Raw genomic sequence first — 72,089 nt, 5'->3', positions numbered from 1 at the left:
GAAGGCATGGCTGATTTGGTGGATTCGATGGTTCTTTTGTGTGTTTCTTTGGTTGATTCCGAATTTTGTCAGCAGCTTAGGCAATTTCATAGGGTTTGTAGTAGTGGTAGTGAGGAAAAGAATTATGAGCTTGTACCCCCCACTTCTGAAGAGAGAGTTTGTTTCTCTACTCGAGTTGCTGGAGACCGTCCTTTTTTCTATGCATACGATTTCTTTTTTGGCCAGATGAATATCACCATTCCTTTTACTCCTTTTGAGACCAATCTGTTGTGGTCTTGCAATGTTGCTCCATCCCAACTTCACCTTAATTCTTGGGGCTTTATAAAGATCTTTCAATTACTGTGTCGTGAACTTGACGTCCCTGCTTCGCAATCCCTTTTCTTTTATTTGTTTGTCTTGACAAAACCTGAGGTAGTGAAGAAAAAGGCTGCCTGTGTTTCTTTCCGAGCTTCGCAAAGGAAGAAAGTTTTTTCTATGTATGACGATTCGTTTCGTGATTTTAAGAACTATTTCTTCAAGTTCCAAGCTGTTGAAGGAGCTCGGCCCTTTTTCTGGATGAGAATGATGAGCCCACTTTTCCTTTAGAGTGGCAAAAGAACGTTGTTGTGCCGAGGTATTCATGGGAGATGTTGGACGAGATCGAGCAGGCCTTTGTGACTGTGTTGGAGGAGAATTGGGGGGAGCCTCCCTATCTTGATACCAAGAAATTCTTAGGGGACCCCTCACTTCTCCGAGCCGAGCTGGGTAGTGATCGATTTCCTTTCTTTGCCTTCTTTGCTTTATTTATTTTGCTCTCTTGTATATAACTTGGCTCTGTTGGTTTTTGTTAATTTTCAGAAATGGCAAGGACTTCGGATTCAATGAAGGCATTCAAGAAGGCCAAGAAGGCCACCGTAGCTCAACTTGCATCGTCCAAGGCTGCTGGGGAGGGGTCTTCTCAGGTGCCTCCTAATATACCAGTCTCAGCTGCTTCCAGTCCGAGGAGGATAATCCCTACCCCCTCCGACTCATTTGGTTGATCCACCCCAATCTTCTGTTGTTGCCTCCTCTCAAACTACGGGTCCTCCTCTGAAGAAACAGAAGTCTGTTGAGCCTTTCGACCTCGATGCCCCCAATTTTGATGCTGTGGGGTTTGTTGACAATCAGATCACCCCCTATGGTCGACTTCCGATGAATGATGTGTCCATTCTTCACCATCTGGATTTCATCACTAGGAGTAGTGTGAAGATGGCACATATGGGTGCGGCTCTTTTTCGAACTGCTCAGGATATCCCGGATCATGCTACAAAATCTTTTATGGAGGAGGCTAAGTCAGAGTTTGATCGGATTAAGGGCTTGAAGGAGGAGCTGGAGGCGAAGTTGGCAAAGGTAGAGAAAGAGTTGGAGGGTGAAAAGGCTAGCTCTATTGTCTTGGCAGCTTCTGTGAGGTTGGCTGAAGACACAGCATTGAGGCACAAGGAGAGCTATGTCACGTTCTACAGGGAAGTGATGCGTCTCAGGGAGGAATTGAAGCATGCCCGGGCTGATTATGCTGAGCTCCAGGGTCACCTTGTGGGTAGCGTGAACGCTGCTTATGAGAACCTGAAGGAGTAGGTTCGAGTTCTTGTCCTCGAGCTTGACCTTACTCTCTTTAGCCTGGACAACGTTGTAAAGGATGGCAAGATTGTCCCTGATGACCCTGATGACGATGATGTTGAACCTCCTTCTGTGCCGGTTATCAAAGCCACTGTTGTGCCGACTTCTTCAGCTCCTCCCGCTGGGGTTAGTAATCCCGAACCAGAGCCTGACTGTCAGATATTAAATCGGGATGACGGGACGGTGGATGTAGTGCCCTTTCAGACTCGCCCTCCTTTACCTTGTGCTGCCGTGAAGCCTTCGGATCTTCCCTGATTATGTAAAATATTTTGTGTAGATAGCCCGGCCTGTGGGCTTTTAAAACTTTCTTTTTGTAATGTTGCTGACCGTTGACACTTTTTTCAATTGCGTGTTTGGCAACTTTATTTTGGAAAACAAAAAATAGCTTTCAAGTTCTTGGGGCTGATTTGGGTAGCCTCTTTGAACTTGTTTTTATTATAACTTCATGCTTTTAATATCATGTCGGTCTTTATCTATCTTGGTACCTTTTTTAGGTTTTGGTAGTGCTGGAGCCTTGTTGCTCGACCTCTTTGGATTGCTTTTGTACTTGTGGCTTTGATTCCTTTGAGGCTTCTGAAGTTATTTCTAGTAATCCTGTTTTGTTTGGACCTTTTATGAGGTCTATGCCAGGTATTACTTTTAGCATTTTTTGTGGGCCAACTTCGTCATGTCGGGTCCTTCTTTATGTGGGCCGACTTCGTCATGTCGGGCCCTTCTAAGTTATTTTTGTAATCCTCTTTCTTGGACCTTGTTCAGGTCTCTTTCAGGGAATACTTATAACTTTATGTTTTGGGCCGACTTCGTCATGTCGGGCCCTTCTAAGTTATTTTTGTAATCCTCTTTCTTGGACCTTGTTCAGGTCTCTTTCAGGGATTACTTTTTATAACTTTTATGTTTTAGGCCGACTTCGTCATGTCGGGCCCTTCTAAGTTATTTTCGTAATCCTCTTTCTTGGACCTTACTCAGGTCTCTTTCAGGGATTACTTTTTATAACTTTTATGTTTTGGGCCGACTTCGTCGTGTCGTGCCCTTCTAAGTTATAGTAATCCTCTTTTATAGGGTTGGCCAGACTTCTTTCCAGGGTTTACTTATAACTTTGGTCGACTGGTCCGACTTCTTAACGTCGGCTAGTCTTTAAGTTATTATTTAGCAATCCATCTTATCAAGACCTCGTCAAGTCCTTTCTCCAGATCACTTTTGATAACTTCTTGCATTATTTCGTTTTCATCTTTGCCGATTTGTAGAAGTTGGGTTAAATCCTCGTTTGGTCGACCTTTAAATGAATTTGGTTTTTATCTCTGTTGGTCTTTATCGTGATCGTGCAGTGAATTTGTTTTTCACTTTCTGCCGATCTGTTGCTTTATAATCAGACGATGAATGTTTCAGATTAATGCATCTTGAAAACTTGTAGAACATCTAATATATTTTATTTAAAAGAAAATGCAAATATGTACATGCGGAGTTTTTATCCTTTTAATTCGGAAAATTTGTTGATCTTGGCTTGGTGCCTCATTAAAAAACCTTTTCAAGAAAAATAGTGCATCTTATGCTAAGATCCTTTACCATCCCTAGCTATAGTACCTTCTTAGGTTGCAGGCTTGCCATGACCTATGAAGCTCTCGTCCATCGAGTTCGGATAGTCTGTAGTAGCCCTTCCCAAGTACTTCTATGACTCAGTAGGGTCCTTTCCAGTTTGCTGCCAGCTTTCCTTCTCCATATCGAGTTGTTCCGATATCGTTTCGGATTAGAATGAGGTCATTTTTGGCGAAACCTCGTGGCACCACCTTTTGATTATATCTGGAAGCCATTCGACACTTTAGTGCTTCTTCCCTGATCCGAGCTCTTTCTTGAATTTCTGGGAGTAGATCGAGTTCTTCCCTTTGAAGCTAGGAGTTGGCTTCTTCATTATAGTGGATCATTCTAGGCGATCCTTCTTCGATCTCTACTGGGATCATTGCCTCCCTTTCGTATGCTAATCGGAAGGGTGATTCCTTTGTGGTGGAATGCGGTGTTGTTCGATACGCCCATAGGACTTGTGGGAGCTCTTCAGCCCAGGCTCCCTTTGCGTCCTGTAATCTCCGTTTTAGTCCAGCCAATATGACCCTGTTGGCGGCCTCGGCTTGTCCATTGGCTTGGGAATGTTCTACGGAAGTGAACTGGTGTTTTATGTTCAAGTCAGTCACTAGCTTTCTGAAGCCTGTATCTGTGAATTGGGTGCCATTGTCTGTGGTGATGGAGTATGGAACCCCGAACCTTGTGACAATGTTCTCATATAGAAATTTTTGACTTCTTTGAGCAGTGGCGTTAGCTAGGGGTTCTACCTCGATCTATTTTGTGAAATAGTCTACCCCTACTATGAGGAATTTAACTTGCCCCGATCCCTGAGGGAAAGGTCCGAGAAGGTCGAGTCCCCATTTTGCGAATGGCCAAGGTGAGGTCACACTGATGAGCTCCTCTGTGGGGGCGATGTAAAAGTTGGCATGTTTTTAACAGGGTGGACATGTCTTTACGAACTCTATGGCCTCTTTTTGTAGGGTTGGCCAGTAAAATCCTGCCCGGAGTACTTTTTTAGTAAGTGCTTGTGCTCCGAGATAATTGCCACAAATGCCACTGTGTATTTCTTCTAGAACTTCCTTTATGTTGGAAGTTGGCACACATTTTAACAATGGTATTAAAATCCCTCTTTTGTATAGAGTATTATTTATGATAGTGTAGTGTTGTGCCTCCCGTTTTAACCTCTTTGCCTCCTTTTCACCTGTGGGGAGTGTTTCTGTTTTGAGGTATTTAATTATGGGGGTCATCCATCCTTGATCCTGACCTGTTATGGTTAGAATTTTTTCTTCTTCCAAGATTGACGAAGAATGCAGCATTTCTTGGATGAGGCTTCTATTGTTGTCCCCTGGTTTGGTGCTAGATAGTTTTGAGAGTACGTCAGCTCGGGCATTCTGTTCTCGAGGTATGTCACGGACTTCATATTCTCCTATCTATCCGAGCTGTTTCCTGGTTCTGTCCAAATATTTCTTCATGGTGGGATCTCTGGCTTGGTAGCTCCCTGCTATTTGTGAAGTGACTACTTGTGAATCACTGAAGATGATAAGCTTTTGAGCTCTAACCTCTCTAGCTAACTTCAAACCAGCTAGTAGTGCCTCATATTCTGCTTGGTTGTTTGAGGCAGAGAACCCGAATTTGAGGGAGAGTTCGATTTGGGTTCCTTGATCGCTTTCACTATCACGCCTGCGTCGCTTCTAGTTTTATTTGAGGAACCATCCACGTAGAGACTCCATTCTGTGGGGGGGGGTTTCGGGGTGTCCGTAAATTCCGCAATGAAGTCAGCCAGGTATTGTGACTTAATGGCTGTCCGAGCTTCGTATTGAAGATCAAATTCGGACAACTCGACTGCCCATTGCAAAATCCTACCCGCTAGATCTGTTTTCTGCAAAATCCCTTTTATAGGCTGGTTAGTCCGAACCCTAATGATGTGGGTTTGGAAGTATTGACGAAGTCGTCGAGATGTTAGTATGAGGGCGTATGCAAATTTTTCTATTTTTTGGTAGTTTAGCTCGGATCCTTGTAATGCTTTACTGATGAAGTATACGGGTTGTTGCCCACTGTTGTCTTCTCGAACTAGTGATGACGCTACTGTCCGACTTCCTACTGCGAGGTATAATGTGAGTGGTTCTCCTTCCCATGGCCGAGTTAGGATAGGTGGTTGTCCCAGGAATCCTTTGAAATATTGGAAGGCTTGCTCGCACTCTTTTTTCCATTCGAACTTTTTTCCTTTTCTTAGAGTAGCGTAGAAGGGGAGAGATCTTATTGCCGATCCGGCTAGAAATCTGGACAAGGCTGCCAGCCTCCCGTTGAGTTACTGTACTTCTTTGACAAAAGTTGGGCTCTTCATGTCGAGTATGGCCTGGCATTTATCCGGATTTGCCTCTATTCCTCTTTGTGTGAGCATAAAACCCAAGTATTTGCCAGCTTCTACTGCGAAGGTGCATTTTGTAGGATTGAGCCGCATGCCATGCTTTCTTATAGTGTCGAACACCTGAGACAGGTCGGACAATAGCATCTCCTCACTTTGGGTCTTTATTAACATGTCGTCCACATAGACTTCCATAGTTTTTTCGATTTGATCGGTAAAGATTTTGTTCATTAATCTCTGATAAGTAGCACCCGCATTTTTGAGACCAAAAGGCATGACAATGTAGCAGTAGTTTGCTTTTGGGGTTAAGAATGAAGTTTTTTCTGGGTCGGGTGGATACATTGGGATTTGGTTGTATCCCGAGTATGCATCCATAAACGAGAGGTATTTATATCTGGAGGAGGCATCTATCAGAGCGTCGATACTTGGGAGTGGATAAGGATCTTTTGGGCAGACTTTGTTGAGATCGGTGTAATCGGTGCACATTCACCATTTCCCATTTGATTTTTCACCAAGATGACGCTAGCTAGCCATAATGGATACTTAACTTCTCTTATGAATCCTGCCTCTAGTAGAGCTTGTACCTGCTCTTCCATAGCTCGGGATCGTTCTGGCCCAAGCTTTCTTTGCCTTTGTTGTACTGGCCGAGATCCCGGGTAGACCGCCAACTTGTGGCACATTAATTTGGGGTCTATACCCAGCATGTCTGCTGCTTTCCATGCAAAGCGGTTGATATTATCTCATAAGAACTGTACGATTGATTCTTTTATGTCTCTCTTTAAGTTCGTACCAATATTGGTTGTTTGGTCCGGGATATCTCCGATCTGGATTTTTTCTATTTCACCTTCGGGTTGTGGGCGGAGCTCTTCCCGCCTCTGAACTTCACCGAGTTCAATTGTGTGGAATTCTTCTGCTCTACCTCTGAGATTTAGACTTCCGTTGTAATAGCGGCGCGCCATCTTCTGGTCTACTTTTATTGTAGCTATCCCTTCTATAGTTGGGAATTTCATGCACAGATGTGGAGTCCAGACTATTGCGCCGAGCTGATTCAATGTTGTCCGACCTATTAGGGCATTGTAGGCAGAGCTTACGTCGACCACGATGTAGTCTATTTTGAGCGTTCTTGATTGGTTTCCCTTCCCGAAGGTTGTATGTAATGAGATGTATCCGAGTGGTTGCACTGGGGTGTCTCCCAGTCTGAACAGACTGTTCGGATATGCTCTAAGTTCTTTTTCTTCTAGGCCGAGCTTGTCGAAGGCAGTTCTGAACAAGATGTCGGTGGAGTTCCCTTGGTCTATCAGTGTGCGATGGAGATTTGTATTTGTCAGTATAATGGTGATGACCATGGGATCGTCGTGTCCTGAGATGACACCGGATGCGTCTTCTTTAGTGAAGGTAATGGCAGGGATGTCGAGTGCTTCCTCCTTCCCCTCGACATGATATACTTCTTTGAGATATCTTTTGCGAGATGATTTGGAGATTCCTCCTCCTGCAAACCCTCTGTGTATCATATGGACATGCCTTTCTGGCGTATGAGGTGATCACTCAGTTCGTCCGACATCCTCGTCCCTTCTTCTTTTTCTTTGCTCGTTGTCCCGGGTGGCCAGATACCGATCTAATTTACCTTCTCTTAATAGTTTTTCTATCATATTCTTTAAGTCAAAACATTCGTTGGTGGAATGTCTGCGGATTCGATCGTATTCACAATATTCAGTCCGATTTTCTCCTCCTTTTTTGCCTTTGAGTGGTCGAGCTGGGGTATTTTTTCAGTGTGGCAGACTTCTCTGTAGACATCCACAAGGGACACCCAAAGAGGGGTTTAATTGTGATATTTTTTTAATTTTTTCTCATGTCGATCTTCCTTCCTTTTGGATTCTTTATCCTTGTCCCGGGGGGGGATGGGGGGAATCCGGATTTTGAGGTCTCTCCTAGTCGAGAATTTTCCTCCATGTTGATGTATTTCTCCGCTCGTTCTTGCACTTTGTTCAGAGTTGTGGGGCATTGTTTTGATATAGATTGGCTAAAAGGTCCCTCTCGTAGGCCATTGATGAGGCCCATGATGGCGGCCTCTGTTGGTAGGCTTTGTATGTCTAGGCAAGTTTTGTTGAATCTTTTCATGTAGTTGCGAAGACTTTCCCGATCTCCTTGCTTGATTCCTAATAGACTGGGGGCGTATTTAGCCTTATCTTTTTGGATGGAGAATCTGGCTCGGAACTTCTTGGCTAAGTCGTCGAAGCTCGAGATGGACCTAGGAGGTAGATTGTCGAACCATCTAATCGTTGTCTTTGTTAGATTTCTTGGAAAGGCTTTGCAGCAAACTGCATCTGAGGTGTCGGTGAGGTACATTCTACTTCTAAAATTGCTGAGGTCATGGTTGGGATCTGTAGTGCCATCGTACAAAGTCATATCCGGGAGCTTAAAGTCCTTCGGGATTTTGGTCTTCATGATTTCCTTGGTGAATGGATTTTGATCCTTGCGGGAGCTATCCTTATGAGAGGATTGATTATCTTTAGCCTTGAGATCGGCTTCGATTTTTAGGAGTTTGTCCACCAATTCCTGGCGTCATCTTATTTCCCTTTGTAGGTTTTTCTCAGCTTCCCGTTGATGCTCCGCCCCATTTTCGAGTTGCTTCAAGCGATCCTGGAGTGCCTCCATGGCTTCCATAGTTGGTGAATTGCCATTTTTGTTAGGTTGAGGAGTATCTTTTGCTGTGGTGTCCGTGTTCTTGTGCGGCGTTCTATCATCCAGATCTGAGTTGTGATCGTTGTCATGATCGTCCGCCATGGTGACGGGATGACTTCCGAATCCCCGGCAATGGCGCTAATGTTCCGAGGGTTACCTGAAACTGTAGGTTGATCTCGGACGAGATCTTCTGTGCTGGTCAGAGATGACGTGTCCGGCTGGTGGGTGGCGGCCGGAGCTATCGTGTCCACTTGTGGGACTAGCTGCACTGCTGATCCTTCGTCACCGGAGGGTGGGGGTACCTGCAAGGGACTCCGATGCTTAAGTTAGCAAGGGTATTAGCAGGTTTTTATGTAGAATCAGAGTATGAGTTATACCTGGGTGCTCCAGTATATTTATAATGGTGTAGAGTGACCTTTTTAGATAAGATAAGTTAGTTATCTTATCTTTATCTTATCCTTCGGGTGAGGTTAGCTTATCTTCAAGGGAACCGCCTTTATCCCTATAGTCTTGGGCCTCTTTATGGTCTGGGTCGTGTTCCTTGAGTTGGGCCCCTTTTGGGCTTTCCTGTCGGTTTGGCCGAGCTCTTTGAGAAGAGGTCGGATGACCTGACCTGAAGAGGTCGGTCGTTTTGTTGCTAATCGTCCCGGGTCGGATAGCTCGACCCAGGGTATGAACAAAAGGTTAAAGAACCAAAGGCCAAAAGTGTTTCGTTGAAAGGTACAAGTCTTGCGAAAAAGAGATTACTTAAAAAGTGAAAGCACAAGTCGAAACGACGCTAAAAAGTCATCCTAACAAACTATAAAGAAAAGGTTCCTCAGCAGGAACACTACCTAAAAAGTTGTTGGAATATGACTAAAAATTCCGAGGAAGGAGGTCGTACGGGTCGACGTCAGAAGGGGCACATGTACGATCTCAAAAAGTCGTCCGAGACTAAAAAAGGTTCTATATAAAGAACACTAAAGGTTATCGGACAAGTCGCTAAAAGTGCGGACACCAAGCCACAAGGATGAGTTTGAACAACTTAATAAAGGGTGGACAAGCACCAATTCAAAGTCCTAAAGGCAAAGAAAGCCCATTCAAAGGAGGTCAAACTGGGAAAGACCTAATCTCTATCAAATTCGAGAAGGGTTGCAAAAAGTAATCTTCTAGGCATTTAGCAAAATGCATTCTTCAAACATTAAAGACTCAAAGGCCGCCTAAAGGGCAGCCCAGGAGTTTAAAGTGTTTCGTTTTCTAAATAAAAAATTGCTAGCAAGCAACCAAATGTCAGAGAAAGTCAAATTACAAGAAATATAAGCAAAGTTCAAAGTCCACAAGTCGGACTATAATAATACACAACCATCAAGAGTAATAAGGGATCCAAATTTGCCCCAGTAGCAGCATCCTTGGCAGGGGGAGGAGGAGGAATGGTCGAAATCGGAGTAGCATTAACAACCCCATCCGGCCTGTTCAGAATCTGCACCTCGGGCTCGGGCTCTGGAGGGTCGACCTCTGTAGGGACGGAAGAAGCTGAAGCTACCAAGGCTTTCCCCGGTGGCACAAGAGGAGGACCTTCATCATCATCGTCAGGGGCAGGCACAATCTTGCCATCCTCCACCACATTATCCATACTGAACAGAGAGAGATCGGCCTCGGGAGCAATAACTCGGACCTGAGCCTTCAGAATCTCAAACATATCAGTCATACTATTCACCATATGCCCCTAAAGCTCAACATAATCATCTTGGGCAGATTGAAGCCTCTCCTTGGTTTCTAGTAACTCACCATAGGTCCGGGTATAGCTCTCTTTATACTTTTTTGCAGCCTCATCAGCCAGGTTAGCAGCTGCCCCCACCCTAGTAGCACGCTCCTTCTCTTTCTCCAGATCAATTTCCAACTTGGCAACCCTGGCGTCCAACTCATCCTTCAGACCCTTCATCCTATTAAATTCAGCTTGGGCGTCCTCTAGAAAAGCCTTGGTAGCCCGGACAGGGGACTCCCTAAAAACCTTAGATAAGGCCGCACCAACATTGGCCATTCGAATGCTGTTGGTCGTTATAAAGTCAAGGTGACGAAGGATGGAGACGTCGTCCAGAGGAACCTTACCATGAGGAGCAATTAATTCAGTGGCAAAGGCCACACCATCAAACTCTTTGTCATTAAGGTTATACGTCCCAATAGTTTTTTGACACTTCGGAGGCGGGCTAGCAGCATTAGGAGAGGAAGCAGGGCCAGAAGTCGCCTGAGGTGGATCAGAGGGAACTACCCGGACTCTAGGGGTCGGGATGATCTTTCTTGGGCCATGAGAGTCAGAAGTCGGCTTCTTTGGGGACACCTGAGAAGACCCTTCCCTTGAGGTCTCTGCTGACAAGTTTTGGGCAGCTGTCGCCTTTTTGGCCCTCCGAAAGGCCTTCATGGAGTCCGAAAATTTTACCATTTCTGAAAAGGAAACCAGGAAAACAAGTTATAATAATAAAGAGGAATAAAAGTACAAACAATAGAAGAAAATCACTTCTAAAAGAAGTCGGACGCTACCTAGCTCGGCACGAAGGAGGGAGGGATCTCCGAGAAATCTCTTGGTGTCCAGATGAGGAGGTTCCCCCTAGTGCTCCTCTAGAACACCCACAAAGGCCTTCTCAACCTTATCTAAACTCTCCCAAGAATACTTAGGAGCTACTATATCCTTTTGCCAACACAAAGAAAAGGTCGGCTCATCATTCTCATCTAAAAAGAAAGGTCGGGCGTTCTCGACAGCTCGGACCTTAAAGTAATAGTTCCTAAAATCTTGAAAGGACTCGTCAAACATTGAAAAAACTTTGTTCCCTTGGGTAGCTCAGAAAGAAATCCAAGAATCTTTCTTCTTGGCTACTCCAGGTTTTGTCAACACAAAAAGATAAAGAAAAAGGGGTGTAGTAGGTCGGATACCTAATTCCTGGCACAACAGCTGGAAAATCTTAATGAAGGCCCAAGAGTTCCGATGAAGCTGGGAAGGGGCCACGTTACAAGTCCATAAGAGGTCGATCTCAAAAGCAGAAAAAGAGATGGTGATATTCAGCTGACTAAAAAAGTAGCCATAAGCATAGAAGAAGGGCCGTTCTCCCTGAGTTAAGGGAGGGAAACTAACCCTCTCCTCAAGATCAGGTGACACCAGTTCATAATTTTTTTCATCATCCCTATTGCTACAGATCCTATGGAACCTCCTAAGCCTCACATAGTACTCGGATCAGCCACAGTCACACACATCAAGACTATTGAATCCAACCAATCGGCCATACCAGCAGGAACTTTGGTAGACATCTCGACAATGTTTTTTGTGAAGACATAGGCCAACTATCCCTACAGTAAGAAAAAAGAAGAGGTCACTACTAAACAACTCGGACAGTAAGAGAATGGCAAAAGAAACAATCAACAAGTGTCAGATATGGCAGCAAAAGAGAAATTCCAGGACTCGCAAAGAGCGGAGGACCAACACCAAAGTCCAGGGGCACCCCTTGGAGGCAACAACAGAGCAAGAACCCAGAAAAAGGAAGATGACGCAAAAATCTGTGCCCTAACCAGCCCTAACCCTCTCAAACAAAAATACAAGGAGTTCAGCCATTTCGCCAGCATTTCTCCATACAAACAGCAATAACAAAAAGACCATAATTATCATGGGAACCAGACCTCGCAAAGAATCACCAAGAAAGTTTCAACCTTTTCTACTAAAAGTTCAACAAAGACCAAAACTTTGTGCCAAGGGAAAAGCATGCAAGAGTGAAAGCAATAAGAACAATGACAAACAAAGCAGGTAGAACAAGAAAGGGTATAAGCACCAACCTGTAAAAGGAGAAGTGACGACGGAGGTGTGACGAAAAGGGAACGGTCCAACGAAAGCTTTGAAGCTTCAAAGAAGAAAAGCTTGGGGCAAAACTTTAGCAAAATGGTGATCTTTCCAAAGAAAAGTGAAAATCGAAAGAAAAGAACGAAGAAAAGAGGCTTTTTTCAGAAAGCAAAGGGCGAACAAAAAAGTTTTTTCTTCACTGAGCAAATGAAACGGATAAAGCAAGAAAACTGAAAAGCAAGGTTCAAAGCCTTTTCAAAATTCAAAATAAAGCGAGGATGGGAACGGCAGAACAAAAAAAAGCCTAATCAATGGGCATTAAAAACGCATGCGTATTCCCAAAGAAGTGAAAAATGCTTCGCAAGCAGGCGCCAAGAATCACGTAAGGAAGAACAACACGAAGTCAAAAACAAATGCTCGAGCACGACTCCCCTAAGGGATCAAGGCTGAAAAGCACGACCTCAAGGGAAGATCGAAACTCGAGCAGGGGCACTGTTCATACCATGGATCGAGCTAGGCGAGTTGGGTTGGATGAAGACAAAAATGACCGACCTCTTAAAGGGTTGGTCGACACCGACCTTTTCCCAAAGAGCTCGGCCGAATTGCTATAAGGGCCCAAAAAAGGCCTAAAGCAGAGGATCACAGCCCACCTAAAGGCAGCTGGCCAAAGATAAGGGGACTCACCCACAAAAGATAAGATAAGATAACTAACTTATCTTAAGGGAGGTCACCCCACACTACTATAAATACACTGGAACACCCAGGTATAACTCATATTCTGATTCTACATAAAACAATCTGCTTAAAACCCGTGCTAACTTAAGCATCAGAGTCTCTTGTAAGTACCACCACCCTCCGGTGATCAAGGATCAGCAACATCTCAAGGTTCAACAAGTCGGACGCAACAGCTCCGGCCACAACAGCAAATCTACTCCGAGATCGACCTTCAGTTTCAGGTAACCCTCGGAACAGTTTCCTTCATAAAAAAACCCTTTGCTTTTTTTCCTTTTTTCTTGCTTTGTTACTGCATTCCAGTTCAAGATTTCTTTATCTTGAATTTGTCAAAGGTTTCATTTTACATTTTCGAAGAGGAACGTTCGTGTTTCTTGCTGCTTGACGTGCCCTTCTACTTCCTCGCTTTGCCAAGGTTGGTGCTTTTGCCCAATTTTTCTTGTTTTGACTGCTTAGGGTAGTACTTGTAACTCCTAGTTTTGAGTGGTATCTTGAGTAATGATATTGAAATATTGAAGGGGACCTTTGCTTTTCCTTTTTCATTGTCGATACTTGCTGTGTCTTTGAAGTTTATTGAAAACTGTTGCTGTTTTGTTGCTATGGACTATATATTGCATTGTCTCTAAATGGTGTTGCTATAGTTCAGAAATGACGCCATTTCTGATTCTTGAATTTTCTTGTGAAAAAACCTTTTGAAATTGAATTTTTCACACTTTGTTGAAAATCCGATTTCTTTGTTTGGTGTCCGACTTCTTTGTGACAATTTGTTTGTTGTATTGGTAGGTATAGTTTTTACGTTTTGCTCTGTAATTCACAACATGTCGACCAAAGTTCCCTCTCACTTAACCTGAGTAGATATTTCTGTTATTACTCCTGTCCCGTTATTGATAGAGAGTATGTCGAAACCTTCCGTACGCACCATAGGTTGTGTGAAAACCAGGAAGATGAGTGAAACTATGAGATAGTGGTAGCTAACCTCAAGAAAAGGGTATATTTTTTCCATTGGATAGGTCGGAACACCCTTTCTTTTACGACTATGACTGCTTTTTCCCTAAGCTAGACGTTAGGCTTTCTTTTTCCAACTTTGAAATCAATGTCCTCTGGACTTACGTTGCTCCTTCCCACTTCACCCTAACTCGTGGACTTTTTTGAAAATATACCAACTTTGTCATGAACTTGATGTCCGACCATCCCTACAAGTTTTCTTTTACCTCTTTGTTTTAACCAAACATTTTAGTTCCAAAAAGATAGGTGGGCTATCCTTTCGTACTGTTCAGGGTAGGAAGGTTTTCTCCATTTTTGACGAGTCCTTCCATAATTTTAAAATTTACTTTTTTAAAATTCGAGCTGTTGAGGATGCCCAACCTTTCTTCGTCAACGAGAACGATGAACCCTGTTTTTTGTTGTATTGGGCAGAGAAACCAGTATTAGCCAAGTATAATATAGATGATTTAGATGATCTTAATAAGAGTGTAATTGGTTTGTTTCACGAGTGTTAGGGGCGGGCTCCTTATTTCGACACCAAAAAATTCTAAGGGGATCCCAGTCAACTTCAGTCAGAGCTAGGTAGCTCTCTTTCCTTTTCGCTTATGAATTTTGGTTGTAAGTTTGTGTTGACGACTACTGTGTCTTTATTTTGGTGTTGCAGAAAGAATGGCTCCTAAATTTGCTGCCATGAAGACACTTCAGGCCACCAGAAAGAACGTTGTGGCTCGGGATATTCAATTAAAGGAGGCTGGTGATACTTCTGCCCGACCTTCGCCAACAAAGTCGGACTCGGGTACTTCATCCTCTCGAAAGGTTATACCCGTCCCTTTGTCTCGACCAATTCCTCCTCTTTCTACCTAGGATAGTACCGCAGCCCGTCATCCTCCTTCTTTCTCCTCCAAACCAAATCCTAAATGACAAAAGACTGTTGAGTTGGAGAGCATATACGACAAGGATTTTGACGGACCTGCCTGGAGTGAGAAGAACATTCTTCCTTATAGCCACATTAGCATGGATGATGTGTCCATCAAAAACCACCTTCAGCTCCTGGCCGAGGTGGAATTCGGACGGCAGGTGTATATGTTGCTTTGGCCATGGAGTTGGAGAAGACTCCTCTTAATGCCACTCACAGCTCTTTGGTGGCTTCTCAGGCTGAGGTGGCTTCCTTGAAGGAGACAAAAAGCGAGCTTGAAACGGAGAGGAATGTATTGGTGTCCGATTTAGGTAAAGCTCAGGCCAAGGTAAAATAGGCGGAGGCAGTCTTGGCTATGTCGGGGGGTTTGCAGAAGAAGGCGGGAGAGAACTATACCCAAGTCTTCGGGGAGAGGCTCGACCTTGTAGATGAGCTGGCTAAGGCTCCGGAAAAATATGCAGAGCTCGAGGAATCTGTGGTCTGAGGGAATAGATGAGATGTTTGCAAATCTGAAGGCGCAGTTCCAAATTGTTGCTCCCGAGGCAGACCTTTCCCTAATCTTCCAGGACAACATCGTAGTAGATGCGAAGATCATCCTGGTTCCCGAGGAAGATGAGGAGGTTTCCTTTCCTAACCTGAAAACTTCAGGGCCAGAGGTCGGTCAGACTTCCCAGAATCTCAAGGTTTTTCCCCAGATCGTTAGTACCAAGCTCCCTCCTTCTCTGACCGGCCCTATTCCAGCTGTGCCCGTTTCTGAATATGACCCAACCCCTTTTGTCTGAGCCGAGGATGTTGTTACTGGCAACGAGCTCAATCCTTTGTAGTTTTCCTTAATTTTCATGGCTTGAATGACCCGATATATGGGTCTTTTGATGAACATTTTCTGTAGTTATCTGAACAGTTTTACTTTTTTTAGTTATAGTTTGAACAACTTTTAGAATTTTATAAGAACCTTTCTCCATTTTGATAATGACTATAGGTTTTAAGCAATTGCTTCTTGTTGAATTAGATCTTAGCCTATACAACTGCTTAGTTGCAAATCGTGTTTTGCCAACTTTTAATGCTGTTTTCTTGCTAAGTTAAAAATGATGTCAGCGAAGTAGGTTAATATATTGATTTCCTTCGTAAGTTCCGACTTCGTGTAGTCAGACTTTGTCAAGTTACTTTTACACTTTGTTTTTATGCCGCCTTGATTTTGAGGCCGGTTTTATGAAGTGTTTATATAACTTCTTATATTAATTTGTACCTCATCGCTTCATCTTGTCGACCATTCTAGGTCGGGCAATAATTTTCGCAGTTTGTCAAGTTTAAATTAATGTGTTTTTATAGGAAAATTTTTAAGAAAGAAGTGGATTTATCATTGATAAATAAAAATAATGTCTGTACATAAATTTGCTACTACGGATTTTGACAACCCTTAGCCCTTGTTATGGTGTCTCGTTAAAACCCCTTTAAAAAAATCCTTCTTGGGAAAAAAATCTTAAGGTTGGAAAAAAGAGTACAACAGGGAACAAGGTGCGCTACCGAACTGTAGTACTTCTTTAGGTTACATGCATACCACGACCACGGGAGTTTCCTTCCTTGTAGATCAGACACTTTGTATTAACCTTTTCTTAAGACTTTAAAAATCTTGTAGGGTCATTTCCAGTTTGCAGCTAAATTTCCTTCGCTCAACTTCTAAATTTCGATGTCATTTCGGATCAGTACAAAGTTTTTTGTGATGAAGCTTCTTTTGATCACCTTCTGATTATACTTTAGGGCCATCTTTTTATTTATGCTTCCTCTTTGATCTGAGCTTGTTCTCGGACTTCTAGGAGGAGGTCGAGCTCTTTATTTTGTGCTTGGGTATTGATCCCTTCATTGTAGAATATAACTCTTGGTGTTTCTTCAGCGATTTCTATAGGAATCATGACTTCTATTCCGTAAGCAAGTTGGAAAGGTGACTCCCCCGTTGTGGAATGAGGGATTGTCCAATCTGCCCATAAGACTTGAGGAAGCTCATCTGCCCATGCCCCCCTTTGCGTATTGTAGTCGGTGCTTCAGTCCAGCCAATATGACTTTGTTTGCAACTTTAGCTTGTCCATTGGCCTGGGGATGTTCTACTTCTACCAATGTGAATTGGTGCTTTATTTTGAGGCCGACCACCAAATTTCTAAAGGTCGAGTCGGTAAACTGAGTTCTACTGTCTGTGGTAATGCAGTGGAGAACTCCAAACCTTGTGACAATGTTCTTGTAGAGAAACTTTTGACTTTGCTGAGCTGTGATGGTCGCTAAGAGTTCTGCCTCGATCCATTTAGTAAAATAGTCAATCCCTACTATGAGATATTTTACTTGTCTCGGAGCTTGAGGAAATGGTCCGAGGAGATTGAGACCCCATTTGGCAAATTGTCATGGTTAGGTGATGCTGATAAACTCTTTTGGAGGTGTAACATGGAAGTTGCCATGCTTCTGGCAAGGCAGGTATTTTTTGACAAACTCGACCCTTTTTTTTTTCAAGGTCGGCCAGAAGAAGCTGGCTCAAATCACTTTCTTGGCTAGTGAGCGGGCTCCCAAATAGTTTCCACATATGCCATTATGTACTTCCTCTAAGACCTCCTTAGTATTAGAGGTTGGAACACACTTTAGGGGAGGTGTTGATACCCCTCTTTTGTATAGAACATTGTGTACTAATGTATAATTTTGTGCTTCCCTTATGAGCCTTCCACCCTCTTTTTCATCTTCAGAAATAACATTAAATTTAAGATAATTGACTATGGGGGCCATCCATCCTAAATTTTGGTTGGATATTGCCATTATGCCCGAGTTGTCATCTTCCTTTGATACTGACGGTGTGTGGAGAGTTTTCTAGATGTGGCTTCTATCGTTGTCCCCTGACTTGGTACTGGCTAGCTTGGAGAGGGCATATGCTCGGGCATTTGACTCCGGAGTTTGTGTCGGACCTCTCATTTTGAGAATTGTGCTAGTTGTTTCCGTGCTTCATCTATGTATTTCTTCATGTTAGGGTCTTTGGCTTGATAAGTATCATTAATATGTGAAGCTACCACTTGAGAATCACTAAACATTATCAACCTTTGTGTCCCCACTTCTTTAGCCAGCTTTAAGTTAGCAAGCAAGGCTTCATATTCTGCTTGGTTATTAAAAGTAGGAAACTCGAACCTTAACGAGAGTTCTATCTGAGTTCCTTGCTCACTTTCCAGGATAACATTTGTTGCACTACCAGCTTTATTGGATTATCCATCCACGTATAAGCTCCACGTTGTCGGGCTTCCATGACTTTCAATGTATTTGGCCACGAAGTCGGCGAGGTACTGGGATTTGATTGTTGTCCGAGATTCAGATTTCAAATCAAACTCGGACAGTTCTACAACCCATTGCAGCATCCTTATTTCTTGGTCCGTGTTTTGTAGAATGTGCTGCATTGGTTGATTAGTGCGGACCTTTATAGTGTGAGCCTGGAAATAAGGTCAGAGCCTTCGGGAGGTAAGGATCATAGCATACGCAAACTTTTCCATCTTTTGATAGTTCAACTCTGCTCCTTGTAAGGCTTTACTGACAAAGTAAATAGGTTGTTGCCCGTTCTCAACTTCTCTCCCATGATAGGTTAGGTGAGTATGAGGGTTGGCCCAAAAAATGCCTTAAAGCCTTGAAAGATTCATTCGGAATCTTGGGTCCATTCAAATTGCTTCCCTTTTCTGAGGATTGAATATAATGGTACGGACTTTAACGCATCCTGTCAAAAATCTGGATAGTGCTATCAATCTTCCATTTAGTTGTTGGACTTCTTTATGACAAATAGAGCTCTTCATTTGTAGTATGGCTCTACACTTATTCGGGTTTGCCTCTATGCCTCTTTGAGTTAGCATAAAACCTAAGAACTTCCCGGCCTCTACCGCGAAGGTGAATTTTGAGGGATTTAGTCTCATCTCATGCTTCCTTATTATGGAGAATTCTTTGGAGAGGTCGGACAAGAGAGCTAAGTCATCCTTAGTTTTGACGAGCATGTCATCCACATATACTTCCATAAGTTTTCTAAGTGGGAAAAAAACACCTTGTTTATCAGTCGCTGGTATGTGGCCCGACGTTCTTTAATCCAAAAGGCGTTACTACGTAACAATAGTTCGCATTTGGAGTGATGGAAGAGGTCTTTTCTTGGTTCGGCTTATACATCGGGATTTGGTTATATCCTGAATATGCGTCCATAAAGGATAAGTACCGATAACCTAAGGTCTAGTCAACCAAAGCATCGATGCTTGGGAGAGGGTATAGGTCTGATAAACCACTATTTCATGGTTTATCTTGTGCTTAATTGAGTGGTTTTTATCTACTCTTTACCCACTTATTCATACTATTTGCATGGTTTTACATTTGCCTTCCTAATTATGTGCTTTAATTGAAAACATGTTTCTTTGGACTTATCTTTGCTAATATTAATCCTCTCTTATTACCATTAGATGCCTTGATATGTGTGTTAAGTGCTTTCAGAGATTACAGGACAGGAATGACTCAGAGGATGGAAAGGAAGCATGCAAAAGTGGAAGGAATACAAGAAGTTGAAGAAATTGCTAAGCTGTCCAGCCTGACCTCTTCGCACTCAAACGGCTATAACTTTAGCTACAGAGGTCCAAATGACGCGGTTCTAGTTGCGTTGAAAAGCTAACGTCCGGAGCTTCGATTTGATATATAATATGCCATAGTTGCTCTAATTCTAGGCGACGCGACCGCGTGACCCATGCGGCCGCGTCGCAGTGACGAAAATCAGCGTGTTTGAATTCGTAACTAGCGAATTCTGGGCTGTTTCTAACCCAGTTTGCGACCCAGAAAACACATATTAGAGGCTATAAAGTGGGAGAATGCATCCATTCAAAGAGAGGCTCTCATATTCACAATTTTAGGAGTAGATGTAGTTTTAAGAGAGAGAGGTTCTCTCCTCTCTATTAGGATTAGGATTTAGGATTTCTCTTAGTTTTAGGAGTGGTTCTCAATCCCAGGTTCTTTATTTTTATTTATTTTTCCAAATTTAATTCATGAACTCTTCCATGTTACATATGATTTTCTTTGAATTAATATTATTTGAGGTATTTCAGTAATTATTGCTTTCTTTTATTTACATGATTATTGCTTCCCATCTGAAGGCATTTTTATTCCAGTAGATTTATTTTCCTTCTTTTGGTTTTGGTTAAGAAATCAGTAACTCAGGAGTTATCCAATTCAACAGCATAATTGATAATTGTTATCTTTGTTAATTTGAGCTTCAATAATCCCAATCTTTTCTTAGGAAATAAATAGGATTCGAAGATCAACTTAATTAATCCCTTGATATTCCTTTATTTTAGTAAAGGTTAACGAAGAGGAATTAAGATTCAATTGTCATCATCTTTGATAAGGATAGCTGGGACAGGATCTCTTATTTCTTATACCTTGCCAAGAGATTTTATTATTATTATTTTATTTTACTTGCCATTCAACATACTGCTCCCTAATTTCTAAAACCCCTAATTTACAAACTCATAACCAATAATAAGAACATACCTCCCTGCAATTCCTTGAGAAGACGACCCGAGGTTTGAATACTCGGTTATCAATTTCAAAGGGGTTTGTTACTTGTGACAACCAAAACGTTTGTATGAAAGGACTTTTGAAGGTTTAGAAACTATACTTGCAACGAGGATTTATCCGTAATTTTCTAGACCACACAAAAGTTCTCTCATCAAGGTCCTTGGGGAAAGCTTTCTTGAGGTCGGTATAGTCGACACACATCCTCCTCCTTCCATTTTGCTTTTTTACCAAAACCACATTAGCCAACCATAATGGATACTTGACCTCTCTTATGAATCTGGCTTCCAATAATGCTTGCACTTATTTTTTCACGACTTGTGTTCTTTCGGGTCTGAGTTTTTGGCGTTTTTGCTGAATATGTCTGGAACCTGGGTAGACAGCAAGCTTATGAGATATCAAGTTGGGATCTATTCTAGGCATGTCGGAGGCTTTCCAAATGTAGAGATTAGAGTTTCTTCATAGGAGGTCAACGAGCTATGCTGTTAGTCCTCCTTCCAGGTTATCCCCTATATTCGTTGTCTTTTTAGGATGATCTCTGATTTGTACTTCTTCTATCTTTTCTCCCGGTTGGGGCGTAGCTCTGCTCGAGTTCGAATGCCACCGAGCTCGATGATATTGACGTCCTTTCCTCTTGGGCTACCTTTTAGATAAGGCTTTTATTGTAGCACTTTCGTGCCAACTTTTGATCTCCTCTTATGTGGCAATTCCTTTTGCAGTGGAAAACTTCATACACAAGTGAGGTGTAATGACCACTACTGCAAGTTGATTTAAAGTGGTCCGACCTATTAGGGCGTTGTATGCTGAGATGACGTCGACCATGATATAGTCGACGCTTAATGTCCTTGACTTTGTGCCCTTTCCAAAGGTGGTGTATAGAGAGATAACCCAAGAGGTCGGATCGCCGTATCCCCTATCCCAAAGAGGTTATCTGGTACGCCTTTAGATCTTTCTCTTCCAGCCTGAGTTTGTCAAAAGCGGGCTTAAACAGTATATCTGTCGCGCTATCTTGATCTGCTAGGGTTCTATGGAGGTTTGCATTAGCGAAGATCATTGTTATCACCATTGGGTCGTCGTGGCCAGGCATTACCCCTTGATCATCTTCTTTAGTGAACGAGATGGTTGGTAAGTCGGGTGTTTTCTTATCTTCTTCGACTTGGTACACCTCTTTAAGATGACTTTTTTCACAATGATTTTGAGATTCCTCCTCCAGCAAACCCCTTATTAATCATGTGTATGTGTCGTTCAGAAGTTTGGGGAGGGCATTCTTGCCGACCTCCGTCTTCATCTATTTTCGTTTTCCTTTGATCGTCCGACCTCTCAGCCAAGTACCTATCTAGCCGACCTTCTCTAGCCAGCTTTTAACTGATATTCTTTAAATCATAACAATCGTTGGTAGAATGTCCATAAAGTTTGTGGTACTCACAGTATTCTTTCCGGCTTCTTGCCTTTTTGTGTTTGATTGGACGAGGAGGTGGAAGCTTCTTGGTGTGGCATATCTCCCTATAAACATCTACAAGAGAGACTCAGAGTGGTGTATAATTATGATACCTTCGAGGTTTTACCGAGTTGTACTCCTCTTCTTTCTTGGCTTCTTTCTCCTTTTTCCGAGGTGGATAGGGCAGGCTGAGCATCGGGAAAGGTTCTCTTAGTCGGAAATTTTTTTCCATATTGATGTATTTTTCTGCACGTTCTTGTACTTCGTACAAAGAAGTCGGGTGTCGCTTGGATATGGATTGAGAAACGACCCTTCTTTAAGGCCATTAACTAATCCCATTATCACTAGTTCAGTAGGTAAGTTTTGTATTTCCAAGCATGCTTTGTTAACCTTTCTATATAATATCGGAGTGTCTCTCTGAATTTTTGTTTAACTTCTAGCAAGCTTGGGACATGCTTCACTTTATCTTTCTGAATTGAGAATTTGGTAAGGAACTTTCTTGACAGGTCATCAAAGCAAGTCACTGACCTGAGAGGCAAGTTATCGAACTACTTCATTGCGGCTTTGGTCAAAGTTGTCGGGAAGACTTTGCAACGAGTCACACTAGAGGCATCGACTAGATACATCCGACTTTTGAAATGGCTGAGATGGTGCCTTAGATCGATCATCTATCATAGAGATCCATGTCGAGGGTTTTAAAATTTCTAGAAACTCTGTCTCGCTTGATCTCTTCAACAAACGGATCCTTACCTCCAAGAAGGTTTTTCTCTTGATCTGCTCGATTGCTTCGCCTTTGGAGATCAGCCTCCAACCTTAAGAGCTTTTCTTCCAGTTCTTTTCGTCATCGTACCTCCCTTCAAAATTTCCATTTTGCCTCCCATTGCCGTTCAGCTTCCAGTTCAAGTTGCTCTAATCGTCCGCGGTGTCCGTGGACTAATTCTAGTATTTCCGTTGGATGGGGAGGTTATGAATGGACCTCTAATTAAATCCGCCATGGCTGAGGGTTTCTCGATGTTCCTTTTCTGTGGGGAACATGTGCTCTCTCTCGAGGTGGAGGTAATGCTAGCGTGAGGTTATCGTGGTGGGGCTCTAGTTTTGACTCAGACGCTGTGTGACCGTCTTCGTACTGATTATCTGCCATTATCAAAGGTTGAGTTTTAGGTCTCCGGCAACGGTGTCAATGTTCTGAGAGTTACTTAAAGCGGTGATTTGGGACTGAATGTGAGGTCCAAACTCCTTATGAGGCAGCTCCGACTTATGCTGGTGTCGAGATGCTGCCGTCCGAGTTCCTCGTGAGGAGGTGGGGGGTGATACCTACAAGAGACTCTGATACTTAAGTTAGCAAAGGCTTTAGGCATGTTTTTAGTAGATTGAGATGTGATTATACCTGAGGGATGTCAATATATTCATAGTAGAAAGGTAACCATCTTTTTGGAGTAGTTCCACCTTTGTTGGTGGATAACCGTTCCTGTTCATACCCTGGGTCGAGCTATCCGACCCGAGATGTTTAGCGACAAGGCGACCGACCTCTTCAAGTCAGACTATCCGACCTTTTTTCAAAAAGCTCGACCAAATCGCCAGAAAAGCCCAATAAAGGGCCCAGATAGAGGAACACAACCCAAATCCAAAGGCGGCCCAAGCCTACAGAGATAAGGGCAGTTCTCTTGAAGATAAGATGACCTCACCCATAAGATAAGATAAGATAAGATAACTAACTTATCTTATCTAAAAAGGTCACTCCACACTACTATAAATACACTGGAGCACCCAGGTATAACTCATACTCTGATTCTACTAAAAACTTGCTTAATACCCTTGCTAACTTAAGCATCGGAGTTCCTTGTATGTACCCACCACCCTCCGGTGATGAAGGATCAGCAGTGCAGCCAAGCTTAACAAGTCGGATACGATAGCTCCAGCCTCCACTTAAAGCCAGACACGTCATCTCCGATCAACACAGAAGATCTCGTCCGAGATCGACCTACAATTTCAGGTAACCCTCAGAATATTGGCGCCGTTGCCGGGGAATCTGGAAGTCATCCCATCACCATGGCAGACAACAATGACAACAACTATGATTCAGATCTAGAAGATAGAACGTCACACAAAAACGCAGATACTACACCAAAAGATACCCCAGAATCTAACGGGGATAAAAACTCACCAAACCCAGGAGCTCTAGAGACGCTTCAAGATCGTTTAAAACAACTTGAAAAAGAAGCCCAACATCAGCGAGAAGCTGGGAAAGATCTACAAAGGGAGATAAGGCGGCGCCGGGAATTAGAAGATAAACTTCTAAAACTCGAAGCCGATCTCAAAGGCAAAGCTACTCGATCCACCCATGAGGACAGCTCTCGCAAGGATTAAGATCCATTCACTAGGGAGATCATGAAGACCAAAATTCCTAACGACTTTAAACTCCCAGATATGCCTTTATCCGACGGCACGGCAGATCCCAACAATCACCTCAGTAATTTCAGAAGTCGAATGTACCTGACAGACGCCTTGGACGCAGTCCGCTGCAAAGCCTTCCCGACTACCTTAACCAAAACAGCGATTAGGTGGTTCGACAACCTACCCCCTAGGTCCATCTCAAGCTTTAACAACTTAGCCAAAAAGTTTCTAGCCAGATTTTCTATCCAGAAAGACAAAACCAAACACGCCCCAAGTTTATTAGAAATCAAACAATGAGATCGGGAAAGTTTACGCAGCTACATGGAAAGATTCAACAAAGCATGCCTGGATATACATAGCCTACCAACGGAGGCCGCCATTATGGGCCTCATCAATGGCCTACGAGAGGGACCTTTTAGCCAATCTATATCGAAAAAATACCCCGCATCTCTGAACAAAGTGCAAGAACGAGCAGAGAAGTACATCAACATGGAGGAAAACTCTCGACTAGGAGAGACCTCAAAATCCGGATTCACCTACCCCTCCCGGGATAAGGACAAAGAGTCCAAAAAGAAGGAAGATCGACATGGGGACAAAATCAAAAAATACCACAATTATACCCCTCTTCGGGTGTCCCTTGAGGATGTCTACCGGGAAGTTTGCCACACTGAAAAAATACCCCAGCTCGACCACTCAAAGGCAAAAAAAGAGGAGTAAATCGAACTGAATATTGTGAACACCATCGAATCCACGGGAATTCTGCCAACGAATGTTTTGACTTAAAGAATGTCATAGAAAAACTAGTAAGAGAAGGGAAATTAGATCGGTATTTGGCCACCCGAGACGATGAGCAAAGAAAAAGAAGAAGGGACGAAGATGTCGGACGAACCGAGCGATCACCTCGCACACCAGAAAGACACGTCCACATGATACACGGTGGATTTGCGGGAGGAGGAATCTCCAAATCATCTCGCAAAAGATATCTTAAAGAAGTATACCATATCGAGGGAAAGGAGGAAGCACCCGACCTCCCTGCAATCACTTTCACCAAAGAAGACGCATCCGGCATCATCCCAGGACACGACGATCCCATGGTTATCACCATTATACTGGCAAACGCAAATCTCCTCCGCACACTGATAGACCAGGGGAGCTCCGCCGACATCCTATTCAAAACTGCTTTCGACAAGCTCGGCCTGGAAAAAAAGAACTCAGAGCCTATCCGAATAGCCTGTTCGGACTGGGAGACACCCCAGTTCAACCACTTGGATACGTCTCACTACACACAACCTTCGGAAAAGGAAGCCAGTCAAGAACACTCAAGATAGACTACATCGTGGTCGATGTAAGTTCGGCCTACAATACCTTAATAGGTCAGACAACGTTGAATAAGCTCGGCACAATAGTCTCGACTCCACATCTATGCATGAAATTCCCAACTGAAGAAGGGATAGCTACAATAAAAGCAGACCAGAAGATGGCGCGCCGCTGCTACAACGAAAGTCTAAACCTCAGAGGCAGAGGAGAAGAGTTCCACACAATCGAACTCGGGGGAGTTAAGAGGCGGGAAGAACTCCGCCCACAGCCCGAAGGTGAAGTAGAGAAAGTCCAGATCGGAGACATCCCGGACAAAACAACCAATATTGGAACAATCCTAAAGGGAGACATAAAAGAATCACTCGTACAGTTCTTACGAGATAACGTCGACCTCTTTGCATGGAAGGCTGCAGACATGCCAGGCATAGACCTCGAGTTAATGTGCCATAAGCTAGCAGTCTACCCAGGATCTCGGCCAGTACAACAGAGGCGTAGAAAGCTCGGACCCGAACGATCCCAAGCTGTGGAAGAGTAGGTATAAACTCTACAGGAGGCAGGATTCATAAGAGAAGTCAAGTACTCACTATGGTTAGCTAATGCCGTCTTGGTGAAAAAATCAAATGGGAGGCGAATGTGCACTGACTACACTGATCTCAACAAAGCCTGCCCAAAAGATCCTTATCCACTCCCAAGTATCGACGCTCTGGTAGATGCCTCCTCCGGATATAAATACCTCTCATTTATGGATGTTTATTCGGGATACAATCAAATCCCAATGTATCCACCGGACCAAGAAAAAACTTCATTCTTAACCCCAAAAGCAAACTATTGCTACATCGTCATGCCTTTTGGTCTTAAAAACGCGGGAGCTACTTACCAGAGATTAATGAATAAGGTCTTCATGGATCATATTGAAAAAATCATGGAAGTCTATATGGACAACATGTTAATAAAGACACAAAGTGAAGAGACGTTGCTGTCCGACCTTGCCCAAATATTCGACACCATAAGAAGGCATGGCATGCGACTTAATCCTGCAAAATGCACCTTCGCAGTAGAAGCTGGCAAATTCCTGGGTTTTATGCTCACACAAAGAGGAATCGAGGCAAATTCGGATAAATGTCAGGCCATACTCAATATGAAGAGCCCGACTTGCATCAAAGAGGTACAACAGCTTAATGGAAGACTAACAGCCTTGTCCAGATTTCTAGCAGGATTAGCGATAAGATCTCTCCCCTTCTATGTTACTCTAAGGAAAGGAAAAATGTTCGAATGGACAACGGAGTGCGAACAGGCCTTCCAAGATTTCAAAAGATTCCTAGGACAACCACCCATCCTATCTCGGCCACAAGAAGGAGAACCACTCATATTATACCTCGCGGTAGGAAGTCGGGCAGTAGCCTCAGCACTAGTTCGAGAAGACGACAGTGGGCAACAACCCGTATACTTCATCAGTAAAGCATTACAAGGATCCGAGCTGAACTACCAAAAAATAGAAAAATTTGCCTATGCTCTCATACTAACATCTCGACGAATTCGTCCATACTTCCAAGCTCACACTATTAAGGTACGGACCAGCCAGCCCATAAAAGGGATATTGCAGAAAACAGACCTAGCAGACAGAATCTTGCAATGGGCAGTTTAGTTGTCCAAATTTGACCTTCAATACGAAGCTCGGACAGCCATCAAATCACAATACCTGGCCGACTTCATTGCAGAATTTACAGACACCCCAAAAATCCCCACAGAATGGAATCTCTACGTGGACGGCTCCTCAAATAAGACTGGAAGTGGCGCGGGTGTGATAATTAAAAGTAACCAAGGAACCCATATCGAACTCTATCTCAAATTCGGGTTTTCCTGCCTCAAATAACCAAGCTGAATATGAGGCACTACTAGCTGGTTTGAAACTGGCTAAAGAGGTTGGAGCTCAAAAACTCATCATCTTCAGTGACTCACAAGTGGTCACTTCACAAATAGTAGGAAGCTACCAAGCCAAGGACCCCACCATGAAAAAATACTTGGATAAAACCAGGGAACAGCTCGGACAACTCAGGGAGTATGAGGTCCGTCACATATCCCGCGAACAAAATGCCCGAGCTGATGCACTCTCAAAACTAGCCAGCACCAAACCAGGGGGCAACAATAGAAGCCTCATCCAGGAAATACTACAGAACCCATCAATCTCGGAAGAGGAAAAAGTCCTAGCCATAACAGGTCTAGATCAAAGATGGATGACTCCTATAATTAACTACCTCAAAATAGAAATACTTCCTACAGATGAGAAGGAGGCAAAAAGGTTAAAACGGGAGGCACAATACTACACTATCATAAACAATACTCTATACAAAAGAGAAATTTCAATACCATTGTTAAAATATGTACCGACTTCCAACACGAAGGAAGTTCTAGAAGAAGTACACAGTGGAATCTGTGGCAATCATCTCGGAGCACAAGCACTCACCAAAAAAGTACTCCGGGCAGGATTTTATTGGCCAACTCTATAAAAAGAAGCCACGGAGTTTGTAAAGACATGTCCACCATGTCAGAAACATGCCAACTTTCACATCGCCCCGCCAGAGGAACTCATCAGCGTGACCTCACCTTGGCCATTCGCAAAATGGGGACTAGACCTTCTTGGACCCTTTCCTCAGGGATCGGGACAAGTTAAATTCCTCATAGTAGGGGTAGACTATTTCATAAAGTGGATTGAGGCATAACCTCTAGCTAACGCCACTGTTCAAAGAAGTCGAAAATTCCTATATAGAAACATTGTCACAAGGTTCGGGGTTCCATACTCCATCACCACAGACAATGGCACCCAATTCACAGATGCAGGTTTCAGAAAATTAGTAGCCGACTTGAACATAAAATACCAGTTCACTTTTGTAGAACATCCCCAAGCCAATGGACAAGTTGAAGCTGCCAACAAAGTCATATTGGCTGGGCTAAAACGGAGATTACAAGACGCAAAGGGAGCTTGGGCTGAAGAGCTCCCACAAGTCCTATGGGCATATCGAACAACACCGCATTCCACCACAAAGGAATCACCCTTCCGATTAGTGTACGGAATGGAGGCAATGATCCTAGTAGAGATTGAAGAAGGGTCTCCTAGAGTGATCCACTATAATGAAGAAGCCAACCCCCAACTTCAAAGGGAAGAACTCGACCTACTTCTAGAAGTCCAAGAAAGAGCTCGGATCAGGGAAGAGGCATTAAAACGTCGAATAGCTTCGAGATACAATCAAAAGGTAGTGCTGCGAGGTTTCGACGAGAACGACCTCATCCTAATCTAAAATGATATCGGAACAACCCGACCTGGAGAAGGAAAGCTGGCAGCAAACTGGAAAGGACCCTACCGAGTCATAGAAGTACTTGGAAAGGGCTATTACAGACTGTCTGAACTCGATGGGCGAGAGCTTCCTAGGTCATGGCACGCCTACAACCTAAGAAGGTACTATAGTTAGGGATAATAAAGGATCTTAGGATAAGGCGCACTCTTTTTCCTGAAAATGTTTTTTAATGAGGCGCCAAGCCAAGACCTACAAATTGCCCGACTTAGAGGGATAAAACTCCCGCATGTATATATTTACATTTTATTTTGAATAAAATCTATTTAGATCTTCTACAAATTCTCAAGCCGCATTAATATGAAACATTCATCATCCGATTATAAAGCTACAGATCGGCAGAAAGTGAAAGTCAAATTCACTGCACGATCACGATAAAAACCAACAGAGATGAAAACCAAATTCATTAAAAGGTCAACCAAACGAGGATTAAACCCAATTTCTACAAAATCGGCAAAGATAAAAACAGAGTAATGCAAGAAGTTATCGAAAGTGATCCATAGAAAGGACCTGACGAGGTCTTAATAAAATGGATTGCTAAAAAATAACTTAAAGACTAACCGACGTAAAGAAGTCGGACCAGTCGCAATAACCAAAGTTATAAGCAAATCCCTAGAAAGAGGTCTGGCCAACCCTATAAAAGAGGATTACTATAACTTAGAAGGGCCCGACATGATGAAGTCGGCCCAAAATATAAAAGTTATAAAAGTAATCCCTGAAAGAGACCTGACAGAGGTCCAATAAAGAGGACTACTAGAAATAACTTAGAAGGGCCCGACATGATGAAGTCGGCCCAAAACATAAAAGTTATAAAAGTAATCCCTGAAAGAGACCTGAACAAGGTCCAAGAAAGAGGATTACAAAAATAACTTTTAAGGGCCCGACATGATGAAGTCGGCCCAAAACATAAAAGTTATAAAAGTAATCCCTGAAAGAGACCTGACAGAGGTCGAATAAAGAGGATTACAAGAAATAACTTGGAAGGGCCCGACATGATGAAGTCGGCCCAAAACATAAAAGTTATAAAAGTAATCCCTGAAAGAGACCTGAACAAGGTCCAAGAAAGAGGATTACAAAAATAAATTAGAAGGGCCCGACATGATGAAGTTGGCCCAAAACCCTAATGTTATAAAAAGTAATTCCCAACAGAGACCTCACAAAGGTCCAAACAAAACGGATTACTAAAAATAACTACAGGCTAAAGCGAGGAAGCCGACATACCAGTGGATCCAAACATCCATAACCTCAAAGGAATCAAGCCACAAGTACGAAACACAAAGGCAATCTAAAGAGGTCGAGCAACATCGCTCCAACACTTCCAAAAGACCTAAAAAAAGGTACCAAGACAGATAAAAACAGACAGGATATGAAAAACATGAAGTTATAATAATAACAAGCTCAAGAGGCTACCAGAACCAGCCCCAAAAGCTTGGAAACCATTTTGTTTTTCAAAAACAGGTTGCTAAACAAGCAACTAAGAAAGTGTCAAGGGGCTAGCAACCACCAATTACAAAATAAAGAGTTCAAAAAGCCCACAAGCCGGGCTATTTACACAAACATTCAGAAAATTCATTTAAGATCCGAAGGATTCTCGGCAGCATCAGCACGGCAATACAAAAGGTTCAAACTTTTTGAAGTCAAAACCAGAAATTACATAATGCAAAGCAACAAAGTAAAAGAATTGGAAATGGAACCAACCGGGAAAAAGGAAAAAGCTTCAAAGCAATTAAAGATGGAGAATGGAATCTGGAATTGAATTTCAAAGCAAAGCACTGATAGTCACCAAGCAATGTCGCAGGAAGAAAACGCAAAAAACGCAAAATTCAGCCGAAAACAGAAAGTGAGAGAGGAAAGGGGGAAGTTACAACTAAAACAGAGAAGAGAAACCGTTTCTGTGTGTAAAGTTCAAAATAAAGGAGCCAAGGGAAACGGGACATTAAAAATCAATTAATGAGGGTATTAAACCCTCACGCATTCCCAAGACCAGAGCGCTAATACAAAAGCGCGCGCTTTTAGAAGAAAATGTTCTGCATTCAAAAAAGAAAAACTCTACAAAGAAGAAGTCGACAGATGCTCGAGTTCGGCTTCACCAAAGAAGGATCGAAGCCCCAAAACGAAGGCTCGACCTCCTAAAGAAAGACCAAACTCGAGCAGGGGCACTGTTCATACCCTGGGTCGAGCTATTCGACCCGGGATGTTTAGCGACAAGGCGACCGACCTCTTCAAGTCAGACTATCCGACCTCTTTTCAAAGAGCTCGGCCAAATCGCCAGAAAAGCCCAATAAAGGGCCCAGATAGAGGAACACGACCCAAATCCAAAGGCGGCCCAAGTCTATAGAGATAAGGGCGGTTCCCTTGAAGATAAGATGACCTCACCCATAAGATAAGATAAGATAAGATAACTAACTTATCTTATCTAAAAAGGTTACTCCACGCTACTATAAATACACCGGAGCACCCAGGTATAACTCATACTCTGATTCTACTAAAAACCTACTTAATACCCTTGCTAACTTAAGCCTCGGAGTCCCTTGTAGGTACCCCCCCCCCACCTCCGATGACGAAGGATCAGCAGTGCAGCCAAGCTTAACAAGTCGGATACGATAGCTCCGGCCTCCACTCAAAGCCGGACACGTCATCTCCGATCAATACAGAAGATCTCGTCCGAGATCGACTTACAGTTTCAGGTAACCCTTGGAATAGTTCCCTTTATCTTAGTTTGTTGGGATCTATCTTCTAGGTGACATAGAGATAGTAGAAGAAATTTTGGGGAGGTAGTTACTTATTTGGATAAGGCTAGAGCTCCTTGTCGTGCCCGATCTCCTAGAGGTCGGGTAAGTGGAAGAGGCCACCATCGAGGAGTCTTTATCCTTAATGGGTCTGGCTGAATTTGGACCAGGTATGAACAGTAGTATATACAGAAGTCACCAAGCATTGCATTTAGTAGTAGGTCTCTGTTATGGAGTTGAAAGGTGAGGAAATGGTATCCGTCAATTGTGTAATCCCAGAGTATTTCCGTTGGCATGTAAGGATGTTATATTTCCTATAACACTTGTTTACTGAAACTTGTAATTTTGATACAATATCTGTGAGTTTTGGAAATGGATTTGGATCCTCTAATGTTTGAATTTCACTTTAGAGAGTAAAGTGTGATCTCTTACCATTGATTTCATAGGTAGAACCAAGAATAAATATGAAAGAGAAACTATTTAAGGGTAGAAGATCACACTTTACTCTTTAAAGTGAAATTCAAACTTTAGAAGATCCAAATCCTTTGGAAATTGGCCAACATTGGGTTAATTAGTGTGGAAAAACTGTGGTTGACTTTGAGTCATTATGGTGCAATGTTCAATGTGTGCATTCTTCAAGAATCTATTTGGAAATTAAAATGCTCATCAACTTATTTGTCCATCGCTAAAACCTTTGCGAACTCAATGATTTGGTGGTTGATTCCCAATCATATGCTTTTAATATGTAAAATCCCTAAACCAATCCCCCCTCCCCCCACCCACCCAAAAAAAAAACCCGATCCTAACCAACAAAAGGAGGACCCTAACCACAAATGCCATGAGGCACATTAGTCTCCTTTTCAAACTGTTCCGTCAAAAAAACAGCTTTGATTGAGGTGGAGCTGCTGGTTGTTTGAGACTGAACAAGATGGTGGCTATGTTGGAAGTAGTGATAATGGTTTGCAGTTAAGAACTGAAAAAGGCCTAAACTAAAACACCTTTGGGACACTGTGGACTAAGGTGTCCTAAACCATTTCGCTTTGTTATCTTTTGGCAAAACTGGTTTGCGGGACAAAAGTGTATAACCGCAATCATAATTTGGGATCACTCGTCTTTTATTTTCATTTTCGGTTTTATTTTATTTATTCTTCGTTGGAGGTTTGGATAGGGTGATTTGATACCAAGTGATTTACCGAAATGAAGATAAACAGCATAATACAAAGCCGTGTGGCCATCAACTTGAAACGATCAGCATATAATACAAGAATATTACACTGTTCCCCGAAGCACAAACAACAAAAAGGGGAGCGTGAAAACTAGATACAAGATGATACATAACCATGTTAGTGTTTTCCTTGAATCGCCTGGTTAGCACGATTCTAAATATACGAACCGCCAACGCAATTACACATCATTAATGCTGAAAAAAATAAGCAAGGGCATGCATATGAACACAAGGTGGAAGCAATATTATATCTAACTTAACTGCCAGCGCTAGAGTTCGGAAAGAATGGCTGGAATATAATGTGATAACTCCGCGGTCAGAGACTGGAATCCATTTACAAGTTGTGTGTGGAAATCCTGATCTTCCTCGCCAATCAATCTGAAATGCACTCGGATGGCGCGCTTACAAACAGCCATGAACTCAAGAAGTGCAGCTATAAGCTGCTGCAGTTCCTGTGATCGCAACCTCGTTGCAGGTTCCCCAGACAAAAAGGCAGTACAGACACTCAAGACTCCGCTATTGACCTGCACAAGTAGTTATGTTGTCAGAAACAAGAAATATATGCAACAATTATATTTGGGATTCGACCCAATTAGTAACCACCAAGGCTTCAAATTAAATAGGGTTATCAGATTGCACTCAGAAAATGATCTGGTAATAAACACCACATTTTTTTTGGGGTCATTAGCACGACTTATTCTACATACTTGTACTGCGACGCTGCCTTGCAGGATTCTCTGTAGAGACTGTAGTCTGGGAAGTTGATCACCCTCCGAACTACGAGGCTCTTCAAGTTCATTTCTTAATGCAGCTGTTCGTGTTTCAATCATTCCAATTGCATTCTCTACAGGAGAGAATTCAAGTGACTCGGATTTAGTTACCAAAAGCCTATTTACTAAAGCTGGAAATGAACCCTCAGTCTGAAGTACAGTGCGTCTCTTCCACTGGTCTTCCAACCCACCTTGAGTCTTGCCATTTTTTGTGAAGGGGGTATCAAACAAAAACCGGTCAAAGACTCGAGCTCGCACACTCCCAGTAGAAAGGGAGAAAATTCTCTCTCTTCTGCTTCCTAAATCCTCATCTTCCATGACCGGATCAACCGCAGTAATCTGAAGGTAGCAGACACCAGGTTGTAACTCCTCTGACTTTACTTGTCTAGAGTCCGGTATAATATGTAAAGTGTGATTACCATCCATCCTAGACTCATATATGTGACTAAGTTTTTCCATGATGTCACCTAGACGTATATCACGAGGCTCGCGATATACATACTCTTTTTTGTCGAGTTTCCCAAATCTGTCACCGTAAAACCCAACCCTGTAGTATGTTGCATCAGTAAATGGAATTGGACTAGATTCCTGTCCAACTATTGACTCATAGATATTGGTAAGCAGTGTGTGACATTTAGCCAGCTGTCCGTATGCCCTCCTGCTTTTATAAACTGGGATCACAAGTTCCAGAATGCTTGCACAGAAATGGAAAAGTTCAGCTTGTAAGAAGAGCTTATTAGCAAGCTGAAGATACTTTACAGCAGAGTCAACTGTCAGTTTAGAAGCACCATATCCCTCTACCTCTGCTGCAGAGGCTTCTGAGGAGATTTCACTGCTGACCATAGGGCAAATCTTTCGCAAAGCAGCAACATGGTCTTTGCTCCAAACACCATCATTTCTGGCAACAAGGGCCTGCGTCAAAATAACAAGAGAATGATCCCACACAAAAAAAAAGGTAACTCTGCAACTCAGATTAAGCTTTCAGCTACTCTATCCCCATGCTCCCTCCCAGATGAAAAAGAACGAGGCCTATCATTTGCATTCTCAAAAATGTTCAGATTATCCATAGGGGCCATGTTAAAAATAAATAAATAAACAATTATAGACTCAATTTCATGTTTCTAAACCATATAAGCATATACAAAAGTAGGTAAAATAATAACGCTAACAAATCAGTTTCTGCTAAAGTAAAATTCACCAGCTCAAAATGGGCAATGGTGCTTACTTGGTTTCAATTTGCATTTTCATTTCCTGATTTTAGAAATTGCAAAGAAAATAAAAAGCAAAACAATAAAATCTTGTTACCCATTTTAACTATTTCTTTTTTTTTTATTTAAGTTGTTCAGTGTTTTTACCATTTCCTTCACAAACTAGGGAAATGAAATGGGCTCAAATGGAAACTAGAAACAAACTTGTAACTTTGCATTTCTTAGCAACACCATTATAAATCATGAAGAGACTGCCTACACTGTTGACTAAGGAAATTATTAAATAAACTCTGGTTAAATTCACTGGATATCAAAGCCCAGCGAAGAATGAAGAATATATATTCATTTCGTAGGGCAAAACAAAGCACTTTCTCTGAACCTTCAACATGCTCATCACCATCATTGTACATCACATAAAAATATTAGATTGCACTTTGCGTATGTAAACAACACATATCTCTACCTGCATAACAACACCAGCGACAGCTACTGCACACTGAGCAGCTTCAGCCCATGACTGCATTTCCTGGTGCGCATCACAGAGATGAAGCAACCACATAATGTGAAGATCAGGGACTGGAGCAAACGCCATTGCCAGTTTATAGAAGCTTTCTGCAGCAGCATACCTATCCATACTCATCACAGGGGCCTGAAAGAAAGAGATTACATTAAGTAAATTCACTGAAAACCATCAAAAATGATGTGATGATAAGGAACCAAAAGGGCAGGTTCACTCCAATTCCATCATTATACGGAGACAAGTAAACCAGTATGATTCACTTTCACTACAAAAGCTAATTCTCTCTCCTTATCCAATGAAAGCCATGCTAATTCCATCACAGGGGCTTGTTTGTTTGGTCATTTCATTTTCAAACTGCATTTCAATTAATCACATACCTAGGATAAAGCCATGCTATCAAAACCTAATTATAACCTTATCCACATTTCACCTAATCCATTTCACGTTTAAAAAAAATATGACTATTGTGTCAAGAGCATGAAAAGCATATGATGAAGGTGCAAGTGAAGTGTACAACATAAAATGGAGCAAATAAGTTGCCAAAAGCCAAAGTCGTATATACAACCAAACCATCAAATTCCATCAACTAATGTTATTTATTAAAGTGTTTATTTTTTATGTACTTATTGTCTTAATAAACCAATATGCTAACACCAACCATAGATTAAACTTGAAAAATTTAAGGATTAAGATTTACTTTTATATCCATTTCTAATCAAAGTTTTCACATTATTAACATCTCCATGTGAGGGATGACTTGACTTTTAATGAAGGAAAAAAGATCTATTATGGATAATCCTATGAATGAAAGGAAACAAGATATTGTCTCTAAACCATAAATATATTGCAGAGGTGACTTAGTATTGAAAATAGTGAACCTAGCCCAACATCAACAAATTCCAATAGGAATAGTTAACACTTACCAATAGTGCATGCTCCAAACTAGCATCAAGGGCCAAAAGAAGACTGTTGGACAGATATGTCACCTCTGACCAGGACCACCTATTCTCTGTCATTTTATCTGGTATGGTTAGAAGAGTAGTCTCAGGTAATCCACACTCATATAATAGGGAAGCACTTTTAGTCTCATCCTTCACTTCATCCAATGACTTTCTAAGTCGCCGTGCTTCACCACTTTCTTCTAGGCTTCCATCAGATCTCATCTGAGTAACTTGCACATCAGACATTAGCTCTGATAATGTGATAATCAACATGACTCTCAACCTTGCTGTCTGCATAAAGAAATAAAAAGAACTCTGCAAAAATAGTAGAAACCAAAAGCAAGTGTTTGATCAGTATAAAATAACGGGTGCAATAACCTATTAAAATTTAAAGAGATGAAAACATACCCTCACAAGTATTTGAAGCCCAACGACTGCCCTTTTCCTGATGTTCTCATTTCGGAAGACTGCAAGCCGAAGAAGATGGAAAGTGACTTGCTTTAGAAAACGATCATTTTCCCTCGCCATCAGAGTTGCCCCGTGTAAATCAAAAACACAATTAAATATAGGAAAAAATGCTTTCCAAAATGTCAGTGGCTGATTTCTAGATAAAAAGCTCATGAATACAGCAGTGATGCAATCCAGTTTTCCATAATCAGTAGCAATGCTGTGAGAGGCTGCCATCATGGAGAATTTTTCAGTCATTTCCAAAACCTGAAGGCTGACGGAAGCACTCAAATTTTCCTCCCAAAGTTCCTGCCATATATAGAGAACCAAAGAATAATATAAGTTTCCTCATTCTTTTTGCTTCCCAATTATGCGTTAGCTTTTTTAGGCTCCTATATAAGAGAAAGTTTCTTTTCCATTGGGAATTTACAAAAAACAATTCATGAATATCATATTTTATCTTGAACAAAAAGATACCAATTTCTGTCTCAAAAGTGGATGTAAAGATTCTCTGAGTGCTTGAGCAGAAGCTCCAATCCTAGAAGACTGTGCTTGAGCTAGTGCTTCTCTTAAAGAATACGGCTGGCTGGGGGAACTTAACTGGGAATTCACTCTCTGCCATAAATAGCCATTATCGGGTGTTCCCTGAGGCTGCCAGAAAAATTCAACGCATTAGATGCACGAAATGGAATGACCTACATGTACTCAAGCTAAAGATAAGGCAACAAATCAAGCAGTAACTTACAACAAACAATAATATACACCAAGTATCAGAGAATAGTAGCTAAGCAGCATTGTACTCACCCTTACTTCCTGTCTAGAGGCCTCAGACAAATAGCTGTTAATTGCAGGAGAGAGTCTATCAGAGTATTTTGGGGAAGCAGGTGCCTCCCCTACAGGGTTGCGAGAACTGGAGCCAAGTAGCATTCCATCAGCAGGTTTTTTGTGCTGTAAAAGTAGAAAGAGTTAAGAAAGCAATCATGACAATTAAAAAGAACAAGACTATAACCAAAACAAAGAGAAATTAGCTTCACAAAAGTAACCTCAAATAGCAATAAGCATTCCTCCATGAGCTTGAAAAACAATCTTGTCCGGGCAATGCTTTGCTGCCATGCCTTCACAAGTGATCCATCATCAAGGTTTCTAACTATTTGTAAAATCACAATTGCCACTTCACGCTTCTCAACAGAATTCAGGTTGTAGAAAACAGGCATTTCATCTAAAATCTGAAAAGTCCAAGAACACATTGGAAAAATTGATTGTCAAGGAACAAAAATGAAAGAAAAATGATAAAAACTTATTTTATATACAAAGAAGTGAGCAGATATGCTTTTTGCCCCCTTTCTGACAGAAGACATTATTGATGTGAAAGAAAAGATAACATCATAATAAGAAAGCTTAAGAAAGTAATGCTGATCTTAAGGGATTGCTTTATTAACAAGGAATGCAAATCTCCTTGCATATCTATTATAACATTAAAAGAGAGCCCAAAGTAGTGTTCCGGTAAATGAATGACACATAAGGTTTTAAGTTTCATATAAAATTTCCTTTTCATCTATTGCAATAACATAGATAAAAACATCTATCTTAGAACTACATTTATACTACCATAGAAAATAGCATCTATATAATCAATCTAACATTAATCTCATAATTTCACGTACTAAATTATCTAATTCTACAAAGAAAAAATATAGTATAAAAAATGTTAATTCATATCAATGGTCTAAATTCTAATATAGTAATACTACATATCTTATTTGGACAATAAATTTTATTTTATAATTATCTATTTATTTATTTATCTATCTATCAATTTGTTCATAATATATAAAAAGAAAAATCAAGTAATATTGTCACATATTACATAACTTCTCATATTATCACAAACATTTTAGTGAAACTGTCATTTATAGTTTTCTATTATCACATCAGTTTTTTTTCTTCTTATGTAGTGTTTAGCATTATCTTTTAATCGCTTTTTACTCTTTATTTCTATGTAGGTTACTCTATGCCTATTATAGTAATGTTATTTTTCTTTAATAGATATAAATTGGTTAATAAAACATAATTCATCCTCTCTTTTTATTCTCACTTCTATTTATATTTACTATAGAAATCAACATTCACTTCACACATCTTCATTATCTCCTCTCAAATAATCTAATGCCTCACTCTTTCTCCTCTATCCTTGCTAATGTTTCGCACAATTATTTGAAAAATTTGGTTGATGACCACAGTTTTTTTATTTTAGTTTGATAAACAATTTGCTCATTATATGTTGGGTGATGAACTCCTAAAACACTATAATTTATGATTTTTTTACAATGTTTTTTAAGTTTTCTTTTTCTGTTTTTGATCTAATTGTGTTTATCAATTATATATTCTCTTTGTCACTTATATATCAACTTTTTTTCAACAATTTACAGTTTTTGATACTATTTAGTTGTAATAATAATGTTGAAAATGCATGATATCATGATCCATGAAAATATGGATGTTATTTTTAATTATTGAAACATTATATTCATATTTGCATTACACCTGTTCAACTAATAGTTTCATTCTTGCACTATAGTATTTAAGTTTGCTAGACATATGTATTAGGCGATGAACTCCTTCAAACTCTAGAATGTATAATATCCTTACAATTTTATTTAGGTTTAATATTAATTTTTAAGATTTTTTATTAAATAGTTTCATATATATAAAAATTAATTCATTTTAATTCCGCACAACACACGGGTTCAAATCTAGTCTAACATAGAAAGGCTTTTAAAGAACACTAGAACAACAGGAACATCATAGAAGAAAGAAAACCCAATCCAAATGTTCTCTTGAGATGAAGTCCCTTGAAATGCTGCCATTCCTTTCCAGCCTATGACACCAGATAATAGCAAAATCTTGAGCAGTTTCACAGAACCTTAGATTGTTTATGAAAACCCAGACACCCTTATTGTAATATGGAGAAAATGCTAGAGCTCATTATGGCTGACCAGGGTTAGAATACTTTCCAGAACTCAATCCAAAGATAATTTGATACATGAAAAAGAAATAAGCTGTCCTCAATTTGGAGTAAGAAAAAGTCCCTGGTCTTTTGGATTTGACCTTTGCTTTCTTCCAAAATGATTGGCATATTATTCAAGAAAGCTAATGATCAAAGACAGTTGGGATTTGTTGAATAGCGTCATGGACGAGAAAGTGAGGGGGATGAGATGGAAAAGTGGATTTTCGGATGCCTGTTTCAGAAGCTCCATGCCTTCATTCTCTGTTTAGAAGTTTCATATAGCTACATTCTCTCCTTATCTAAACCTTGATGATCTGTGGCTAGTGAATGAGTCTCAAGTTTTTAGTACCCACTATCTTTGGTGGAGCAGCTACCACAACCCAGTACACAATTTTGGGGACAGAACTGTCCACGATAAACTACAACGAGCTTATTGTGATTCTGAGCCAACAAAAATACCCCTAGAATTTAAAACATATTAAGGTTTCTAAAATAAAAATGTTTGGACTTTTTGAATAACACAATAATAAATTAGAAAACACCATAAAGAGGAGTTACTGCTCGGAGGATTATAACATTGTGAAATAATTACACTATATAAGGTAAATGAAATGGGGAAAATGCGAACATCCACAAATTTGGTTTATATTGACACAAGAACTAAAGCAGATTCAACTAAAAGGAAAGGTAAAAAAATCTTACACACCTGTCCAATTAGAGGGAAATATAGCTGAGCGATATACAACTTATCTTCAGGCTTCTGGTACCTCACATCAAACTCATGCTTGCACAACAGCACTACCAGGATTCTTGCTGCCTACAGATGCAGACAGAAACATGTTACCAATCATACAAACTAGTCTTACTATTATACATATTTATAAGAAATTTAAGCTGAAAATGCACATACAAAGGATATAGCTTTCATCATGTAGAAAAATATCAAGACAACTCTACTCTAACTAAACTCACCTTTGCCCGTAAAGACAAATCTTCATGATCCCATGTAAGAAAGAGTTCTTGTATTAATACAGAAGAAAGGTAGTTCCTAAAACGCAAGATATATTCAAGGTATTATTCAATAAGTTCCAGAAAACGTTTTGCATAAAAACAATAAAGTATAGATTAATTTCATGCCAACTGAAAGAAAGAACAGCCAATCAGATAGGTCAACAAAGACAGTCATTGCTAGTGAATAAGATTGTTTATGTAAACATAGCTAACAACCTCATTATAAACCATGACACGTCATCAATAACATGCAGATGATGCCATACAGAAGCAATCAAAACAAGCACTATACCAAATGAACTACCTATCTGAAGGGTCTCTCCCAGGCATTTCCACAAATAGATCATGATCACAAATGATTTGCAGAAAGGTAAGTTTGCACTCATGAAGAACTGATTGGCATACGCCAGAGAACTTATCGAGATATAATGATACCTACAATAGACATTAAGCTTTGCATTAAGACACAACCAGAGGAAGATACACTGAAAGCAATTGAAAAGAATTTTGTATGCACAAGCTAACGAGATGTAATGCTTCAATGTAAAATAAAAAATTATTAATATCTCTCATTATTGAATCACTTATCTGCAATGCAAATGTAAATTACAAATTCAATTACATGGAAAGTGAATTTATATTATCTACTATCCACTTCGCAACATATCACATTCGTAATGTAACAGTGAAAGAAATATAGATGATCTAAAGTGTATCGTTGAGATCTCTTAAGATTAATTTTCATATTTAAATTTCATGATTATTTCCTTATCTAATTAGGATTAGGAGTCTAATATGATTATATATAAGGATTAGGATTTTGTCTATCATCACATACTATCATATTGAAAAGTTTCATAGTATTCATAGCCTTAACTTCTCTTTTCTTCCTCGCCTTTCTAAAACTTACAATCTCAAGCAAACATAATGTCAGAAACATCAGTGTATTAAAATACTACAACATAGTCAACAAATGTCCTCTCAGTAAAAAGTAGGAATCAGAACAAATCCCATTCCCGAATAATATAAAAAATAAGAACGGACTCTTCCTACTTGTCATATATAGCAAGACAGACAGGAACAACAACATACCAACTCGAAAACTTGACGAGGCTCAACAATGGATAGAAGATCATAACAGAAAAAGGCCAAACTACTGTTCAAGCGCTTTGCCAAACTTAAACCCTTCTTACAACGTTCATGCACCTCAGTAAGAAGGCAATCATACAACTGCATTATACATCTAAACACACCATCCTTCAGCTGCATTGGTGGTATATCTTCTCCTTTTGAACAAAAAGGAAAGAAAGATTAAGAACAAAATTCAAGCAAGTACCCAAGACAATCCAATATATTATGAAATTTTGATGTCGTTAATTTTAAACACAGAATTTTGAAAAATAGACAACTAATCTCTCCAGTGAATCACATATAAAATCAGCAATGTGAAAAAGCATGCTAGATATAGTAAAACTGTTTACATCTGAAAAAGCTAAATAAGAAGTCCTTGTTTTCTACCGTAAAGCCTGTATGCATTTTGGCAAAAATGGTTCCCCACTTCCCATGGTTACTCACAAATTGCAATGGTATCAGAACCAGGTTGTCAGTGGCATGGAAAGGGCTACCTATAGGCTGTATTAAGGCGAAGACCAGATTCAGCTGATTGTCGAGTGGCCAATGTTGAGTCAATGCAATGTTGACACAGTGAATTCACCAGGACGTATGCCCTCCAGGGGCGGTCTATTGATAGGGACTGCCCAAAATCCCACATCAAGTAGTCTGGAATGCTTCACGTTGTATTTAAGGAGAGAGGTTCTTCCCTCTTATCAGTTAGCTTTAGCTTTTAAGGCGTGGTTCCCCACTTTCCGTGTGTACTTGGCAAAAACGAGATTTTCAACCCATGGCTCTACCCTTCGCCTTCACGCCTGACTCTGCATCTTTGCTACCACCTGTTAGCATCACGTCTGCCTTTGCCTCTGTGCCACAAATCCACCGTTACAGCCTCTGCTTTGCATAATGTCTGCCTAGTTCCTACGCCTCTGCCCCAGGTCCTCTGCCGCTGCCGTGTTACTCCCTCCCCATTTTGTATACAGTGGTGGTAGTGTAGGGTTATCATTGTAATGTAACGGTAAAGCTGACATTTGACAGAATTGTGACAGTATTATATTGTGTCCATAGTTACCAAACAAGATGTAAAATTATTCTTGTGTCAATATTTCTGTGTCTTTGTCCTTTCTAGCTCCATCTACAAACTAAATCCTAATTCTCCAGAGAGAGTAGAGGGGCCCAGTATCCAAAAAGGGAAAATACCTCCCTTACATTACATTAAAGTGGGGTGGGTATGAGAATTGAGGAGGATTCCTATATATATATATATATATATATATATATATATATAGAGAGAGAGAGAGAGAGAGAGCATGAGGGGAGTGAGAATCAGGCAGAGGCCATTGTGATTAGTGAGGCTACAACCAGAGAATTGAGAGGGACAGGCTCTTGAATCTCGACCATTGATACCTCAAATTTTCTTTCAGTAAATAATAAACATGCTGGGAAATAGGGTGCGAGGAATTACTGATGTCACTCCATCTCCCTGTTGTTCTGTTATTGTTCCATTCCATTCCTCCTTACAACTTGGTACCAGTTGTTTCACAGTTTCAGCTTTGTGGTGACACAATACAGTTTCAGATAATGTTCCTCTCATTTTCCCTCACTTTCTTTCGGTTTCTATTTATGTAAAGTTTAAAGTAAAATTTTCTACACGGAAATACTTAATCCAGAAAAAAAAGTTCAACAGCTACCTATTGGAATACTATGATAAAAGAGGCGAGTCTTCTCCAATGCCATTGATTTAACAATTAGCTCCAGAAAAAACCATGCCATTGCCAAAACATCATCATACACAGGTCCAACACGGTAGCCTTTAGCCTGAAAAATAAACTCATTCTAGTAAACAACCTGAACAATATGAAGCCAAGATTTTTAAAAATCATGCTGATGAATTGATTGTAAGTAATGATTGCATAATAATGAAGCTCTACAACAATTAAACACACAAAAGCAACGGTAAAACATGTTGAAAAGGCCAGTAACTGAAACAATAGAATACTGCCAGCCATATTGCTGAAGACAAAAATTATGAACAGCTATCACAGACATTGAGGTCCATTTTAGGTTTAAAAACCAGACCGATCATTAAACTGGTAAAACTAGAGGTTCAAAGGTTTAAAGGTTGAATAAGGTTCAACGAAGGCTGAACTGCATATAATAAAATAATATATTTATGTATGAAATATATATCTTCTGACTTTTTTTGTATTTTATCTTTTCAAACCGGTTAACCACTAAAAAACGACAGATGGCACCGGTTTTTTGAACTGTTTTTTATCATTTCGCTAGCAACCTATTTTTGCCTTGAACCAGACCAGTCAGGTCGCCGGTACTGGTTAACCCAATTGAATCAGTCGGTTCAGTCTGATTCCCGAAACAGTTTTTTCTTTATTATGGTAAATTTTACAATAGTGCAAGAGATTGGACAAATATTAGTCACGGACAAAAAAGTGACACACTATTGATATACTGCTACTTTATATATGATTGTTCTTGTAATAACTAAAATCTTTTTAATCCCTGTTCCATTAAATTTGAAAAATATGTGGCTGGCTAAGAACGTTTTCAACTAAAAATGTAAGGAATAAAACAATTACCAATGAAAATTGCAAAAGGATAAAATAGAAGCATAATAGAAAGTTTAGGTCCCCTGTAAATAGGTGGATACCATTAGAGAAAATCTAGACAATTTCCTCCCAACACACTCATATTAAACTGGCTGATCCACAAATTGGTGAGCCATTGTTAAAAAGTCCACCAGACGAACTTCCCACTTCATCTTGAACTCACCAAAACAGCATGTATGAACATGTGAGTAGCTGCTTTCTCAGTCATATTGAAATGAAACGGTATAACAATGATGGTTGTGATGATCACAAGGAACAACAGATAGATGAAGAGACATATGATAATGAACATTTCAGTACCTTACTTCGAGCCAAGCTTCCCCAAACAGTGGACAAACCAGGGTATACTGGTGGTTGACGACCACCAAAGTCATCAAAAGCATAATCAACATAGTTGACTAGAAAATGATTTCTTTCAGCATCATCAACTGATTCCTGCTGCACCCTACAATTTAAAAATACACATTATAGAACTTTCAAAAGACTGTTAGAAGTTCTACGAACAAAATTTCTCACAGAAAACATCTATATCACAGCCAATCGCTGGCATTGTCAAATTACAACCAACAAGTCTCAAGATTCCATCCTCCCCTAAATGCTACTCCACTGCCCTAACTAAATACAAGAGATTATATATGATCCTAGCAAGACCCTATCCTGAACTGGAACCAGAGAAGGGTTGCAAGGAGGGGAAAGAAAGGAAAACCAGAGCTTTCCAATATCTCAGCAGAACTGAAACAAAAATCCCTCTAAAAAGAGAACATGATCTAGCATGAAATGGCAGCCATTGTTTCATCGTTAAGACGTGTAGGAGAATAATTAAGTCAGAAGGATAAGAGATCCTCTTACAAGAGCCCAAAAAAAGACGAGCAAGCAATGAAACATAGCTTTCAAACTTCTCAATATATCGGAGGGGAAAAATCCTCTCCAAATATAATGAGCTTTACGCAAATAGATACCAATATCTAATCATATCCCACAAAACTTGCTGGTCTGAAAATCTATCATTAAAGGTGTGTATCACTCCAACCAAATGCTCCCAAAGGTAGTTATATTGCCCACTGCCACAAAGATTTTGCCTTTTCCCTACTATCCCCTGTTGTGTCCAACAATGGCTACAAATACTATATTGCCTTCCAAGTTTACCTGGGTTTATTTTCTCAAAGCCGGGTCTAGAGCCTTCTTAGCTTTCCTACAATTCAAAGCTGTTTGTTGAACCTTCAGCTTGGCAGCAAGACTAAGGCTGTAGAATAATATTGTGGAGGGGAATTTAGACCAATATTTTTCACCAAGAGGACATTAATCATAGATTAACTTGCCCTCGTACTCTCCATCAGAATGCTGAGTACATGCCTCAATGCCCGTCCTTTTGGGATGAGGCAATAGCAACCGAAACACACAATAAATAGACTGCCTCACCTTCCACCTTTCAATTCCCCTCTCCCTTTGAATGCTTGTTCCACAAGAAACCATTATTCCCAATTTAAGGCCTTCAGATGCCCTTGCTTCCCTTACAATAAACACAAGTTTGCCTTTCACTCATCGGAATGCATTTTCTGGGATATAGTTAATCACATAAGGGATTTAGGTGCCGAGATGTTAGTGGCAGATTTCTATTTCAAAAGATCACTTTTCCTGAAACTATGTTCCCCTACAAGGAGCAAATCACATCCTTTTCTTCAATTCCAAAACACAAAGACTTCATGCATTTATCCTCTCACTTCTCTGCAGCCACAACCCATTATTCCTCCTACATCGCTGTCTCATCACTTATCTGTTAGCTCAGCATCCTACCCCATCACAGATGCTGCATCATACTCCTGCTCGCTCAAACAGCCACCCTGCATCCCCAAATTTGCTTCATTCTGCATCAAAAGCTCTGCATAACTCCCCTGCTACTGCTCACAATCTCCCTGCATCTCCATCTTTGAATCATAGTGCACCTCTACAGTTGCCGAATTCTGCTACCGCCAACACAGCACCCTCTAACCCACCAGTTACACATAACCCACCCTTACTACCCTCACCACAACCTACAAATTCACCCATTGACAAACTCTCAAACATCTTCCTCGTCCTCTCTCACCTCCTCACCCAGCCCATACAGACCACCACCCTCACACACACTCTAGTTTCCAGCACATAGACCCACTACTAGACCCATGATCCATGGCCTTCTTCCCACCCCCACCACCCATTCCAGACAACACAACACAAACCAAACACTAAACACATCAAGATAACCTCCCTTACCCCCCCCCCCTTTTTTTTTTCTCTCCTCACCCCTGGTACATGTAACTCCACCTGAACTGAGTCAGCAGGAATCGCTCTGGCCTGACCTCTGTGGGATGCTACAATGACAGAAGAATTTTAGGCTCTTAATTGCACCTCAACTTAGTCCTTAGTTCCACTTCCTCCAAACCACAATGTCATAGACTGTAAATGGGTTTTTAGAGTGAAGCAAAACCCAGATGGCAACATTAACAAGTTCAAGGTGCTTCTAGTTGTACATCCCACTCAGGAACAGCCAGCAGATATTCTTACTAAAGTTGTGTCTAAAGCAAAGTTTTTTACTTTAAGGAATAAGCTACTTCTTACAGATTTTCAGAAATGCACAGCACCCAGTTTCAGTGATAATAATAGGATGACTTAGTGAAGTCTAAAAAGAAGAGTTAGTTATAATAGCAAAGCCAGCAAGGATAGGAAATCTGTGACAACTAACTTATGTATGAAAGGACTATTTTGCCCTTATGACTAGCTACACAGCAGCCTATCCTCCCTTATAAATAAGCACAGAGCAGTGCCAAACTCACTCATAATACACTTTACACATTTTTGGAACTCTCTGAGTCTCTGAATTCTCTACTCAAAACTCTAACACTAACCTGCCAATAGCTATTCTTTGAATTTTTAGCACATTGAAACCCGAGACAGCTTTCTTTTCTTTCCTGAAAGACACATTTATACTAATTTCCCAGATTGGCAAAAACCCCAAAACAGCATGCTTACCAAAAAAATGAACATTGCCACCACTTTTCTTGACATCATTACAAAAGACTTTTGTATATATATACACCGAGAACCAAATGGATTGTGTGTGTTGTACAGCATCAACATATAAAGAAGTCACCAACAACATAGATGAAGTCCTTGCAAAATTATTACACCAGACGGCATCAAGAACAATAACCATATCCCCTGACCCTGACCACAACCATTAAAACCTTGTAATCAAATCTTCTATTCTTCTTTGTTATTATGGTTAAAAATGAAAAAATAATATAAAACTCTTTGCCTTCACCATCAAAACTCTCCATGAACATTGAAGCTGAAGAGAAGGCTTTATCCTTAATCCTTGAAGGTGAGCACAACACGTTAGGTGCATCTCTACCCAATAACAATGTCTTTACAAAAACCTTGCTACTCTTTCTAACTTGTAGCTAAAGACATCCCTTCATCTTTAAGCATCAAGGTGAGGTTTAGACCAAAGGATCATCAATAAACAAGAACCTAAACTTGGCCATCAAACCTACCTTGCTGTATCCCAGTGCACAGCATACAGCTAGAAGCAAATACTAAATATTGGTGTCCGCCAGATGTTCCAGAAAAGGCCCATACTATGACAGCAGGTAAGATGACACGATGTCAGACCTCAGGTATCCATTAAGTGGATGCAGCGCTCCAGGACTCCAGCTACAAACTTTACACTGAGAACCACCCCACAGAAGAGGGGGATTTCGAAAATCAAATTTGACAGATCAAATTCACCAGGGCATCTGATACCACATTATATTTCATGTCATATTTTCCCCTATTTTCTGTCTGTGCTGGTTACAACTTACAACAAATTCCATTAAACAAGTAATAACAGAGAGAAACTAACTTCCAGACTACGGACTGCTTCAATTCTCCCCTTTCTATATGTAATGCAGTTAGCTTTACTACTATCCACATAAATAAAATAAATTGCTAGGGAATTGTATCTCATGTTTTGCAAACTTCAGTATGAAATTAGAAATGTACACCAGTTAAGGATCTTAGATGCAAATGCTGTGCTGAAAAGTGATATCTGATGTAAACAATGTCTCTACATGCAACCCTAGTGGTAGAAATAATTATAGGACAGAGTATAGAATAATAACCAAGAGCCCCTAAAACAAGCAAAAGGCCGTCTATAAGAACATATTAACTTATATGAATATATAACAAGTATAATTCAAGCAAATATAAATACAATTCAAGTCAATATACACTTAGATGAAATAAAGGTAAAATACTAAATGGTATACCTGGTAACAATGTTAACCATTGCACGGAAAGCTGCAACCTGACAACAATAAATATATGAATATAAAGTGAAACAAGCAAACAGCATGCAAAGAAAAGTAGTTTAAAAGCGCCTCGGTGAAATATATATGTTTTACAACATAAATAAAGGTATTTTATTAGACCCTTATTGATTGATATTAAATTTTGATGATATTTGGCATAGACTATGCTTAACTTAGTCATGTGTGTGTGTACACAGTTGCGTGTGTGTGTTTCTACACACATACAAAATTGCAGCACCAAAGCACTTCTCAAATCTCAAATATATGGAAACAGAAAAAAGGACTGATGAGCAAACCTGGAGTGTTTCTCCCCCATTGCCAATAAGATGAAGCAGCATGTTAAGGATTGGGTGAAGAAACTGAAGTAAAGCAGTGGAATCAACATTCTTCAAACTATTAATAGCCTGAAATACAGATCAAAATAACTGAATCTTAATTAGGTACTTCAATAAAGGATGTAAGAGATGTATGAAATATAAACAAACTATAGCTTAAAATTGTTATACATAACAGGTAAAGCGCCCAACTAAAATCCAAAGGAATGTAAGAATCAAACAATCAACAATGAACAACCTCATTCGAAAAATGACTAGACATTTGATTGCAGACCCTAATAGGATATGTCCTAGTAGAATAAGATCTAATTGTACACAACTACAATAAAGTGTTATCTCACTAAGTGGAGTCAGCCACATAGACCAAATAACGCCATTTCACCCTGTAATGTATCATGTCTATGTTGTTCACCTCATTTATACTAGTAAGTAAAATTATATATATATATATATATAATGATTACATATACCAAAATATTCTTTTGATGGTAAATATAATTATTTTACTATTATTTTCTGTTCTTTTATTTTTATTTTACCCAAATACAGCTTATTAAAATCATTCATTTACATAATTTAATATTTAATCATTTTTATCCCATCATTTTCATAAATAGGAAAACATAACAGGAAAAAGTCCTTATTCATCAAAATCCAAACCCAATCATACCAACACCACATCTAAAATTCGATTGAGTTCAGACAAAATAAAATAATCAAGAAATCCTTGGTTGAGTTATGCATCATTGTGATGTGCAAAGTAAATCTATACAAATAAGACTCAATAAGTTTAATTTTTCAGCATTCCAAAACAACCTTAATAATTCACCTGTCATTCCCATTTTTCGAATAAAAAACATGGAAATTTTACATCAGGTAAGATGTATACACTGGCAATGCCAATAATTCAAATCCAAAGACCATGTGAGAGGGCAATGGAGTTATAATCCAAAGACCATAGAGAAGTTGGATTTCCAGAACTTTTTGCTATAGGAGATTTTTATTTTTTTTTTGGGAGAAGAAACATTGTCTAATTATCGACTAAGAAAAGAAATGCAAGCACACACAATTAAAATCATAACAAACATATGGGAAGTTAGTTAAATTGATCCAATCTTTCAATGACCAAGGTATCAAGTCACATTATCAGTAAACATGCAAATAAAGCCAAATTTATATATTTATCCCAGCTAAGGAAAGGTGTAAAGATACAAAGATTTCATCGCAGGAACTCACCAATGTAAATGTTCTGAACAATGAAAAGCATAGAGAATTAGAGATAAAAGACTGATTTCCAAGTAACAATTTCAACTTGGTACAACAGAACAATTTTCTTAATGGAAAAGAAGTTAAGCAACGTAATCAAGCACAATGCCAATTGCTAACTGCTAAGTGGGAAAATAAATATTAAAAAAATAAAATAAAAATACATGTCTGCATATCCGTTCCAATTCAAGTATGGCAATAGACATAGTCCCAAATAATGAGTTCAAGAACATCTAAAATGGTACCTAAATCCCTATAAAAAGTCCAGAAAATAGGATAAAGTTAAACCAGACCAAAGGAGGACAAGAATTATACCTCCAGAAGTTCAGAACCCCAAGGTGGACTTGTTCGAAGAGTGTGTCGATCATATTCAAGAAAAAAGTCTCTGATGCGTTCATTGATAGGGTATAAAGAAGAACATAGCCGTAAACGCAGTCGAAAAACATGTTTACCATCTTCCAAATAGTCCAATCTTTCCTAGGTATCAAAAAATAAAATAGAAAACAAAACAAACGAAACATAATAAAAAAATAGCCCAAGTTCAAACCTACAGTGACACCAATCAAGACCTACGCCCCACATAAACTCAAGCACATTACAACATGATATCAAACAAGTAACAATATATTACAATTTACAAGGCCAATATTGATGATAACCAGAAGTAGACAAAATCATCTTGTTTGATTACTAATGCTCAAGTTAGCTTACAGTAATGAGAAAGAAAATGCATGAAGAAAGAAATGAAAAAATACACATGACCTGGATGTACATAGATACATAACAAGTAAACCTATTAGACAAGTTGCACAGAAGCATACAAAAGGAAATTGAAAAATACTTGATCATCAAAACTCATGAATTGGTAATTTAAGGTCAGTTTAGATGCTTAGAGTGGAAGGGAATGAAAATGTAACAAAATGAGAGGTTAAGTAAAAAGTTTTTTCTTTTAAATTCTCTTTTGGATATATAAAATAACCAAGATGGGGATTCCACATGCTTTATGAATGCTTAAGAAAGGGATTCCCCAGTCAATTCCCCTCCCTTCACTACCATACAAACATATCCTTAACTGCACACTACCAAAAAGAGAAGGAGAAAACAATTAAACATGAAAGTTGCTTATACCCGTCCCATATCCTGGAGATAGTGAGGAACCAACTCTTTCATGATTGGAAGAGTTATTTCTGATCGCAGCCTGTATATGACCATGAAATATAAGCTTCCAGATACCAAGATTCAAATTGATAAAGGCAACATGTGATTAATAGTATAAAAGTGAAAGAGTGAGCAGAGTAAACATAAATGAAGAATCACATCAAGACCAAACATCAAGCTTCACATGGGGGAGATATAAAACCCACAAGGCAAGCTCATTGTGCCTTATGGATAACATAACTACGTAAGTAATGATTTCCAATGCATCAAAGGCATCCACTTTGCAAGTAACTTCTTGGGTTTGAATTATAAATTAGGGTCTCAAGTGGTCATTGGTTTTCAGAAATGTACTTCTGTTCTCGTCTCTTTGGAAATACCATCATAGTAGGTTGTCAGAATACAACCACAGAAGTTGTGTCAACATGCACCACTCTTTTGGAGATAACATCAGACATTTAGACAACAAGAAGATCATCATTAGATATCCTTATAGTTTTTCTGTGTATCTTAGCTCAGGATACATGTCAAGAAAGAAGAGACGAGGAAAAGATGGATTGAATTTTGTGGGTTTTACCAGATAGCAGAGTCTGATTTATATATAACAAAAAAATATACAATTACATATAATTGCAGGATATTCACAATTAACTTCTGTATCATAACTAATTTTATAATATCCTAAATACACTTATATGATCTTCTGAAAATCATAACGAACAAAAATTTAAACTTCCATCACAAGAAGTTCATTTTGGTTCAACTTATGCAAAACTAGACAAGCAAGAAAGTCCAACAATAAAGCAAACACTAAAGTTTAATCAATGAAATAAACATCAAATCAAGAGAACATACTGAGCATGTGACGATAAAGGAAGTGCTGCATATCCAATCACTACCTGGAAAACATTGAAGTGGAAGTGGATAATCAATTAAACAGAATGATCAAATAAGCCCCAGAAAACCAGCCATAAATAAAGAGCAGGAATAAAACACAAAATTAGATGGAACTAACTGGCTTCGGAGCTTCAAGTTTTGTTTGCATATCAACATGAAAAAAAGTAAACAGAAGGTGGTGCGTTGGTGTCCACATGGCAGGAAGGGAAAGTTTGATTTCATCATGATAGCAAGCAGCTCTAGCCCCAACAGCAACTTGGGTGTGGGCCCACTTCTGAAATGAGGCATCAAGACCTGGATCTCTTGGATACATTGCCTGGACAGAGTAGCCATACCAAAGAAACACGATAGAAAGTCAGAAAATTCATCACACCATAAGGAAATCAAAATGAAGGTCATACCTCCAATGGCTGCCTACGAACATCACCGTCATCCTCCCGCAGTTCAACCCGTATGAATAAATTCCTCTTCCTACTCAAACTTACAGTCAATGGATACACATACAGACAGTGAAAAAGTTGCAAAAACGGCTCGTTTCTTGTTGTAGTGCGGAAGTCAAAAGCATGGAACTATATGTAAATCAATGTGCAGGAGATTAGTAAAGAGCCAAATATATATCAATAAAAATGAAATTAACTTCAAATCACAGCAATTCATGGAACATTATATCATTGTAACCATATCAAGCAACATCAGAATTTATAGAGTAATGTGATTTGCATATCAGTCAATAAGTGACAACAAAAGCAACAATTTTTTTAATTAATAAAAGAAGAATATGATTAAGATAGAGAGAAGAATAATACAAGGAAATGAAAGACAGGCAATCCTCCAAACACAACCAAAAGAAGAACTATCATTAAAGCATTGTTTTTCAATCTCTGAACATGTTAGAGAGGGAAACTCCTCCAAACAAAATCGTGAGTGTTACACCAAATACATACCAAATGACTAATCCTATCCCATAAAACTTATTTGTCAGAAAATATGTCATCGAATATGCATTAATTGCACTCCAGTAAAATACTCAGAGAAATGTATTAGGCTAGATTTTGCCTCTTTCGTACTACCAAAGCCACCAAATTTAGCAAAGAGAAACTGATTTAAGGTTAAACTACAGACCTACCATTCACCAAAGAAACCAAACAGCAAATTCCATAATAAACAGCCAGAGGACAATGTAAAAATTGATGTGAAATTGATTCTAAATTTTCCCAATACATAACACAACATTAGGGGAGATAGCCTTGTGTTGCCCTCAGACGTACATGTCATTGTTATCAATTATGCTGAGTACAAATGTCCATACAAAATATTTCACTTTAAAAGGAGCTTTATACTTCCAAACTGGTTTATCAAGGTGGAAGAGGTTGTATTTAGGAATGAGTTAGGAAATGGAAAAAGGATTTATAGCTACATATACCACAGATGAATCAAGAGACCATAACCTTTTGACAGGGTTAGAAGAGAAAGAAGCAATAACAAGGACATCCAAAAGTAGCATTCATTTGGAGGACTCTATCATTTAGGTTATGAAAAAAAAAGTCGAAATCCCAAGCAAATGCCCTTGTGCAGTAGAGAAAACCTGAATACGGGTTTATGCAAATATATGTGATAAAGATGAGGAAAGGTTAAGCTAACTAGCTAAGAGATTCGCAAAGGGAAAACGATAACCAGACATACCTTCAAAGAAAGAAAGCATTTAAAAGTAACATTGCTAAACCCTGAACCCTAAAACAGGTAGAATGAGTAAAGCAACATTAGCATCCACAACCATCTGCCCAAGCCATACTTGCTCTCGATTACTTTATGCCATAGGGGGCTCATGGGTTTGGTTTAAGGGAAGTTGGAAAGGCTTTAAAAGGCTTTAGGAGATTTTTATCATACTTTAATTTAATTTATCTTTTTATCCTGATAAATTATTGTATTACTACTTATTGTCATTTACCTTTTTATTCCAAATATCCTAATAAAAGATAAAATTGTAAAAAAATATATGGTAAGCCCTGAAAACCCCTCTTTCTTACTTATTTTAAACTTGAACAAGAGGGGATTTGAAAATCTTAAGATCTCCCTTCATTTGCCTTCCTCCCCCTTCAAAATATTCCATTTCCTTTCCCTCGCAACTTGTGAACACACCCTAAGGGAAATTATCACAGCTATTTAACAAGCAAGGTAATGTTCTTAGACAAAATGTTACCAAGACCCAAGCCTCATTCCTTTCTATGACACCAAAAAACTTCCTAGTCATAAAATAATCTCATAATCTTTTCAATGGAATTAGCAACTCCATAGGAATAAGAAACAAGGTAAGAAATAAAATGGAATACAAGAGAGAGGCATTACTAAATCAGAGTGATTGACCACCTAAAGAGAAGTAATCCCTTTCAAAACCAGGAGACACTGAAATCTTTTCCACAACAGGATCCCAAAAGAATACAGATCTAGCATTACCACCCAAAAGCACTAGGTTAGCAAGATGCCACTCCAAAATAGGACATCCAACCATGGATGCAATATGAAAAAGATATTGAGAATCAATATCAAGGGCATGTAATTCCATCAAGTACAAGGGTTAAGTTTGAAATGACCAGCCACTTGTAATTCCTGTCAACAAGTATCATTACCCAGCAAGCCACCCTCCATATCATTATTTAAGACATAACTTTATTCTTCCAAGCATGTATATGGTTAAATTATTGAAAAGGCTAAAATTTGAAAGCTCATAAGTGACTTTTCCTACATGCAAGTAAGCACAAACTTCACGTTGAAACACGGAAACAGTTGCAATCCAAAATGCAGCATATACATTACCCATATTTGCAGTAACCACAATTGAGAAGCATTAACAGCATGGATTTCATTTCTTGATCTACTAAATTATGTTAGTATGTTACAACAAAACAACTAAATGTACACTTAAAAGATATCCTTACTTATTGTACCCACAAGGATATAAGCTGTTCTATTGATTATAAACTCTCAAACATCCATCTCCATCACAACCAGTAACTCACCAACTCCTTGACAAAGATTTTGGCAGGAACTGGAATCAAAAACAGTGCTTATTGATGAATTACAATGATAGAAAGGGTAAACGAGAGAATTCTCAACTTCCTAAAACTCATAATTACTCAAAAGGCTTACCACTTTTAACTAACTCTTGAAAGATAACTAACTCACATGCTATTGGAATCCTAACAGAATGTTTTGAACCAAATATGCCCTAAACCAAATATCATTGATCTAGATTTCTTGACATACTACGCACTAACAGAGACTGTTGGACTATTTCAAAGCACTTTACAGTATTTCAAAAATCCAAGGACTCAATTGTATGGATATGTAAAATACAAGATTTCCAATCCAATTAAAGAACGGCAACTTGAAAGCTAAGCTATGGTAATTCTAAGGATTGGATTCCCTAGGGGAATAAAGAGAGATGTCTCCTACATTACCCAAAGTCTCAAACTATGCATAAGTACATTCTTCCTAGAACTAGGGTCTCCCCTAGGACCCCTACTAAACCTATAATCCCATCACCCTCTTCCCTCAAGGGAATACAAGCTTGAATCAATTAGGAAAGGTAGAAGCCTTAGTCTTTTAAAATCAAGAATAGCCACACCAACCCCCACGCTCCCTTATGGATTCGTGCTTCATACCTGTGAATCCCCTACTCCAACTAGGAGGACTGCGGTAAGGTATCAGGTCCTTGGGGGGGACTGCCTAACAGTAAGAGCTACAATCAACACTGCCCCACACCCGTTCATCAATACATTGCTTATATTTTTATTAAAGGAAAGCAACACATTGGGCTGGGTATGTCCCAACCGAGATCACTCCCTTGCCTCACCCTATAGGGCTATTACACCCAACCCCAAGCCTGTTTGACAAAAGTTGTATGTGGTTGTAGAAACCATTAGAAAGAAGTCGCACACGTGGAAGCTTCAAGAGTTTGGAATACAAGCTAGAGTGGGACCCATATAGAAAAGGAGCATTATTCAATAATACAGTTTCTTTTACTGGTTAATGTGTTCTGCATTTCTATTTGAAAGAACATTTAGCAAAGAATCAAACTTCTGTCAACCTAAGAAAAAGATAGAGATGCAAAACTGCAGTAATCAGTTTAATAGAAAATAATATATAGATCTGGTTACAATTGGGGGTAGGGCGTATTAATATAGCCTTTCCAATACTAAAAAAAAGCCCTTGATCCTATGTGCCTATCATTTAGTTTATCCAAACATATGTGCGGCAGAAGATCCTAAATTTGAGACTTTCCATACCAAAAATATTCTTTTAAATGCAGGTATTCACGCATGGATGGCAGCTCAATATCAGCCTCATGACAATCTTATATTCCCTGGTGAAATTCGACCACATGGAAACGCTCTTTAGTAGAACCAAGAAACTACTGGTTTTGCTTAGAGAAACAGGGGCAGAAATGCCAGATTTATCAATTTATTTCACAAAATTAAAACTTTAAAAGTAAATGACTTAGTGATACCCACTGTGATGAGAAATTAATCTTGCGAGGCCTAAAAAAAGTAACCCCAACAGGGAACTAGTGGTTGTAACACAATCAAAAGACATCATATACTTACATCATCAGCATTAAAATCTGCGCTTCCATGTTGATTTGCTCCATTTGCTGAAATGTCTTTCCCATCATGGAAATTCCACTTGGAGATACTACCCTGAGGATCATCACCAACATTAACAGGATACTTTCCAGATGATTCTGCAATACGATCACCTGGGTCAACAGAATCATTGGTTGTACTGCCATTTTCTGACACATTCTCCAAATCAGACTGGGAAATCTGGTGCTTTTCAATTTCTAGCTTCAGAACACCTTTGACAGGTTTATGCACTTTGCGTTTGGGATCCTGGATATTTAGTAAGAAACATCAGCCATAGAAAATAAACATGCGGAAACACTAACCTTTTATGTATATTTTGCTAAGTTTTGAAACCAAATAAATACATGGAAATAAAAATAAATTTGCATTTCATGTGAAATAATATAAACAAATGATCATAGTGAATGATGTGATCACAGAATAAATTAAGTCAGATGGAGGAACAAAATAACAAAACATTCTAAAGCAGAAAACAAACTACAAAGTAATAGTTAAAGTAATAATAAATAATTTCAATGCATTATACAGATTGAATCTAAATCATCACACATTAAAGAAATAGCAGTAAACTCTAGCCAGACTTTCTATAACTTGAATTTAGTCACTCATAGAAGAGGGTAAATCCCCCTAAATGCAACCTCATGCAAATGGTGAATTGGCCACAAACCTGAAGTGATTCCTCAGTATAGCACTCCTTAACTTTATTTAAGTTCGAAACCTCAACTACAACAGAATTTCCATTTGAGTAACTCAGCTTCCCGTCTAAGGAGATCTTCGCACTAGTCTCAAAAACACCTTCATGAGAACTTGAACCAGATACACTCGGAGCAAGAGGGCTGCTTGGGGAAGCAGGCCCCACTGAAGCTGCACCTGTGCTGCTATCAAATAATGATACCATGGCCCACGCAAAGGACTCTTTGTATGGCATGATTTGAGACCACACCTGAAGTTTTTGCTTCTCTCTCTCAGTCAAGTGCACCTGTCCCAAATGAAAGGAAGACCCTAAACAAATTTTCTGACGAAATATCATTTCATGCACAAATATGATTCAGGCTTTTTTCTTTTTCCCTCAGCAAATGTACCAAAAATATGAATAACGCTTGAAATATAAACTAAAACTAGCAACCACCACTGCCGGAAAGCCAATATTCAGAGAACCTACTAATTTCAAACTCAAGTCCAAACTAGAAAATGCATATTTACATGCCGTGTCTCTGTTTTTCTAATCAACAATTTTGAAAAATCAAAAAGATAAAAAAATTGATGTTGTACAGAAGAGTTTCTCTAATTTATCTGCTAGATATATTAAACGATTTAAAAGATAACTAAAGAACATACTGCACAACTCATTTAATGATCCCTATGGCTATACAATATGCAGGGGTATAAAATAGAAAAATAACTCAAATATCATGGACAAATAAGAGAAAGAATGCAAAAACTAAACAAAGTGAGAAAGATATTAATACATACTGGATCTTTCCGCGAATAAACAGAATGAGTAACCCCGCCTTCTTCTGTAGCATGCTTTTCCAACTGGATCAACAAGCAAACTGAAGCAGATGGTGCATCTAAATAAAATACTGCACGTGGTTCATATGTAATTTTAGCCTAAAAATTGAAAAAGAAAAAAGTAAGATTCATCATTACTTCAAAATCACCCACTGATTTCATGCATTGGAAAAAAAATTAATCAAGAAGATATGTTAAAAAAAAATAGTCTTGCATAGCTTACATTCTGCATTTCAGTTGGTAAGACAGAAAAGTAAAAGTCTTCTGATAACTTTTCTCTTCTCTCCCTATTGTACAAGCAAATTGTACCATAAAAGGGCTCTGCAAGACGAAACAAAAACAGGATTCCAACTCAGAAACTTGAATCTGCTTTCAGCATAAACACGAAAATCAAAATGGCAATAGCACACTCAAAGGGAGCAATTAATTTAATCATCCCATAAATATCAATGGCATAATACTCACCAACTAATCCGGCATGAAATTGCAAAGACTGAACTTTTACAGAGATCTTCATTCCACTGAGATGCCAGAAAAGGAAAGATAAGGCAGAACCCAGTTACGGTAAAACAATCAGGAAAGACTGATGATATCAACATTTTACTCATAAACAACCATTTGAGGGGTTTCTTACTGTGATATAGGAGTTTCAGGTATCCTTTGTCCAAATATCAACGACCTCTCATTTTCCCAATCAAATGCGGGTTCATAAGCAGGAAGAGGAGATTGACCAACATGCTGCATAAGTGCATATTAAAAATAAAGAAAGAAAGACAAGGGGAAACCTATTGAAATTTACTTTAAATTGGAAGGAAATAAGCTAATCTGAAATTGGAAGAACAACTAAACCACTACAACAACCTTTGGGACATCCGAATGGGGCACGTCACCCTCTGCAGCCTCCATAAACTGCCTTCCTGAAGTACTAGGGACGTCATCCTCACTAATGTCTTCACCCTTTGTTCGTCTCGCCCCAGCAAGGCGCATTTCTGTGCACAGCATTGAAGTACAGAGAGAAACTTAGCTACAACCAATGAATCAGTAAAGAAAAATTCATGTAAAGCAGACACATTGCGAATCAGGTAATACAAAAACCAACCATGCAATTAGTGTTTCTAAACAAGTAGAGAGAGACCATTTCAAATCGCATCTCATCACTTTTATTTAACAACAAAAAAGAAAAAAATAAAAGAAAACTACCTGTCTCAATATCAGTGTCAGGGCCTTCATATATCTGGTTGTGAAACAAAGGCGTTCCAACGCTCTCGTAGTGGCCGTACTTGTTTTCATCCTTGACCCAGTCAGTGGTGTAGCAGTGAACAAGCTCATTGAGGTGCGGCCACTGCTCCAAATTCTCCTCGAACTGCACAATCACCAAAAACGAAACCATTAAATAACGGCTTTTTGAGATACACTCCACCGCAAATGGCGCAGCATTACCTTGTTTTGCCACCTGGTGGTGGCCGGAGTAGAATCCCGCCGTTGCCGGAGATGGAGCATCGCAGATCTAGGGTTTTTTGTTCCCTCCAGCACCAGTTGCAGCTGCTTCCGAAGAAAATCGAAGTTGGTTCGGTGTCAAACGCTAGAGATAAACGGTGGAATCAAGAAAAGCATTGGCTGGATCTAGAAGCACAAGAAGAAGGAGCATTGCCAGAATGTGGAAGTGGAGAGAGAGTGGTAGGTACCTGAATGCAGAAAGCGGAGAGAGAGAGTCAAAAGAAGTCCAGCGAAAGAAAACGCCAAAGAAGGTTCATATGCGCACAGGGAAGTGCTGTCGGACCCAATGTCGCTGTCTATTATCTACAAGTTTGTTAGTGTACTCTTTTCGGTATTTCCTATTTCTAATTATAGTTTAATCTAATCTAATCTCGTTTTAATATTTTTTTTTGGATAAGCTAACCCATTTTTTTTTAACAAAAAGCTCAACACAATAAGGTAGAGCATCAACAAAAAAGTACTAAATAGATAAAATACTAATTTCTAATCATCTTCGCCAAAGGCCATCAACAACCTAAAAGATCAAATATCACTCCAATCTTTGTAACTCCTAATCGATCTGTTGACTACTCCTATAACACATGTTTCTTGATTCCTGAAGATTTTATCATTTCTTTTTACCCAAGTGCTCCAAATGATAACAATAAAACCAAACTCACCAACATTCTATCAAATCGACTGCACAATTGACTCCTGAACCACGTAAACTTACGGTCATTCAGTTCTATATTCACCAATTGCTCTTAACGCACTAGCGTTTTTCCTTTCTTCCAACTGGCACAACGTCATTGAAGACACCCATGTAACAAAGAGAAACTTGACATATTCTCAATAAAAAAACTCAACTCTTCTCACACAACAAGCTTCTCTTCTCTTATATACGCACCATACACCAAGCTAACCACACAAATGAAAATTATGGATTTTTTTTCATTTATATTATTTCCCCAACATGATTTTTGGACTTTAATTCCCCAAATACGATTTTTTTTTTTTTGCATTTAAGTAAGTTCGCCGTATAAAAATTGGCAAGTTCGCCTAACCACGGCGAAGTCCCTTTTAAGTTTTTTCAATTCCACGTTTTTAATCCATTATCATCATCTCCAAATAGTATATAGATCTACAAACAGTGTATAGGAATACACAAAAATACACTGATAACAAGCATGCTTTTTTCAAGAATTTTTTTAATTATAAATTTAAAAAAAATAAGACATATTTAACAATGGCAACCATTATTATCGCCTTTAAAAATACATAGGTACACTGGAATAAATCATATTTAACAAAAAAAATTTTAATTATAAATTAAAAAAATATTTTTTTCCAAATTATTAAATTATTTTTAAATTATTGTTTGTCAATTCTCCTTTTATACACAACTATCTCTCATCTGTGTGACAATTACTCAACCTAAATATTATATCATCCCTATTATTAATAAACATCCAGAAGCATCTTTCAATCCCATAAATTCCAAATCCACCCCATCACTACCCCAAAATTGCACTACATCAAACTTAGTAATCACCTCCTTCTTAATAACCCCATTCTAATATTAACTTTTGTTAAATTATTATTTTAATTTCTTGAATTTGGATCAAGTGTCAATTTAACTTCTATATAGATTCAATATTCTACGATTAAATTTAGAGATATGCTTAACATCAGATTAATAATCTATTTATAATTATAAAAAATAGAATAATTACTCAAATCAATTTCTGATATTTTTAAAATTAGATATTTTAATTTTTTTATTTTTGAAATACACAAAAAAAATTTTACGTTTAATTTTAACAGACAAATCAGTTTCTGACCTTGCTTTTTTATTAATGACAAATGAAAAATACTAACATAAAGACCTGGATTAACATATGTAAAAGTCGGTTGTCCACGTGTGCAAATAAGACAAATTACAGCTCAGCTACACATCCAAGTATTTTTGACAACCAAGTTGGCCCAAGCTCAACAAAAATCACTTTTATCACACCAATGTATCTCACACACGCATTTCAATAACGCAACTTTTCGTTTTCGTCTTCTCCTTCTCCTTCTCAGTTTCCTCCTCCTCATTCTTCCCGGATGTTGTATCTTCTTCTCCTTTTTTTTTCTTTTTTGTTATCTTTCTCTTTCGTTATCATCATCACCAACAACACCAACATTTTGGTAACATCTTTATTGATTTTGATTCTCTGTGGTGTCATCATTAAATAATTTTAGATCCAAAAATATTATCAAAACGAAACTATTGTATAATACTAAATGAACCGAAAATTGTCCATTATATAAATTTGAATTCAAAATACCTATGTCTTGAATGAACCAAAAATATTATCAAAACGAAACCGTTGTATAATACCAATTGAACCAAAAATTATCCATTATATAAATTCGAATTCAGAAATACCTGCGTCTCAAATGAACCAAAAATATTATCAAAACGGAACTGTTGTATAATACCAAATGAATTGAAAATTGTCCATTATATAAATTCGAATTCAGAAACACAAGTGTCTCGAATGAACCAAAAATATTATCAAAACGACACCATTGTATAATAGCAAATGAACAAAAAATTGTCTATTATATAAATTTGAATTCAGAAATACCTGCGTCTCGAATGAATCAAAATATTATAAAAAAAATCGTTGTATAATACCAAGTGAATCAAAAATGGTGTTCATAAACAACTGAATTTAGGGATTGTATTCCATTCCATTCAATTTAAAATTGAATAATCCAAACCTCGTCCACTTGATTTGATTCAGAAGAAAAATCCAAATCGCTCTCATTCAACTGATTGAAACTAGAATCATTCATTATTTTGAAAACTATGATCTGTTTCTTCTTTATCTATTTTAAATTTCTACTTCTGATTTATTAGTAATTTGATTCAGATTTGAACAAACAGTTAAAAAATTACTTAAAGAATAAAAAGAAGAAGACGCAATATTGGGGAAGAAAAAGAAGAAGGATGAAGAGGAGAAGAAGAAGAACCTGTGTGTGCGAATTTGGAAGAAGGAGAAGAACGAGGAGGAGGAGAAGGAGAAAGAGATAGAGAAAGAGAAGGAAACAGAGAAGGAGAAAGAAAAAGAGAAGAAGGTGCGTGATTTAAAAATTTGTTATAACAACTTGGTTAGACATGGTTAAGTATTTTGTTTGGATGTAGAGCTTTATTCGACAAATTAATCCCTTACAGTGTTTGAAATTGGGTGAAGAATATATCCCTATGGTGGATGAACCACAAGTTTCTTCTTGTTCTTCTTCTTCAAAGCTCCATCAACAACAACATTGGGTGGTTCCTCAGAACTAATCTTCAGAGGCCACCAAATCGCTACCAATCAATGACAACTACTCTCCAAAAACAAACAAGTGATGGCTCTCATTCACTCTAAACCACATCAACTACCTCCTCTGCAAGCAGCGCCTCCTCTTCATATTCCTCGGAATCTTCATTGCCACCACCTTCTGCACTCTCCTCCCTTCCCACAACACCAACCCTAATCAATACGACACCTTTACAATCACATACTTCACGTGGCAGTAGTTCATTCCTTTGGGAAAGTGTCACTTGGAATAAAAAGGAAAGGCCTCAGAATTGTTGTCATTAGAGGAGCTAGGTCTGTTGGGTCCCACTTAGTGGATTAGTTGATAACAAGAGGGGATAGTGTTATTGTTGTTGATAATTTCTTCACCGGGACAAAGGAGAACGTGATACACCATTTTGGGAACCCTAGATTTGAGCTAATATGACACGACGTCGTTGAATCATTGTTGCTCGAAGTTGACCAAATCTACCATCTTGCTTCCCCTGTTCACTACAAGTTCAACCTTGTCAAGACTATTATATCCTTTTCTCTTCTTCTTCTAATTCTAATTGTTAGTGTGTGTGAGAAGGTGGAAGAAAGAGGGACTGAGTTCCGAGTTGCCAACAAAGTTCTCGACATTGGTTGTGGTTGTAACACCCTCACTATTAGAATGTCACGCTTCTAACTGCGCCACTCTGATACCGAGAATATTACGACGACTTTCATATATTTAATAGTAAGATATGAGCCTTTAACTCAAAATCATATCGCTGTTTTCTTGGAACAACTGGAAAATACTTTTAAATTTTTACCAACATGCATATACATATATACAAAACTTTTTACCAAGGTTTTGAAAACCGAACCGGACCGGCCGGTTCGACCGATTTAACCGCGAACCGGCAATGCAAACGGTCCGGTCCTCCTCTAAAAACCGCACTCAGAAGAACCGGTGAATCGGCCAAAAACCGGCTGGTTGGGCCAGACCGGTGACCGGCCGGTTCTACTAAACGACGCCGTTTTGATTTTTAAAAAAATAAAATCGCAACCCGACCCGACCCACTTGTGGAGCACCCCACCCCCCTTTTTCCCCCGACCCCATTCATTCCTGATTCATCTCACGGTGAGTGAACCCTAGCCGCCCTCTGAAGTCTGAACCCTAGCCGCCCAGTCGCCCTCCATCGTCGCCGCAGTCTCAGGTGGTCAGCGCCACCGCCGTCGCCTGGTCCTCAGCCCCAGTAACCCTCCATCGTCGCCTAGTTCCCTGCCCAGTAGCCCTCCATCTCCATCGTCTTCATCTTCTCAACACCAGCAGGCAGTAGCCTTCCATCTTCGCGCGGTCATCAACACCATCTCATCGTCTTCATCGTCGCGCGGTCCTCAACAGTCAACACCAGAAGCCTTCCATCGACCCCAGGTGAGTGACTCGTCCTCTGCTCATCTTCTTTGTTCTTCGCCTCTGCTCATCTTCTTTAGTATAAGAAACATGAAGTTAATACTCTGTGAACTTAGATTTCTGTTCAATTTCTGTGAACTTCCTTGTGAACTTTGATTTCTGTTCAATTTCTGTGAACTTCCTCTGTGAATTTTCTCTGTGAACTTCCTCTGTTCAATTATTGGTTAGTATAAGAAATAAATAATCTGAAAACTGTTGTTATTCCATTGTATTCAATTTGTGAACTTCCTCTGTTTAGTTGTATAAGAAATAAATAATCTGAAATCTGTTCAATTGTTGTTCAATTTGTGAACTTCCTCCTGTTCAATTGTATTCCAAATTGTTAATTTGTGAACTTCCTCTGTTCAATTGAATTCCAATTTGCAATTTGTGAACAAATGGTTTAATTTCTGTTATGTTTAGTTTCTGTGTGCTAACTACCTGTATTGTTTAATCAAGTTTGTAGGTATTCAGAACCTTATAAAAAGAAATGAGCAATTATATAGCTCAGAAAACCCTCCTAGTGGTGTATCTTTACCTTTTATTCTGGTACAGGTATACCCGCATTACACTGTCTCTTGTTTTTTGTTCAGTAGAACATGTCATTTTTTCCCATTGGATCTTCATCTGTATAGTCAGTCATTCTTATTCTATATTTTGTTGTTGTTAACTCCCTAATTGGCATGTAGCAATCGGCTGATTTTGAAACTATATGAAATATATGAGATCTCACAGTGTTGTGACCCTTGTATTGAGTTTTGGTAGATTTCATACATCTGACTTTTTTTTGTTAACTGTAGACACATCCTCATGCAACTGTTGAAGTGGAAATATTAGAAGATATGCAGCTTGTGCATTTTGATTTCAATAGGTAAGAAAGCTTCAACTGCATGTATCTCATTTTGATGTTTTCTTGTCCCAACTTTTCAATTCATATATAACTCTCTCTCTCTCTCTCTCTCTCTCTCTCTCTCTCTCTCTCTCTCTCTGCAGTACTCCTTTTGAGCTGCATGATGACAACTATGAGCTAAAGGCAATGAAGTTCTGTGGGAGACCACCGAGTCATAGTATATTTAGTTTCTAATGATTTTTTAGAATGTTGCTAGCTTATAATATAATGATAACATGTCTATTTTATTAGGTGAAATTGATGCTGATTTATATCAAAGTGACGGTGGTAGTAGTGGTCTTTATGCTGCATCTCTTATTCTTCTGCTCAACAGGGTGTGAATGAAAGTGAAGATCATCCCACCGAAGCAGATTTGCAACAAGTTCTTGCGGATTTTGATGATTGATAAACCATGATGTTGGGATTTAATATTTAGATATGCTTTTATTACTATTTTAACTTTTGAGTTTGGATTTTGATAAGATCATATGTATTTGGTTGATGATATTTTATGTAGTGTTTTAAATTTCGAAGATATTTTAAAATTTATATTAGACTATAATTATATTTTAGGATGTGTATTTATAATTTATTTATTATTCAATTCTAAAACGGTTTTTCCGGTTGAACCACTGGTTGGACTGGTTAGACCAGTAAACTAATAAACCAGTGATTAGAGCGGTTTGATGACCGGTCCGGTTTTCTGAACCTTGCTTTTTACACAAGTAACTTATACATATTATATACATACAAATCATACAACTCGTATCCCTCTTACAAAATTATAATGACAAAGGCAAGGAAAAACTATGACTAATATATATACTAACAAAAATAGTACAGCTAAGGACTTAGCAAAAACTTCATCAGCTTCCTTGTCCGTCCTAAAAAGAGAAGTCTGTAGGGAGATGAAAACATCGTCCTCGTTAGTTCTCAATAGAGGGTTTTTAAGAATTGTCATAAGAAGATATTTTAAATAAAACTATTTTCAATGGCAGTGATCATGAGTTCATTATCCAAATCTAAAACTCATATTTGTTTTTATAAAAATTTCATGAAAAATAACATTCTATACATTTTACCGCTTACTAAGGAACCATTTTAACTAAAACTTACCATTGATCCAACCAATCACGGCCCAAACTTTGAGGGATTATGTGATTTTGGTGCTTGTCCCAAACATTGTTGGTAAGGTGAGAAACCTTTAACTCTTATGTAATTATTGGTATAGTAAACCCTATGTTGATTTAGTGATGTTTATATGGTATTAGATTGAATTATGAGTTTTTGGAGATAAATTGATGGAAGTGAAAGCTTAAATCTGGACCTTGGAGGCTGGATTTTCTGTTTAACGTATGTTTGGAGCCTTGGATGGTGATAATTGAGGTGTTCTGGGCTTAAGAAGGAATCGATCAAGGTATGGTTTTGGTTTCTTGTAGATAATATATAATGTCATGTGAAAACTTAGGCTAGATGACCATAGGATAGGTTGAATCATGTAAGTATGTTAAGGGTTAGTAATCTTGATGAAAATATTAAGTTATCTTAAAAATGAATTGATGATTGATGATTTTGATGATGATTGATGAGGATGATGAATATGAGTTATTAATGTTGATAAATTGATGAATTATTTTGTGTTGATTGAGAATTGTCTGGAATAAAATTTGCCAAAATTGAGATTTGGTAGTTTGTGGAAGATATGGAATGGGTATGGAACTGTGTTGGATGTATTTAGTGTTATTTTGAGGTGTAATACTTTGATTTTGAAATGAAAGTTTGGTAAAAATAGAGGTTTGGCATTTTTTTGTAAAATTTGATTTTGACCAAACTTTAGCGGGTCATAACTCGCTTTCCAAACCCTCAATCTGTATCAAACTTATTTTCAAATAAAAATGGGTTCGAGAAGTTTATGCCGTTTAAAGAACGGACTAAAAATGATTTTTAATAAAAGAGTTATGCACATTTGAGGTTTGGTGCATAACATGGATTTTTGCAGACTTGGCAGCTTTCTAAAAAATGTAGGGCATGCGTACACAGACACATACATGCGTATGTGAGAATTCTCTTTGTTCCAACATATTCGTGTACACATGGGGTGAACGCGTACGCGAGTTTCGCAAGTTTTGAAATCATGCGTACGCATGATGCATGCATATGCGAGAATGCCCAGTTTCAACGCATGCGTACGCGACGATGTGTATGCGTACGCGAATATAGTAGAATTGCATCCATGTGTACGCATGACCACCCTGTTTTGGAAAAGTTGTGTTTTCATATTTCAAACCTATTTTCTAACCTCTAAACCTTTATAGTTATCTCCTAATGTCCCAAATTTAGTTCCTAACCATAGGGAGAGGGGTAAACTTAGAAGGGGTGTTAATTTGGTGGTGAAGAAAGATGAAGAAGTGGCGATTTGTGGTTAAGAAGTGCGAAAATGTTGAATGTGAAATGAATAAAGGCTGTATTAACAACAATTGATTGATATTGAATAATTATGGCTTTGCACTTCTATTATTTGAGATACGAGTTTCCTTGGGTAGATGCAGTGGCTTGTCACTACTTGCTTTAGGTTGAGACTTGATACTCTATTGACCCTACATCGCAAGATGTGGCAAGGCACTTTAACTCCCCGAAAATTCTCATAATGAGATGATAATTTGATTTATTGTTGTACTATGCATAGACTCTTGGGATGCGCGCACGGAGGAACTGTCTAGGGTTAGCTACTGAACATGTCGGGTTTGGCTAGTCTCCAAGTCCCTAACGAAGTCATGGATTAGCCGTCTAAGAGATGTATAATCAAGCTTGTGATTCAGTACTATCCCGTCAAGGACTCGCAAGAACCCATGTAGAATAGGGATGACGATCAAGTTACACTCCCAATTCATTAGGATGAAGAACGAAGATACATCTTAGAATGGAATCAAGCATAGATTGAAATAGAACAATGATATTATTAATTCATAAGAATCAGCAGAGCTCCTAACCTTAACCTAGGAAGTTAGTGACTCATAGCTTATAGAAAGTAGTAATGTATTCGAAAATATGGCATAAAGTCCTGAATAAGGGTGATCCTTGTTCTATATATACTAATCTAATAACTAAAATTACAAAAATATGATAGAATAGACTAGAGGTGCGAAATCCATCTTTGGGCCCACTTTGGTTGAGTACATGGGCTGAGCTTGGCGTCCACTTGGAGGAATAGGAGGTGAACCACGCTGCCTTGTGCTTGTGTTGGGCGTTGAATGCCCACTAGGGGGTGGTTGGCGTTCAACGCCAGCTTTGGATCTCCTTTAGGGCGTTGAACGCCAGCTAGGGGATAGTTCCTTGGCATTCAATGCCCAAAATGGGCAGGTTCCGTCGAAGAAAAGTAAAAATCATTATATACTGCTGGAAAACTCTGAAAGTTAGCTTTTCAGCACCATTGAGAATGCGTCATTTGAATTTCTGTAGCTCCAGAAATGCTCGTTTGAGTGCACGGAGGTCAGATCCTGACAGCTTCTGCTACGCTTTCCTTGCCTCTTAATCGGACTTTGCCAAAATTCTTCAATTTTAGCCAGAAAATACCTAAAATCATCATAAAACACACAAACTCAAAGTAAAATCCAAAAATGTAAATTTTTCACTAAAACTTATGAAAATATAATAAAACTTAAACAAAACATAACAAGAACTATACGAAAATGATGCCAAAAAGCGTATAAAATATCTGCTCATCAAAACACCAAACTTAAACTGTTGCTTGTCCCCAAGCAATAAAACAAAGTAAGATTAAAAGAAGAGAAGAATACAATAAATCTCAGAGTTTTTAATGAAGCTCAGTTTCAATTAGATGAGCGGGACTAGTGGCTATTCACTTCTGAATAGTTTTGGTATCTCACTTTCCCTTGAAGTTCATGATAATTGGCACCTTTAGGAACTCAGAATCCAGATGATATTATTGACTCTCCTAGTTTAGTTCTTTTTTATTCTTGAACACAGCTTCTTTTGAGTCTTGGCAGTGGCCTTAAGCGCTTTGTTGTCCAGTATTACCACCGGATACATAAACGCCACAGACACTTAACTGGGTGAACCCCTTACGATTGTGATTTAGCTTTGCTAGAATCCCCAGCCAGTGGTGTCCAGAGTTTTTAATCACACTCTTTTGCTTTGGATCACGACTGTAACTGCTCAGTCTTAAGCTTTTCACTTGACACCTTCACACCACAAGCATATAGTTAGGGGAATCAGCTCTTTTGAACTTTTTAGGCCAAGATTTTGTTTCTTTTAGGCCCTCCTAACCATTGATGCTCAAAACCTTGGATCTTTTCTCTTGCCTTTTAGTTTAAAGAGCTATTGGTTTTTTCTCTTCTTTCTTTTGATGTTTTTTCGTTTTTTTCTATTTTTTTTCTTTTTGCTACTTTTTCTTGCTTCAAGAATCAATTTTTGGATTTTTCAGATTACCAATAATACTTCTCTTTTTTCATCATTCTTTCAAGAGCCAACATTCTTAACTCCAACATCAAACATGCACTGTTCATTCATGCATTCAGAAAGTAAAAGCAATGCCACCACATCAAAATAATTGAACTATTCTTATGATACAACTCGAAATTCAAGTATCTCCCTATTCTTTTTAAAATAATTTTTTTTTTCAAGTAAGGTGAGAGATGCATGGAATATTTCAAAGCTTAAGACATGTAAAGATGATCATGCACTAGAAACAGATAATAAGACATAAAACATAAGGAAAAATAGAAAAAAATAACTTAGGCAAGGGGATTAAGGAACGGGACCACCTTAGTGACGGCGACTACTATTCCCTCTTTGGAATCCAATGGAGCGTTTAAGCTCCTCTATGTCTCTCTCTTGTCTTTGTTGCTCTTCCCTCATGGCTCTTTGATCTTCTCTTATTTCATGGAGGATGGTGATTTGGTCTTGATGTTCCAACCTCAGTTGCTCCACGTTTGAGCTTAGCTCTCCTATTGAGGTATTCAGTTGATCCCAATAGTTTTAGGGAGGGAAGTGCATCCTTTGAGGCATTTCAAGGATTTCTTGTTGAGGCGGCTCCACATGCTCTTGTTGAGGTTGTAACACCGTAACTACCAAAGTTCACACTTCCGGCTGCGCGACTCTGATAGCTTGGACATTACGACGACTTTTATACTATTTAATACTAAAATATGAGCCTGTTTAAATCTTTAAACCGCAATACCGATCCAAAAATACTTTCATCCGATATCATACATCCATAAATACCATACAACTTACAAAAACTCATAAAGAGTACATACATATATACACTCATATACATAGATAATATTACAGGCATTATCCAATACAATTCCTATCCCTCTTATAGAACATATCAAGATAAAGGCGAGGGTACAAAATATACTAAAGCAATACAGAGTTCTCAACAACAACTAAATAAACTCTTCATAACTTCTGCGCCCATATCCTGAAAAGGGAAAAATGTAGGGGGGTGAGAACATCATCCTCGAAAGGGTTCTCAGTAGAGGGTTTTTGGGAATTACTGTAATAGGATACATGAAGATAAACCGTACCAGTGATTAATAACCGTCCTATACCTCTTTTCAAAAACAACGATTTACAGTAAAAGAGGAATCGGAAATCTTTTCTGAAAGAGGAACAGTTCAATTCTCAAAAACTCAAAAGCCTTTCAAAACGGTTTATCTATGCTGAACCAAAATAGCCTTTCATATTTTATTCCAAACCAGAAACACAAACCGAAACCAACCATCGGTTCATCTCATTCCAACCATGGCCCTAGGCCCAAACAATCCAACCATCAACCAATCACCACAGTCCAACAGAGTCCCAGTAGCAAACACAAATAGGAAGATGCAAGCACAAACAAACAGTTATTTCAAGTAGAACAATTAGCAATTAATCACATAGGCAAACCAAGTATAATATGCACACCCAAACAATGTCACATAGATGCATATGATGCATGCCTGTCCCTAGTGGCTGATGATATCATCTGTCGGTTATATAGCCAACTCGACACGTCCTGGTAGCTAACCATGGACAGAAACACCCATCGCGGAGCAAGTAGGTTTGAGCTACAACCCCATTGCTACTACCCGCTCAACCCAGAGCCAGTGGAATAACCACTACTGCGGCTACTACCTAGGCGGGTGTTTAAAAGCTCAACCTGGAGCGAGTGGAATCACCACTACTACCGCTACTACCCAGGCGTCACAATCTCTGACCTGGAGCAAGTGGGACGAACCACAACCCTTGCTACTGCCCAGGCATCTCAAGCATATATTCATTCAATCCCAGCCATGGATCAACATCCATCTCAGCCATCCGGCTTAAAATTCAAAATTCATAGTCAGCCATACGGCCATAACTCATTCGGCAATCAACCATAAATCAATATCATACACAGCCATTCCGGCTCACGGTTCAATCCAGAACCAGCCAATATTCATAATCATACACAGCCATCCTGGCCCATAACAAAACAGCACTTCCACCATTCAA

General features: G+C 39.2%; 1 protein-coding gene across 2 annotated transcripts; it reads right to left on the bottom strand.

Moving 5' to 3' along the window:
- Positions 1-32,664: 32,664 nt before the first annotated feature.
- Positions 32,665-60,261, bottom strand: SPK1 (guanyl-nucleotide exchange factor). 2 transcript variants are annotated; one of them, XM_088488156.1, is made up of 31 exons: positions 60,142-60,261; positions 59,897-60,038; positions 59,657-59,819; positions 59,318-59,445; positions 59,091-59,194; positions 58,922-58,977; positions 58,680-58,777; positions 58,418-58,555; positions 57,612-57,923; positions 56,906-57,190; positions 52,703-52,870; positions 52,420-52,617; positions 52,260-52,303; positions 51,378-51,447; positions 50,565-50,726; positions 48,945-49,052; positions 48,607-48,644; positions 44,618-44,762; positions 43,382-43,508; positions 41,673-41,866; positions 40,885-41,015; positions 40,542-40,617; positions 40,276-40,386; positions 37,606-37,788; positions 37,367-37,510; positions 37,040-37,213; positions 36,524-36,871; positions 36,098-36,430; positions 35,118-35,303; positions 33,384-34,358; positions 32,665-33,200 (listed from the first exon to the last, which is right to left on the bottom strand). In XM_088488156.1, the coding sequence occupies exons 2-31, from the start codon at positions 59,954-59,956 to the stop codon at positions 32,946-32,948; spliced, it is 5,514 nt and encodes a 1,837-aa protein (XP_088344282.1). In that variant the 5' UTR covers positions 59,957-60,038; positions 60,142-60,261; the 3' UTR covers positions 32,665-32,945. The 2 variants fall into 2 exon arrangements, with proteins under 2 accessions (XP_088344282.1, XP_088344283.1); XM_088488157.1 differs by having other exon boundaries at positions 59,897-59,998; positions 60,142-60,226.
- Positions 60,262-72,089: the final 11,828 nt, after the last annotated feature.

The sequence above is a fragment of the Arachis ipaensis genome, chromosome B5 (assembly GCF_059453495.1).
Source record: "Arachis ipaensis isolate K30076 ecotype BB chromosome B5, ASM5945349v1, whole genome shotgun sequence".
NCBI classification, from domain to species: Eukaryota; Viridiplantae; Streptophyta; class Magnoliopsida; order Fabales; family Fabaceae; genus Arachis; species Arachis ipaensis.
This window is presented reverse-complemented; position numbering and strand designations above follow the sequence as displayed.

Coding starts and splice junctions, on each gene's coding strand:
- SPK1 (XM_088488156.1), bottom strand. CDS start 59,956: ATGCTCCATCTCCGGCAACGGCGGGATTCTACTCCGGCCACCACCAGG. Junction 58,556..58,679: donor TACCAACTGAAATGCAGAAT/GTAAGCTATGCA, acceptor TTCAATTTTTAG/GCTAAAATTACATATGAACC. Junction 49,053..50,564: donor GGGGTTCTGAACTTCTGGAG/GTATAATTCTTG, acceptor TCTGTATTTCAG/GCTATTAATAGTTTGAAGAA.